The following is a 72,089-nucleotide window of genomic DNA, read 5'->3' as shown; positions in this document are numbered from 1 at the left end:
TAATATAATAAAAAAATACTAACAAAAAAAAAAAAAAAAGAAAAGAAACTTGGTAGTTCCTCCCACTGTTCCCAACTTAAAGGAAGCTTCCGTTTCTTGCTCAGTTTCTCTTCTCCCAAGGTTACCTAGCTTTCCTAACCCACGTCTGTGGGGACCACCAACCTTTAGATCCCAGCTGTGCCTCACTGTTACCATGTATAAGCCATGCTGAGCTCACAGAGTTTTCAGGATTAAGAGAATGAATGCTTTTAAACATTGGAAAGAGTACCTGGCGTGTTCTTGGTATTTTGAAAATGTTATCTATTAGCATTGGGCCACTTCCTTGAATGGTGATCATACGCCCATTTGAAGAATTCATTTTAGTCCTTATTGATGGACTTCCTCAAAAATACAGATGTTATCATGATATTGCTTCTCTCCAACGCATCTGGGAAATGCTCCTACCTGATTGGCTTGTTAACTGGCCAGAAAAGGCTCCCTCTCTGTCCACCGCCCCCCAGCACCCCATAGCTCCTCGGAATCCTCTGAAGGGGATAAGAACGTGTGTTCTACGCCCTTTGTCACAATGAGATGCGGGAAGATGTTTTTGGGTGTTCTGATGGTAACAAGAAGCACCTCCTGTTTGTGATCAAAGCTACAAATGGATTTCTTTCTTTCTTTTTTTTTTTTTTTTGATGATGGCCATGGAAATCTGTGTGTCTAAAATCCCCTGGAATGTGGCAACTCAGGAATGCTTCTGTTTAATGTCAAGCTTTTAAAAAGGCTTTGGAAACATATATAAAGATACCAATCCCAAAGTGATTGGCCTCACTCATATGTCTTCAAAAAGGATTTTCTATCTACTGTGGAGTATCCTGACTCACAGAGTTGGTTTCCAAATCCCATGCCTTTTCAAGTGTCTATGAAGTTTCAGACTCTTCACATTGAACTATCTAGCACAGTGCTCCCATTCTACAGATGAGAAAACTGAGACTCTTTCAGATGGGTTGTCAGTACCCCTGACAATACTTTTCCTCTAATATTTTGTCTTACCAAACTTCTCTTTCCTGAATTATAAAGATTTCCTACCCCTCGCCAATAACGATTCTAGCTAAAATCCCCGTTTATCACCTGTCTTGATAACACAGGGGAGGTGGGAGGGGGCTTCCATTTTGCTAATTTTAAATCTTTTCCTTTCCCGCCTGATTTTAACTCCATTGTATCCCAAGGATCATACTGTTTTTATAGGTCAAAAATATCAAATACTGGCAACCTTATATGTTTCAACCTGCTACTTAAAAGTCAGGTACAGTCTTTATTTTTAGGTTTATATAGTTATTGATACTGTAAATTTTGTTTCTTGCTTCCTTATTTTCTTGGCATACAGTATACTTTAAAGTAAACCTTACAACGTCAAAAGATTTACTGTGTAAATAGCAGTAAAACAGACAGATACGAGCTAACAGTCCATTAATACACTCCTGAATTTCAGTCTCTCACAACACATCGAGGATACCTACTTTGGGGTCCCCAAGACTGGCCTGCCTTGTCTGACGTGGACACAGTAAGGCACCAGGAGAAGAAATCAATCCACTGAAGAACTCCAAACGTGTTGCCTGACTAACAGAGAACAGCAAATTAGATTTGCAGCACATGAGGTTGAGCGGTGTGCCTGGCAATGACACCGACAGCAGCCCAGGCCTGGGCAGAGGTCAGAGATCACAGGGGATCCTGACATACATTCTCTCTCTCCTCGTTTGGACCAGCTGGTCCTTCTTAGGTAAACACGGAACAGGGAGCTCCAAGTGTATGACGTCAGTGTGTTAGTGACCATGCGACAGAAGGTGTGAGAAGTATCAGGGAATGCAACTACTTTCATACCCTCAGAGAGCATCTCATGTGCGACTCAGACCATTCATCAATCACTTGCATGGGCAGAACCTGACAAGCAAATCGCAGGTCCCATCAGACACTTCTTGTGCTGATGCATGCAGAAGACAATCTATGGGGAGGACTCCCCTGGAGGGGTAGAAGTTTATGAGTAAAGTGATTAAAAGCGGCTTCAAATCCAGCCTTTTTAAAGCATGAACAAGGCTATACCTCAGAAGTAGTTTCCCTGGGATCCCATAGCCAAGTATTTGAATCCAGCGTAGGTGCCTTCAGGGACCATGTCTGTCTGTGGGACAGGCGACGGGAGAGCCACCCAGCCGGCAGCTCAGGCCCCGACAGAGAAAGCCTCACTGCATCCCTCCCTACTTGGATCACTTTGGGCAAATGTTCCCACTGACGCTCAGTTTCTTCACCTGCAAAATGGCCGACATCTAAGCCATAGTGTTGCTGCGAGCAATAGTGTTGGCTGGTCATTAGGTAGCAGGAGATCAGGAAACAAGACGTAAGAATGAGCACCTCAAGGTGCTCTGTACCAGGTATAGTTTAAAGAAATTTAAGTGCAGCCGTTATTTCCTTGTTTCAACAACACTAAGACAAGCACTAATATGATCTGTATTTTGTAAGTGAAGAAGTCAGGTCTCCAACCCAGGTGGTCATCTGACCCCCAAAGCCCATGCTCTTCACCAAAAAACGGTGACCACCGTTGGTCCTGAGAATGACCCAGAGGGGGCAAGACCCTCTCAACAAACTGGCTGAGGCCTTCCTTTCTCCTCCTCCATTTCCCTCCACCCCATGGAACCCCCTCTTTCTGCACTCAGGGGGAAATTTGGGCTTCTAGGAGCTCCTAACCCTGCAGGGGTTGCCAAGGCCACCCTAAACGGTTCTGGGCAGAGGAGAGATCATTCCAGAGTCCTTTCAAGCTTTGCTCTGGGCGCTGAGCCTAACCTTTGTTTTGTAACTGATTTACACTACCCAGAAGTCAGCTTCGGCTACCTTCTGTGAGAACTGGGTAGACTTGGTAAATACTCGGCTGGCCAACCAGAAAATTAAATAAGAAAGTCATCAGGCCCTGAAGCCTAATCCTCAAATGCCAAACAATTCAGAACAATGAGTCACTTTTTCAAAATAGAAAATGCTTGTCATCCAGTGTTTAAGTTCTTGCAGCAGAAAAAAGGGTAAGGGTTTAAAACACAGCATGAAAGCCCGAATTCTAGTTCCAGCGGTAGCTGAGTGACCCTGAGCAAGTTTCACACCTCTCTGTGCTATAGTTACCTCATTTATCACATGGGAATAGTAATAGGCCCTACATCAGAAGCTGCTGTGAGGATTAATGAATTAATATATGTATGTACCTTAGAAGATGCCTGACACATCATCAAAGCTATATAAATATTAGCTTTTCTTCTTGTTCTATTATGTTTCAGTACATGTATACGGGCTTTGCAGCAATGTCGTTAAAGAATAACTTTGCTGACGTTTTATTCCTTTTGAAAATGATTTCCCTGTTTCTACCATCTCACTACCAGCCACCACCCCTCCCCTAAAAATTCCCCCTCCCCATCTCATCTTTTCCTTAAGAGCAAAGGAAATTACATCTAAAAGCCTCGTGGAATTACAACACTCAACACGCTCATAAAAGTCAGGAAATGCAAAAGTTAGAATTCTCTGAAGACATTAACTCGGAATCGGGCTCTGAGATATATTTCAGAGGGCTCAAAGTAGCCTCCTAAAGTTTCTGGAGGGAGCCTAGAGGCCTTCACTAACTGCCCCCTCCTCATCAGCTGCTCTGATCTCTAGAATGCCTCATGCGGACATCCGCAGGCCTCTGCACCTGCCATTTCAAACGCATACTAGCCTCGCTCAGCACTCACATTCAGCCACTGCTCGGAGCAGTGGCACTCAGACTTCATGAGCCTCAGAACGTCCGGGAGGGCTGGTGAAAACACGGGGGGCTGGGCCCCGCTGCCAGTTCCCACTCGGTAGCTCTGGGGTGGAGCCTTATAATGTGGGTTTCTCACAAGTGCCCCAGTCTGGATGCCAATGGTCTGGAGCACACTTTGAGAACCACTGACACGGGCATTGCCTGCCCTCCAAATACGCTCTCCTCAACTCCCACAGAGCTGGACCGACTGCACTGCAAATGGGTGAAAAATTCTGTTCATGTGTGTATATTACTCCTCAATTTTTTGAGAAATGGAAAGCAAATTCTGTTTGAAGCCCCACACAGCCTTGACAAAACAAGGCTCACCTCATTTCAGGCGCCTGCCTCGCTCCACCCACCTTTATCCTTGCAGTCAGTTTCTGCCTCTCTCTTTGCACAGATGGTCAGGACTGTGTGTATGTTTATACGTCTCCAGCCCTGCTTGTTTACATGTACACATTTGTGTTTTTCCTTCTCCCCCATTAAACTATAAAGTCCTTGAATGTCTTTCTCTCTAAGGCTCCATAGCACCTGATGCTGAACACACAGTGGGTGTTCAATACGTGCGGTTGACTGATAAATGTTGACTTTTTTATTGTACCTGGGAAGCAAAGTGAAGAAACAAATATTGCCATGAGAACTTTAAACTTTGCATCAGAGACCAAAGCGTGTTTATTTTTGCAGCATTAATGTAGCCAAAAGATGACTTTCCACTCACATGTAAATATGCGATATGTTGCCAATGAGCATTTTAAATGCTTTGATGCCATTCTCAGAAATACCATCTGTGCATCTTCTTCTCACATAGTTATCAGAATGAGTAATTTAACATAGGGGAGTCTGTTGCATCCTTATAGGGAATTACAAGAGAGATACAAGTTCTAGGAATATTAATGTAATTGTAATCAACTTTTATTTTACGGGACATTCGTGTACGTATGTGCACCAACTACATCTCAATCTCAACTTCTCGGGATGAGATAAAGGGATGGTACTGGCCCTGAATATTTTCTGAGAGTTGACAATGAATCCAGAAGTTATTATTATTAGGTACTGATTTACAAGTCACATGAACTGAAATCGTCAATGGATGAGATCATTATTGTCTTAGCTATTGAACAGCTAGGAATTGAACTTCACCAAGTTAAGGACAAAGTATATTGTCAGTCTTTTCCAAGCAAGCAAAGGCTAGGAGGGAGCCAATCAGAAAGCACAGCTTCCGTCTCAATGTCCTCTGAGGTCCAGAACATACATTAACCGTAATGACACTGGAGGTCAAATATTTACCCAATTCTGTTGAAAGAAGTCAGTATTATACCTACTCCCAGTCGATGTGACGACGTGTGGCCTGTTAAGATTTTTTTTAAAGGACTCGATGCTACATCTAACCTTCTTCTGATCCTATTCTTTCCCAATCATTAAATTAAGGAGAATTTTGCTGGTGCAGTCTGAACACTTGGTTTCTTTCAGCTTAAATCTTTCTGAAGTTCAACCAGGGACCAATAATGAGTTCTAACTGAGAATAAGTGTAGGTTGTTTCTGAATTTTTAAAAAAGTGATTTCATGCTATTGTTACTTTCATAATAAAACGAAGCGACATCTGGGTTGATTTCTTTCCCTGGTCTGATTCCCAGTGTTGTTTTTATTCACCCAAGTCAGGTCTTGTTTTATAAAAGAAGCTGTGTTCATGCACTTGACCTAGCCTTTTCTTACACATACCACATAATTACAGGCGGCACACTTCTTCCCCTTGCAATTAATTAATCTTTATCCCCCAAAGAAATCAGGACAGTAGAGGATAAAGGGTATTCTTTTGTCTTTAAAGGTTAAAATCACATTTTGCCATATCACATATATCACATACAGATTCAAGCCAGACTCTTTTTTTTATTTTTTTTAAAGTGGGCTCCATGCTGGGCGTGGAGCCCAACCTGGGGCTTGAACTCATGACCCTGAGATCAAGACCCAGGCTGAGATCAAGAGTCAGACACTTAACAGACTGAGCCACCCAGACGCCCCTAAAGCCACTCTTTAAATTTTTTTTATTTTTGGGGGGCACCTAGGTGGCTCAGTCAGTTAAGCATCTGCCTTTGGCTCAGGTCATGATCTCAGGGTCCGGGGATCGAGCCCTGTGTCGGGCTCCCTGCTCAGCTAGGGGCCTGCTTCTCCCTCGCCTTCTGCCTGCTGCTCCCCCTGCTTCTGCTCTCTCGCTTGCTCTCACTCTCTCTCTGTCAAATAAATAAAATCTAAGAAATATATTTTTTAATTTTTAAATTGAGATATAATTGACATATAGCATCGTGTCTGTTTACAAGGTACACTATGTTGATATGATACATTTCTATATTACAACATGATTACCACCCTAGCATCAGCTAACACCTGTATCGTGTCACATAATTATTTCTTCTTTGTACTAGGAACAATTAAGATCTAGTCTCTTAGCAACTTTGAGGTTTATACGTAGTCTTGTTGAGTGTAATCACTATGCTGTGCATTAGACCTCCCGAATATATTTCTCTATAGCTGTAGGTTTGTATCCTTAGACAACATCTCCCCAATTTCCCCAGCCCCCAAGTCCCCAGTAACCACTATTCTACTCTGTTTTTACAAGCTCAGCTTTTTTAGATTCCACATATAAGTGAGATCATATACTTAGTATTTGTCTTTCACTGTTCAAGCCAGTCAGACTCCCAGCTCATCGGAATGGCTTTAAAACCAAAAAGGCAGGTGTTCGCACATTAAAATATGCCAAGAACAGCTATGGTCAAGAAAATTGGGGAAATAATCCTGATCTTCCTCTGCTACTTCAGAAGCAGAGTTAAAACTGACTTCAAAGGAAACTGATATTCGGATCAATTCCGAGAAGATGAGGATTCAATCCAGTTCAACCACCGCAGGAAACTGTGGATAATATGAAAGTAATAGTCAACACATACCCAGTCTTCAAGAAAGTTAGAGAACATTAAAGGGATGATAAGAGGTCAAAGGCATTTGTGGCAAAGTACTTTTATTCTTCCAGGATTTCGTGGTGGTTTATTTCCTAAATTGTGTTGTTCTCAGTTAATAGGCTCCTCTTAGACTTTGGAATTAATAAAAGATTATAATCAGTGGTGTAATTAACAATGTGTTTTCATTAATAAATACAGATTTTTCAAAGCTAGTTAATAGTCCTTAAGTAAAGAAATTCTTACTGAGAAAAATATTAATCTTTTTGTTTATTAACTTTGTGGGGCAAAAAAAAAAAAAAAAGAGAGAGCGAGAACTCGATCTTTAATGAAAAGATTGGAACTGAGCCCATGTTCTGCATTTCACTTATGGGAGACTGCTGGCAACTTAGCATTTTTGCAATTGGGCATTCGTTCTTTGCCACAAGGTAAGATTCATAGAGGGTTCGAGCTCTTCACATATAAATTAATTGGAGTTGTTTTAGGCTGAATCTCCCACAATTTCTCTTTCCATGCCGCACATTTATACCTGTAAGGTTTTTTTTGTTTTGTTTTGTTTTGTTTTTTACTCAAATGTTGCCTGCTGCAAAATTAATTGCACCCCCATAAAAGTCTTCTCAAGTACCCAAATATATCATCTCATCCATCAGCAAACTTTGAGAATCTCCCCAGCTTAAGAGTTCCATGTACTTCTAAAGACATGTTCCTTTGGAGTGTTAATGCTTTTGCCAAAACATGTCTCGGAGACCTCAAGCTCTGTGGTGTTCTCCACTGCTCTGAGGGTACGCTGCAGGGTGCTGGATGTTACCCGGCATGGTGATGGCCTGAACAGGCACCTGAGCTTCGGAATCAGACCTCGGTTCGAGGGCCAGCTCCAGTACTCAGCCCCCACGGGACCTATGAGATTTTACAAGCCTTCCAAACCTCAGTTTATCATCTGCAAAGCAGGGATGAGAACGACCTAATGAGATGACTGCAAGCATTTAAGAAGATAATGCAGGCAAGCCGCTTTGGAGAGTGTCCACACACAGTGGCACTTGCTGTTGTTACGATTGCTTGGTTGTGGTTCAGTAGCTCCCTCCCTGTAGGAAAGTGCTCTTTTCGCAACAGTTTAAAAATACATGACCATTTCTCCCCAGAAATGGCTCATCCACCTTACTCTGCTACAGCACACCGCCGACCACTTGTTCACCTACAACCCGATCTTCATTTGTTCAATGTCTTTATGACAATACCCAGCCCACAAGCATTTGTTAAGTGTTTACTTTGCACCTGGGAAAGAAGTTAACGCTTCCCTGTAATATAATGCCATCCCTGCTTTTCAAGATCCTCACAATTTCATGGAAAAAGATTGAAAAAAAAAAAAGTCAGCGGAAAGGAATTAGGGAAATGGCAGACAACAGAATCTTTTTAAAAGAGGCCATTTGGAAGGATGAATAGGAGTTTGTCACGTAGGAAGGACAGAGGCCAGGGGAGAATGAGGCTCTGAGCAAACGTATCAGTTGAGGCAAGTTATTAATCAGAAGTTGACTAAAGATGACAAAATCAGAACAAGAGAAAGAAAATAAATGATGGGGGGGCACTCTTGCACCTAAGGATTGAGGGGAACACTGAGCTCTCTCTAGCTGACCAGACTGTGTCTCTTACCCAGAACTTACTGTCTCTGCTTAAAAAGCAATGAGCTTTGCCTCTATGAATGCCATTTTCCATAGTGGCATTTGCATGAGATATTGTTTCTTCTCTTCCAAACGTACATTCTCTATCTGCTAAATGCTTTGCTTATAAATGTAAATGATAAAATCCAGGTGACTTTAGCAAAGAAACAGAAAATAAAAAAATCATGCTCCTCCAATGTCACCTCCTTTCCACATTTCTGCTTTAAGTCTACAGTCTGTCCTTGGAAGGGTCCAGAGGGGTATGTCAGTCCTCTGATAGGAGCTGCCAAGTTCTGTCCACTCATTATGCACCAGTCCCTTTCCCTTGCCTCATGAAATCCTCCCAACAGCCTTATGAAGAGTGGGACCACGCCTAACCACGTTGTATATAAGCAGAGATGAAACCTGAGAAATACCTGGCCCAGGACCACACACTCACTCGTGACAATGCACAGATCTGACCACAGGTCACCTGACTCCACCACTGACACACCATAATGCCTGGAGCAGCAATTCTGGCACCAGGTCTTGAACTGGGGCCAATCAGTAAGGACAAGTTCATGGTCTGTTGTGGAATGAAAAACCAAAGCCCACTGTAACGACATTTTACAGGCAGATAGATTTACTAAAGAACAGTTCTTTATGAGATTATGTCTTACTTTTTGTTTTTTCTTATATCACGCTGTCAGCCCTTTATTTTATGGGATGATGAAATTGAAGATGGTAGTTGCTTTCTTTACGATGCCCTACTTGTGAAACAAGAAACCCAAAAGTTGGCATCTGCTGTCAGTTTTTAATTTTAAAAAATTTGTTTTCATTCCCAGAAATCCAAAATCCAAAATTTACTACTGGGTGAGAAAATATCTTCCTCCCTGGAGGGCACATGTTTATCTTGTGTCCACATGACTAGCCATTGTCATCTGGAACTTGCAATTTTTCTTGCCTGATTTTTAAGTGCTGCCACTTCTCTTCCCCAAACTTGGACCCATCTCTTAAATGCATTTATATTTACAGGAGGAGAGGAAGTGAATAGATAATAGAATAGTTTTCTTCTACCGTGGTTTCCACAACAGTGAAAAATTCTGGCTTTTCTTATCATAACTGGCTGGAAACATTCCACACTGGAGATGTCAAGTCATAACAATGTGGGGGGGGGGGGAAGACCACTTTGCTCTCAGAATGGCACAGTTCTTCTATAGAAAAGACATTCTTAAAAGCTGTTTGCAATATCCTACATTAATTTCCTCTGGAAAGGCATCTCATACAAAGGGGTCTTATAAATGGATTAAATGTGGTTGAGCGCAAAAGTACAGTAAGCCCTCTGTCAGATGCTCTTGAGGGTGGATGCCACAAACAGGGGCTTCCTTCATAAGGGTTCCTTGCAAAGAGCTGACTTGAAGTTTTGTGACCAGTAATAACCTCCTTAAAAATAAACCACTTATACCATCTGCTTAACAGTAGTCTCTAAATTATACCAGGAATGTGTGGCTTTTCGGCCCTGGAAAATGTCTTCCAAGCTGACAAAAGGAGAAACAGAGGGAGGAGGCAGGGGCTGGGTAGCACTGGCTCTTCGAATGCCACCGCCGCCGCGCACCAGCATTGTTTGGCCCCTGCCTACGCTCAGCATCTTCCACAGCAAGAATAAGTCTCAGATGGGGAAGAGTAGGACCCACCTCAGCATTTCTGAGACCGAATGAATCAAAGTTGGACAAGGTTAGGTGAGGACAAGCAGACGGAGGAGCTAAAATGACCCCCCAAAGCTGGGGGGCGGGCAGAGAGGGTGCTGGTTGTAGCCCAGGCTTTGATCACTGAGCCAACGGAGACACGGACGCAAGGGTGGAAGAGGGATCAAGATACTGTTTTAAATATCTGACAAGGGTATATTAGAAAAAACTACTTGGACCAGAGACCAATATGGTTTTTATATCTTCCCTCAAAATGTAGACTCAGGTAAATCCACAAGGGGAAAGTGAGCTTCGCAGAGAATTCGTTACCTAATCTAACTTAATGTCCATTGGGACATAGCATGACTCGGAATCCACTGAGAATTTGGGAGGAAAGGGCCCCGTGCGAGCCATTTCACACACTAACTCACCCCACTGAGCCATGTGGGGCTCTCAACGTCTCACATTTCCCTTCTTGGTGGGGAGAGCCCAGGAGAGAGTGAGGGGAGATGGCCATTTCTCCCCAGTGCCGCTCAGAAGGAAAGTTCGCTGGGAAGGGTGAGGCAGGCATGTGAGGAGAGGAAGAAGTGGGAAGCTGCAGCATGTTGAGCCCGAGGATCTCCCCAACAAGATCACAGTTTCTGTAAAGCAACAACTTCAAAATCCCTCCAAACTCAAAAAAGCTGGCTGAGGCCACCTCTCAGATGGTAAGAGAAACAATTTTGTCCGACACTTACTCCAAAGTGCTGTGCCTTGAATCACAGAATTATAGAGTTTTACTTGGCTTTTCTCTAGTTAAGTAACACAAGCAGTCGCCAAGCTAATATATAAAACTTAATTGAGCCTTTCTCTTAAACAATTTTTTACTCTTCAAAATGCAGCCAAACATGACAACAAGAGTGGGATGAAACAGTTCTCAGAAAGAAAGCCCTGTGTTCAGGAAATGAGAAAATTAAAATGAAAAGAAAAATACTTGCACTTACACCAAATAAACCGTATTATATTGGGTGTCATCCAAGCCAAGAGTTTTCTCAAGCAAAGTGAAGACAAGCTCATTTGAAATTAAAGCCTTCATGCTTCACCCAGTCAGCAATCTCAGAGGTCAGTCTCCATTATGTCCTGAAGTACCAGGAGAAGGATGTTCCACCCCTGGTTCCAGCTGGCTGCATTCTGTGATTCGAGTTTTCAGAGAAGTGCATTACACTCGTGTGTGTGCATGTGTGTGCGTGGGTATGCGTGCATGTGTGTGTGTGTGCGCACACGTGCACGCGTGAGTTGGGAGGAGCCAGCAGTAGCATTCGGGAGCACCCAGGGAGCATTTCAGGTCCTGCTCCTGAAGGGTGGAATGAGTAGCATGTCATCACGCTGTGGACAAGCGTCTGGTCCTGGGAGCAGGTGGGCTGCGGGCCTGCCTTCAGAACCCTCTCTTTCCTCTCTGGCACCGTCAGCCCTCCTGCAGATAAGAAAGGAGAAAGAAACCAGAGGTGCCCTGAGCCAGGCAAGAGGTAGACCCTGCACACAAGAAGGAAGACCGAATTCCAGCTACTCCCAAATCCCACCTGATTTGTTGTTCTTCCTGTCAGAAGATTAGTCAAGGCGAAGTTGGGAGCTAACGACGGGAACACATGCATGTCAGGATGTTGAGACAAAGGGATGTCGTGGGAGAAAAGAAGAGACGTGAGGCAGGGTCATTTGGATACTTGTCTTGGCTGAATCCAAACTCAGACTCCTCATTGTTGCACTTGGTCTTCAAATGGTGGCCTCTGGCTGACATTTTGCCACTTCTGGGATTTCTCTATCATATTGCAGATATTTATTTGGGTAGTTGGGCCTCAATCTTCTTCAAATGGTTTTTAAAAAATCTCTTATTTCATCAAGTTTGAGAACCACAACTGCAGGAAAACTCAGTCCAGAAGCCTACTTGAGTCTCCCTCAAACTTATCACATGTTTTCCCCTGCTTCCTTTCATTCTAGGCTCCCCTAACCCTCACCCTTTTTGTTCCTTTCCTGTAATTTAGTCAACACAGGTTTCCTGGGACTGACAGTGAATACATCCCTTTTATTTTTTTTATTTTATTTTTTTTAAAGATTTTTTATTTATTTATTCGACAGAGATAGAGACAGCCAGCGAGAGAGGGAACACAAGCAGGGGGAGTGGGAGAGGAAGAAGCAGGCTCATAGAGGAGGAGCCTGATGTGGGGCTCGAACCCGGAACGCCGGGATCACGCCCTGAGCCGAAGGCAGACGCTTTAACCGCTGTGCCACCCAGGCGCCCCGAATACATCCCTTTTAAACCTAGAAATTAACTACTCTTGAAAATTTCTCAAGGCAACATTCCTTGGATTCCAACAATCATATAATAAACTATTATGAGCAAAGCATCCCATCATGTGCTTTGGAGACAAAGCGAAAGCAGGCCAGTCCTATATATTTAGTTATCACTGCTGTGTAACAAATTACTGCAAAACCTAGCAACTTAATACACATTTATGATCTTAGAGTTTCTGTGGCTCAGAGTTGGAGAAGCAGCTTTACTTGGTGGGTCTAGCTCAGGGTCACTCAAAAGGCTGCAAATCAAAGTGTGTGCAGGGGCTGCGGTCACTTCAAGGTTCAGCTCAGGGGAGGCCCCACTTATATGCTCACTCACAGGTGCCTTTCCTCAAGGCCACCTCCACACTTCTCCATGTGGCCTCTCATCCTCCAGGGCCTTCCTAGCGGGATAACCTGGGCTTGTTTACATGGAGGCTGGGCTGGTGGGTGGGGAATGGGGAGGGGCGAGGGGGGGGAGAGAGAGAGACAGAAGGAGGAGGAGCAGGAAGAAGAAAGGGAGGGAGGGAGGACAAGCAAGAGATCATGACCAAGATGGATGTCAGTCTTTCTGTAATCTTATCTTGGAACTGGCATCCCATCACCTCTGCCGCAGGAGTAAGTCAACCCACATTCAAAAGGAAGAGAATATAAAAAAATAAAATAAAAAATAAATTTAAAAATTTTTAAAAGGAGGGGAACATACAAGTCATGACTACCAACAGATGGGGATCACGGGGGGCCATTTTAGAGGCTGCCTACCATACCTTGCCAGGCTCTCCATCTTGGACAAAGATTGACACATACCATATTGCAAGAAAGTTCTAGTAAGTTCTTTGACAATGGTAGAAGGGAAATGCTCTGAGATGGTAGGAAAGGGAGAACTTAATTTCCTTTGCGAGATGCTGGCAAGACTTCTTGAAGAAAGCAAAATCGGAGCTAAGTCTCAAGTAGACCTCAAAAAAGGCATTCCAGGCAGCCAGGAGGGCTTGAACAAGTGGTCTGTGGTTTGAACAAGCACCAAAATCACCTGGAGGGCTTGTTTAAATGCAGATAGCTGGAGCCCGCTTCCAGAATTTCTATTCAGTAAGTGGTTGGGGCAGGGGCAGGCTGATCATTTTCACTGCAGGCCACGCTGATGTCCTCGGTCCAGGGACCACACTCCGAGAAATGCTGAGCAAAGGCTCAGAAATGGAGCATATTTGGAAAGTGACAAATAGATCTTTTTATTTGTCAATTTGGACTGATTCAATTAGTTTCAAGATCCTCTTAGAATCAGTGGAAATGAAAGGCATTAGTCTGTACTTACTGAATGCCAAAACTATGCACTCTTTAATGCTGGGAGGGATTCGGAGAATCTAAAACCATCATTTTACAAATGAGGAAAGTGAGGGTAGGGGCTGAGACAGTGAGAGTTTTCTTTAAAATCAGATGGATTTTTGTGGTTCCCTTACTCAAGGGCTCCTGAAAGTAATATACTAGAGTCCTTTTCCTTTCAAGTCTGAGTGCTTTCTATTTGAAATGGGCTAAGGAGTTTGTGATCAACTCTCCCAACAGAATACTCACCCTCCATAAAATGCATATGCCCATACTTTGGTAGGGAAAGGAGGCTGAAAGACCTCTCATAACACCTCAGGGTCCATTACACACACTTCCTTGTGCAGAAGGCTGTGTGTAACTCCTGCCCGGCTTCCACATCATGAGAAGACTTCCCCACACCCTCTGCGGTCCGTTAGCCTCTTCTCTCTTTCACAGAGCCTCAGGTCTACAAAGCTGGGCGCCTAAAATTCTCTGCCACACTTGGATCTGGGTTGTTGTTTCTTTTCAAAGTCAAAATAATTAGTAAGATCTAAGTGCAAACCGGGATGCCTCCATCTTGGCTCCTGAAATATGCTTTCTTTGGAAACAGGGGAGTGAAACCCTGTAGTTTATTCCTTGCAAGTGTGTACAAAATTAGCTTGATGCCTTTGTTCTGTTGTCTGAGCTTTTGTCCCCTTTTATGTGACTGTACTTACGGAAACAATATGAAGACATGTAAAAGAAACCCTAGGGAATGTCATTTACACATTCAAACACAAGCATTTGTATCATAATTCTCCTCTCCCCGACTTCCTGCCTGTCATCCTTCCTCCAGTCCCCTCCATCCCACTCTGACACAGATTCTTCCTCCAAAAGAAACAAAAACTCGAAAGGCAACTGAACTGTAACCCCCTTTCCACTTGTGGTTTCTGCGTCGACTTGCAGTGCACAGGTGTCTCTTCAATTGTGACATTCTGAGAAGTCCTCGAGCTCACCACCCACACTTCCTCCCGAGGGCAGGGCCCGTCCCGAGCTTTCACCTTGAATAAGGCCGAGGTTAGCCAAAACCTCACACCAGCTTCTCTCATGCCCAAACCTGGTTTCTGAGCACACATTTGCTCACAGGTACGAAAGGATGCCACATAGCTAATGTCTCCTTGAAAAGCCCAGAGGTGAGAATGGCACACTGTAAATCCATTTTATTCATTGCCTTTACCAATTCGACCACAAATTGTTTCCTCTTCTCCCACTGAGCACCATTTAATGAGCTGTATCAGGCGTACAATGAGAGCAGTGAGGCGCGGATGGGAGGAGAACACATCATGTGAGCAAGCCTACCAGTCAGACCCTGCTTGCCCCACTTCCCAGCTCTTTGGCCTTGGCCGAGTTACTTAACATCTCCGGGCCTCAGGCTCCTCATCTGGGCCTTGGCTTCCTCACCTAAAACGGAGGTGGTAAACTGGAGCTGCTGTGAAGATCACAGACTCCATGTGAATACAGCAGGTGTTCAATAAATGGTAGTTGTGACAGATCTGGTAATTAAATAAACACGTGATGTTTCTCCCAAAGAAGCCCGCGATGTTTGTAGACATTGTTCCCAAACTGATTCTGTTCCTCACTGGCTCAGGACCACTTTTGTGTATCATACTCTTAATTCCGGCGGAACTACAGAAATCCAAATTTACCTGAACACGAGTCCGGGGTCAGCCTCTGCCTGAAAACCTCTGCGCTGAAACGCCCAGTATGCTTTTTCCAACCAAGATCACGTTACGAACAATGTTATTTTCTAAGCCGTTAGTAGGGAACTGTCAGAGAGGAATCACTCCCTGTATCTTCTGGGGGTTGATAGAAAAAGAAAAAAAGAATTAAGAAATGTTGGAGGCTGAAGCATCAGCCACTGACATATATTCATCGGAAACAAAGATGACTTTTCAGAAAAGGAATCCGTGGTGCACAGAGACGTGGAAAGAAAGACGCTCTGGCTGCGAAATCCCCCCATCTTCTCTGGGGAGGCTCATGCCTCCGCCTGCTGTTCATCAGCCTTGATTTTGATGGGGCGATTTTTAGTCAGCTGCCTCGATCATTTTGGCACAGACAAAAATCCTTTAAAAAATGTTACACTTCATCAAAGTGTATCATGAGACTTCACGGTCATTATCTCAATGGCCGCTCTGATGTGCCACAATTGGCAGAGACACAAACGGTAGGGGGTGTATGAGAAGAAAGCCAGCATTTCTTGTGGAAAGCTGGCAAGCCTCGCCAAGCTTCTGTCAACAACTCCGCGGTCTGATCCGATGCACTGAGCGTGCTGATGATGCTCTTGTTTCTGGAGGAAGTAAACAAGAAAATGAATTCCACCGCGCAACACAGCCTCTTTGTATCTTCAAAATGGTGTGACTGGACCCGAGCCAGCCGCGTTGAAAGTTTGGCCATTTATGTCATCAGGGACCCAGTACTGATGGAGGCTTTGATTACGACTTGGACCCAGCTATAAGACCCTTCAGGCGCAGCCACGCAGCAAATAAAGGCATTGATTGGTTGTTGGGTCAATTTAGCCATAAGGGTACAGAGCACGGCTCTTTTGAAAAGCCTAATGGATTAGCTACACAACCAGTCCCACTGTAGGCCTTATTTTTCAAGTAACTTCAGGACGGTTTTCCAGCTTGGCAGGGAACTAACTCTTCCTCCAGAGTGAGCTTCAGAGCAGTTCTTGTTATCAATAGTGGTGCTCAAAGGATTAGACACAGCGGGCTTTACAATTTAATGAAAACAGCTGTTGAAACAACAATTAAGGCAAACAATAGTTTGCATGGAAAACTATTAATTATGTAAAGTTATGCAGAAAGTGGAATATCCTTCTATTCAGGGCCTTCAAAAGCGACCAAGCTGCCTTCCATTCCAAGGCTCTCAAGTGGCAGGAAGTGGGGTGCTTGTAGGAAGCCGCTCCATCGCCCGGTGGGTTGAATGTGAGCAGAGTTCCTGGCTCCCAGCTCGTTGCAAAGCGAGTCATGGGTAAAACATTCAGGAAAAGATCAGTTAAACTCAACATTACCTTGGGCGCCTCAGATTTTTCAGACTAACTCAGAGCTGTGTTTTCACAAGTCTCTGAAATTCAACTTAAGTCTTGTGGTTGGGATCTTTGCTTTTGCTTTAAACACACACACACACACACAAGCCCCCCAAAACCATTTCTATAATACGCCCCCTTTCAAGCCTCACTCACCCTGAGAAGTTATTAATAGCAATGTTATTTTCTGAGTCATTAGTAAGGAACTGTCAGAAAGGAATCCTTTTCGGGGAACTGCTGGGGTCCCTGGTTCTTTGGACTAAGGAGGTTTTCACTGCATCGAGAGGGTCCAGCGTGGACTCAACCGTTCCTCTCCCACCTCCTCCCCTCGCACCTCTCATCTCTCCTTCCTCGCTCTCTGTTTGCTGGGGCTTTTAAATTCATTGCTTCTCTCCTTGCAATTTCCATCCTTGACTAACAGTGCTGGGAACTGACTTATGGCCCTTCGCCTGCCCTGTGTTCCACATCTCGCTTTCCTCCCCATACGGGAATCACCAAGCCAAGCAGTCCCATTAAGAAGGTTATTAACTGTATACATAAACATTGCCTCCTGCCTACAGTTAGATTTATTTCTCGTCACTTCCAAGTAACTGGTTTTAACACTCTTTCCAGCGCACGCAACACCTTTTATTTGACTATATTGTTTTAGAAAGGCCTTTGGGAATTTAGCTAATTTCATGCTGGAACTTATTAAGTGGGATTTGACACTCTTTGATAATTCCAATAAACCATTAGTCAAGTCTCACTCCCTTCGGGGAAGAAATGAAAGCTTTATTAGTCATAGGGTCTCTATTCTAAACATGTCACTGGAATTTAGTAGCGCATCTGTGTTGAAAAGCAATTGACTTTGTGAATAAATAGAACTTTCCCTGAAACTACAAGAAAGCTGTCACTGGCTATCACCAGTAAGAGAGCATGTGCCTTGTTCAGAAAATTCTCTTTAGGTTCACCTAGATTCAACCTGTGCATTGTGAAATAATTCAATGAACTTAACTGACCTGTGAACGTTAAGGAAATGAACAGCACATGTGGGCGCATGCACACGCATGTTCACAAATTCTCTCAAAAGTACTTGGTTCAGTCATTTCTTTCACTCAGGATACAAGAACATGGAATAATCTCCTTCCCTTCTGTGGACAGTTTAGAAATCTCGAGAGATCGTATCCCAAGAAGGCCCCAGAACACAAGCGAGTGTGCAAATGAAATTCATTACTAGGGTCACAAACAAATAATCCAATTAACGTGTGTGCGTGATGCCTTTAAAGGCCTTCTAAACTCAAAATCACATTCATCTTTGAAGCATCACACAAAGGACCACGTCCCAGCATACTCCAGTTCACACTTTGCACCGGAGAGTACAAAACGGCATCAAGATTGCAAAAGCAATTATTCCAGTTATCCAGATGTGGTTTTTCAATCATTCTAAGAATTTTTTTTTTTTTTCTTTTTAGCTGTTCATATTCCGTGGCACCACTCACAGCTCTCATGCTGGCACGGTACTTACATCTCTTCATTATTAATTCAGCTCATGGAGCTTAATTGGACAAGGCTAGAGCGAATTTGACAAACATCACAGCAGCAGAAAAAGCAATCACTCTTTCAAGATGAAAATTTGTTTGATGTCTTACTGTGTAACTCATTTACTCTCCTCGGGAGTCATGTGACCTGAATGTTAATCAGCCATTGATTGGTTTCTCTCCTTGGACAGTCACGTGACTCGAATATTAATGGACTGGCACTCGGGAGCGATACTGTTAGGCAACCTTGTGATTGGCTGCCAGGTTAAGATACGGAGATAAGTGGGTGCTTGATGAGCACTTGACAGAACTTCACAGAAAATTAAGGCCCTAAAATAGCATGAGAAAGTCTTGTCAAATCAAGCATGATTATCATTGAATGCTTAAGGAATTCATCATCTGCATGAAATTGATATACTTCAGCACCAGCAGGCCCTGGAGTCAGCAGGGACTCATCAGATTTTTATTTATATGTGTTCACCAAATCACATTAATTCTGAGAGCTAAAACATGCTAAGGATGAAGGTTATTTTCTGTTCAATCTAATTTATCTATGACAATAATCATCACTAATAATGTGTCAAATTGGATTGCAGTCATTTTATGCATGCATGCTGATTTGGAAAATAGTGTTAAACCATCCCGTGGTAATTAACAACCAGTAAAGGTATGCCGGGGCCTGAAGTAATCAGCATATCTAGATGGAAAATTAAGTTTTATAGAATGGATTTATAGATACATATCCTTATTTAATTCGGAATATAAATTATTCCTGGTAAAAGCCGACATCATTTTTATAACACCATTAAAGCCAATAACCATTGAGGGACTCGCATCCTTAATTTGCTCCATCCTTCATTTTTTCTCTCATTTTCTGTGGTTAACTTTCTAATGGGTGTCACTTCCTTCTTGACGAGTCCTCATTTTAGTGGGATTTGGTAGGGCTAAGAGATGAATGAATATGCACTGGTTTAAGTGTTAATCATGGATGAAGGACGTGCATCATACCTCTTAATACACAATGCTTTCTAATTATTGGTGGAGGGGGGCGTTGGGAGGTGGGCAGAGGGGAGAATACAAAGAGGGGGGTGGGGCCAGACTTTGGCCTTTTGGTGTTTCTCTATTCTTTCTCCTCACAAAGGGACAATAGGAAATTTTGCAGATTAACTCATAAGGGATTAATGTTTCTTGGGGAATCATTTAAGCCTAAATTGCTTTTATTGAAATACTTTTTATGGAACAGAAGTTGTTTTTGGTTTGGTTGGCTTTTATTTTTGGGTTTTTTTTTTTTTTTTTGGTTTCTTTTTTTAAATAAACTCCTGCTTTATAGGGCATTATTGGAGTAATGGAGTATTGGAGTAACGAGATCTTACAGAAGTGTTTACACCCTTTGGTGAGTGTGGCTGAAATGTTTCAGGGGAGAATTACATCTCGAAAAGAAGGGGGGAAATAAATACGTGTAAATGTTGTTTCTTTCCCACCACTCCCCCCCACCCCCATCTTAATCTCCGGAGCGACCAGGACAGCCCCTATTCTCTGCCCCTCTCTCAGGAGGTCTCTTTATTGATTAAATGAATCTGCTCCAAAGGCTGGCTCCCAGGCTCTTTGATCTAATCCGATCTGATTTTATCCTATCGCTTCAGCAGGACATCGGGGAATTAACAATAAGCAGCTTTACCACAAGTGTTTAATAACTCAACACAATCTCCTTATGGCTCCGAGCTGCTCATGTTCCCATCCAGTCCACGGCAAACAGCGTAACAGACTGGCCATCCCCCACCCCCCCCCCCCCGCCCCGAACCTGAGGAATTTTCATGCACTGTGAAACTAATCGCTTCAAGTTCCTTCATAAATCACACAAAGCAGATTTTAGCATCTTAACAAATTGAAACACACACACACACACACACACACAGTCACACAGAAATGCAGAGTGGGGTAGGGGGCGGGGTGGCAGAGGGCTCGCCCTCCAGCTAAAGGGGGCTATCCAGGAGAGGCGAGCTCCCAGATCCCAGAGGGGGGAAGGGGCAGATGTAAAATCACTTCTGTCTTCTCATGCAATATGTTTCTCATCTCCTTACATTTTAACATGAATGAAATAATTTGGGCAGGCTCAAACCTCACAATGCTCCAAGCTCACAATGACCTTATTTTTTTTCCCCCACTGTGATGGACACGAGGTGGTTTCAACAACAGGCCTCTCATTGTTGTTCCTGTGACAGCCCTGGAAGCAGGCGAGGAGCACACAATTAAGCAGGATTTGTGCATCCTGTGTGGCGCAGAAAGCCGAGATGTGAGGCTGAGATGGTATGGCCCTCGGACCTCAAACCCGCGTCCGTGCATAAAGGGACCTCTGAAATAAGCATTCTTGAAATGCCCTTATTTTCTTACCTGGAGCTGCCCCTCTCTATACACCCCTAGCTCTAAATTGCAAAGGCAGAATTTACTTACTAAGCTTCCTCACCACCACCACCCCCCCCCAAAAAAAAGAAGTGCAGGAGACCCCTCTTTTCTAAATATCATGAGCACAGTTAGTAAAGGTGATTCTATCCTTTTCTGAGACAGAAGTATGGACACAGTGGCTCGCCCTTATGCCAGAACACACAGAGCAGGGAGCCTGGGAGAATTTGGGCAGGGAAAGCCGCTGGATTATTAGTGCCATGGGGAGAATATCGCTCCGGCACTAATCTCAAATAAAACATCTTTTAGTTGCTCTATTTAATACCTACTGTACATCAGAATTACCTATAAAAACAGGTTTCATCACAGAGAAACAGCCCCATCTCCCCACCTGTCACTGCTCTCTCTCCATTACCCTCTCGGTTCTGCGATTTCTCGCTACATCAGCAGAGTAACCAAGTGCCCTCTAACTGAACATCTGGGGGCAGAGGGAATTTTATGATTTAGGTTTCGGCTAGATTCCTATGACGATGGCGAGATCTTTTTCCATATCCCCAGGGCCCAGGGTACTTAGAAATTCGCTCAGATACAGCTGGATGCTTCATTATTGCTTTCTTAAGTAAAAACATTTATTTTTCTATCCTTATATCCTTCTCCACCCACATCCATTCATCAGGATTTAACCAGATTTTCCCACACTCTATGAGCCCAACATTTTGAGACACCTCCTTCTCCCCACCCCACCCCCCACCACAAAAAAGTCTCCTCTGATTTTGTGATCTACTCAATATGGAATGGCATGCTAACATGAATAGTGTTATTATTTCCTCTTTGGAAATGCCTTTTGCCTTACTTTTTTTTTTTTTTTTTTTCCAGATAAACTATGTCATAACAGAAGAATCCCTGTGAAGTTCTCCAAAGAACTCTATGCTGCTTCCAGACCCTGGAACTATAATTATGCCTTGCGAAATTAAAACAGAAACAGCTTCCCCTGCCAACTGTGAGTGCCCCTGTTTATATCACAAAGAGATAGCAAAATGTACTCAGGAAGGTTCCAGCCAAAGTAATTGAGAGGGCCGCCTGAACTCAGCTCTGCTTTCTAAACATTGTCCCTGGGTCAGAACTGAGAGCCCGGGAAAGGAAAACAGGGGAGGAGAACCCAAGCCAGAGGCCTGTTAACTTTTCCTGCCTGGGCATGATGTCATGGAGTTCAGTGACTCTGGGGGCTGGTGGTGACTGCGGTCTTGTTGCACATTTGGGTCCAGGTGCTTCTACGGGGCAGATTCAGACCCGTCACTGCACTGCGCGGTGGCCTTCAGATGTTCTGAACCCCTGCACGCACACACAAAAGTCCAGAGCATCAGGCCAGGGTGTAAACACATTCCTGACATCAAGTAGTACAAAGAGGATGCTTCTGCTTGTGGGTCAGTCACTTCTCAAGCTTGTCTTTCCTTGCAGCCTTCTTTGTAGGCTGTGCAACTGGAATATAACACAGAGAGACAGAGAAAGACGGGGAGACAGGCGTAGCGAGAGAGGGAGGGAGAGAGAGAAAGAGAAAAGAAAGGGCACGGAGGAAAAAGGGGGCGAAGCCAAACCAAAGCCACAAGTGGAAAAAAAAAATCCCTATAAAATAAAAGTGCATTATGTTTTTGTATATTTTTCGAAACGTAGCCAAACTAAACCATTAAATGAGGATTTTGTTTCACAAAGTCTGCAAACTATTCAACCGCTAACCCACTATACCAAGAACGTGGTGCCAACCAAAATATGTCAAGATTAGTAGTACTCAATAAAATCTCAAAACCAAATGACATGCAAGCTGTATTTCATGATTAGAGCGCTTCCTTATGTCAAGGAACATACATATTAACTTGTTTAAACACAGCGATGGGCTGTCACTCTGTTTGTCAAAAGCAGAGGAAGGAGAATCTAGTGCTTACCAAACCCATCCAGATGATACTTGGTGCTTTCTATCTCCCTGGCAGACAGCATGGACACCATCCAATTAATCTTTACATCATCTGAGAGAAGAGGAGCTGAGGGAGGGACGGAGGGAGGAAGGGAAGGAGGGGGACAGGGAGACACCACTTGCCACTATACAGAGCAGGGCTGCGAGAGCAGGGTTTGTAACTGCCTTGCCCAAGGTCCTGACCCAAGTTCAAGAGCTGGGGCTGGAATCGAAACGCTTCCTTTTTTCTACCCAGTCACCAAAGCTGCAAAATGGGAACGCCTTGAATCTTTTTCTCTTTAATCTTAGGACCCGACATTTGCATGATGCGTTGAGGACTACAAAGGGCTTTACGTTTTCTCATGAATCCTCACCGCCGTTCCTAGTCAGGTATGTCTTATTCTCCCCTTTTTACAAAAGAGAAGCCCAAGTCTCAAAGAGAGGAGGTGATGTGCACCCAGGCAGCTCCAAGCACACACAAGGCAAACCAGGGCAGGACACCTGTCTCCGGGCTCTGAACCAATGGGACCCATGCAAAATGATGCCGCTCTCCCAACATGGCACCTCTTTTTTGCACCGAAGTGCTTGAGTTTGAGCCGGATTCTAAAAATGGAGAGGGGTAATTATCTCATTCTCTGACTGTCAACAGCACGGCACGGCTGTGTGCTTCTACCTGGCACGAGCACGGAAGGGAGGCTGTTCTCTCATCTACAAAATACGGTAGTAAAGTACGTGATTATGTGAGGAACACTTGAGGGGCCTTTGGGGTGAAAAGGAAAAAGCAGAGCCCGGTCCATCTGCTAGTGTGCCAACCTGGCAAGCTGGCCACTGATGCAGCCATGGCAATGGGGGTGGCCCCACAGGCCTGCTCTTCTGTAGCTGCCTTCATCTCTCCCCCCACCAGCTCCCCCCCCCCCAACATCCTTGTTCTCATGGGTCCAGTTTAAGCTGTGGAATCACTGCCTCCTTTCAACTGCCACATAAGCCCTGAGGTGTGATGGAACAGAACTGGAATTCAAACCAGTGTCTCATTTGACACATTACAATGTGGTTCCTTCCAGTCTGCCCCCACTCCTCAGCCTGAGGGGGCTCGGAGAGCCTAAACATGGTGGTGGTGTCCATTCCCACCCACCGACACCCTCCTTAGCCTGATGAGAAGCCGGGCCTTTCAAGATCTGGGCATTGCGATGTCGTCCCCTGATACTCATCCACACGCACCTGACTCCGGCCAGACTTCACAGATGCCTTCCGTTAGGGGCTGAAATGTGGCCCTCACCCAAATTTGAATGTGCGAGCCTTAACCCCCTGTACCTGAGAATGCGACTATATTTAGAGAGATGGCCTTTGAAGAGGTAATTTAGGCGAAATGAGGTCTCATGGGTGGGAACTTATCCAATGTGACTAGTGTCTTTATAAGAAGAGGAGATTAGGATATAGAGAAAAGGCCAAGCGAGGACATAGTGAGAAGGGAGCTATCAGCGAGCTAACGAAAGCAGCGAACATGCTGATACCCTGATCTTGAGTTACAGCCTCTAGAACTGTGAGAAAGTTAGTTTTGAGCCAACCCCTCTACTAACAAAACTTATTTCCGATCCCCACCAGGGTCTTTCACGCAGCCATGGTTTCATGCGCAACGGCCCCTCTGCCTGGAACACCTATCCCTTGGCTGTCAGCCTAGTGGACACTTGTTCGTCTCCAGTGTTCAACTCAAATGCCAGGCCTCCTCCTCAGGAGGCCTTCCCAGCTAACCACAGACACCAAACAGTTCGTCTGGCATAACCTGGACACCGTGACACACCTCTATTATGTGGCCATCTCCTACACTTCTCCAATGGCCCATCTCCTCACAGACTGTGAATCTTCTGGAAAAGGGAGCCTCTCTTCCTCATTTCCCCAGCCTGCCACAATGCCCATCACGGAGATGGCATTCACTTCATGTGTGATGAGGGGACAAAGCAGGGGCTGGAAGGAAGGAAACAGCAACAGAACTAGCAAGAACTAAACCTCACTGAAGTTTCCTGTGTGACAGACACTGGGCTAAGTGCTGCACTGGTACAAACCAACTCTAGCCTCCCAGTAACTGCATGACCTAACTAATACCGTGGTCCTCATTTTCCTGCCAAGGACCAAGGCAGTCCAAGATAAGTAACTTGCCCAAGGTCATGCAGAGCCAGGGATCTAAAACCAGGTATCAGGCCTCAGAATCTACCCTTTTAAGAAAATGTCTTCTGAGGGGAAAGAAAAGGAGGGAAAGGAAGGTGGGAAGGGAGAAAAAGAAGATACTTAACGTGGAAAGATCCTTACGTTCCTGGAAACTCAGTTTGCTCATCAGCTTCTCTCAGAAGAGGCTCAAGTGAGAGAACATAGAACTACCCAACACACAGCTTCTGTTTTCAGGAGGCCAGCCCCTTGAAGACAGGATTTCAGGGGGAGACATATTGCAGAGTAGATAATCCGGAGAAGAGACATTTCAAGGAAGAAAAGAATTCCAAGGTAAACTGGGAAGTATTGCTGGTCTCTTCCCTGCCAGTGGCTCCCGGCAGTGGCAGCGCCCTGGGGGCACGTCCCCTCCCCCTCCAGGATTTGTGCATTCCCAGTGCCTCATCAGGAGAGTCTCTGAGGATGTCCTAGCAGGGTGTTGCCCCTGGTTCTGAAACCACACACCACCCTTGAGAGTCCTACAAATCAAGGTTATGCTAAAATCTCAGTTTATTAATCCAGTTCACTGGACTTAATACGTAGAGCTGGGTGGAAGGGTCTCCTGCTGTTTCCAAACCGGACTGCTCTGGGTTCTGTTTGTTTTAGATGTGGTCTTCAATGGCGGGCCTTAGTATCTCTTCTTCCTTTGATTCATAAATGCACTGAGGATCAAACAATGACTTAACGAGGCCTGAGAAAGAGACACGTCTAGTTGTACACCTGCAGACTGTGCTCTTCTTTGAAGGTTTTCAGATGACCTACTTACCTAGGCTGGGAGCAGAACGGTTAAAGCGCTCGGAGGAAATCAACTGTAAATAGAAAGGCTATGTTTAACATAATCCCCTCCAGAAGACTCTCTCTCCTGCGGTCACTGTAATCAACCCCGTAGTATCAGGTGAAGGTTCTTCATTATCTCCCTGTGGCATTATGTCTCACCACATAGCTGATAATAAACTGATGGATTATCAAACAAGATTACAGCTTTAGCAAATAAAATCATGTTTTCTGTGAAGAGAGAAAACGCTTGCTATCCCTATCTGCCTGGCTAAATATTTACATATCACAGGCTTTCTAGAGTCCCTGTTCTTGCAAATCTGATTTTTAAAAAACAACACAGAGGTTAAGTTAACAAAAAGGGAACACACTGTGCTTTTAACACTGAGCTAAATGCACCTCTGGGAGAAAACAGGGACTGCCTAAAAGGTAGAACTCAGTAAATCCAAGGCCTCAGGTGCTGGTGAGATCAATGGGTACGTGTGACAAAAGACAAAGCTGAATGCGTTAGGAGGGATTCAAATGCCTACTTTAAAGGGAACGTAAATGAAAAAGAATAGAAATCCAAAGCATGCATGCAGCCCTGTGTGTGTGTGTGTGTGTGTGTGTGTGTGTGTGTGTGTGTGTGTGTATGAGGAGAGCGGTGGGCTTGTATAAAGTCTCATGCTGGTCTGTCCTTTATACCTTTCAAAGCCCTTTTTCCTTCATTATCTGTACCCCTCTCCTTCCCCCCCTTCCTCAATCCCCCCAATCTCTCCATTTCGCAGCTGACAGAAAGCGAAGCCTAGGAGAAGTGAAATGACTTGCAAAAGATCCCGGAAGGCAGGCCTCAAACCGATTTTTTTTTTTTTAAAGATTTTATCTATTTATTCGACAGAGATAGAGACAGCCAGAGAGAGAGGGAACACAAGCAGGAGGAGTGGGAGAGGAAGAAGCAGGCCCATAGCAGAGGAGCCTGATGTGGGGCTCGATCCCATAACGCCAGGATCACGCCCTGAGCCGAAGGCAGACGCTTAACCGCTGTGCCACCCAGGCGCCCCTCAAACCGATTTTTTGATTCCTAGTGCAACTCACTTTCTGTTGCTCCTTTCTGCTCCAACACAGGGAAACTCTCCGAAGGGAAAGGAAAGGCAGAGGGTTTTTTAAAAAATTTTAAGCTTCTTGTATTCATATTGACGATTCTGATGCTGAATTACTATTTGGTTTAAGACTCGTGGACAGAAATGGATGTAACTTAAAATAGGAAGGAGACATTTAAAAATGCCTGTCTTTTGAGAGACAGAAAGAAAAAAAAAAGAGAGAGAGAGAGAAATTGGTTTGGGAATTGTAGTCTACTGGACAGTCTAAATTTGTTACCATCCCAGGGCAGAGTACAAAGCACCGATAACAACCACCATGGCTAGTCGCACAGCAAGTCATTTCAGACGACCTAACTTCCTTCCATGAATGACAGGTCTTGCAAACACGGAAGGGCAAAGAGGCGTGAGTCTCTGCATGTGAAATTCACAGCAGCTCTTGGTTCCACTGACTTTTTCATCTGCTGCACACAAAACAGCACCGGGCTGACCTTCGCTGCAAAGGAATTTCTGTTCAGTGGACTAGGGAGGTCCACAAAAGCACAAGGGCAAGATGCTCTATGCTTCCGCGTCTACTTTGTCAGGGGGCATGTGGTCTTCCAGGCAGACCAGCCACAGTAATCCCGGAGCGAGAACATGCCACGCTCAGACCCTGTACCTGAGGATCCAGTGTTCTGTGCACATACTGGTCACCCAGTGAACAGTCCTGAGCACAAAAATCATGAGTGTAACACGTCATAAAAATAGAAGGCCGTACTGCCCTTTTGTGATGGTATGTCATCTACAGGACAGATCAAATATAAACGAGTGAAATTTAATAATAATCCCTTAATAATAATTAGAAATTTGAAAAGGAGATTTTTTTAAATATAAGAAATATAATATCAATCAATACATTTCAAATTATCTACAACTTTATATAAATATCAGCAACAAATGCACATCTTTCCTCTCCCACATCTTTTCCCCCATCTCCACAAGAATTGTCTCTTTACAGTTTGGTATATGTGTCCTTCCAGTTCTTTTTCTATGTTATATATATATTTTTTCCAACTATATATATTTTACACACACACGCATACACACACACACAGAAATATGTACCTCTACCAATATCTGGTTTGGCCTTTTTTACTATATAGATGAAGTTATACTTTACACACGGTTTTGTCACTTTTTTAGGAAAGAAATATTATGTGTCAAAGATCTCAGGTTAGTAGCGCCTCACTTTTTCTTTTTTTTTAAAGTTCATTTTATTTATTTATTTATTTATTTATTTATTTATTTATTTCATTTGAAAGAGAGAGAGAGAGCATGAGAGGGGGGAGGGTCAGAGGGAGAAGCAGACTCCCTAGTGAGCAGGGAACAGGATGCAGGACTCAATCCCAGGACTCCAGGATCATGTCCTGAGCCAAAGGCAGACGCTCAACCAACTGAGCCACCCAGGCACCCCATGCCTCATTTTCTCATTAACTGTCACTTAACTTTCAAGAGTACAGATGTCCCATAAATTACAATGGACTCTCCTACTTAGATCATTTCCAACTTGGGAATATAATTGATGATGCTATAAACATTCACATGTGCATATTTTGTGCATGTGGTGGAAACCCTGGATTAAAAGAAATGTTGGGTTCTGGGGCGCCTGGCTGGCTCAGTCAATTAAGCATCTACCTTCGGCTCAGGTCATGATCTCAGGGCCGTGAGACAGAGCCCCTCAGCCAGCTCTCCACTGGGCGTGGATTCTGATTAAGATTCTCTCTCTCCCTCTGCCTCTGCCACCCTCCTAGCCCCATGGCACAGGCCCTCACGCTCACTCTCAAAAACAAAACAAAACAAAACAAAACAAAAAACAATGTCGGGTTTTAATTTTAATAGGTACTGACAAAATAAATATCAATTTACACTTTACCACCTACAGTAGCTGTTAGTACCTACTTTCCTACCCCCCTTACCAACACTAGCTATTATCAAATTTTTAATACTGTGCCAATATGAAGGCCAAAAACTACTTTGTGTTATTCCTTTTTCTGCACCTTTTTCTGTACCTCTTCTATGGTTTTTAAGGAGCATTTTAAACTAGTTTTAGGAACTCTATATATTATTGATCATAATCCATTTTGAATTACATAAACTACAAATACACTAAATGACAGACTTTCGGTCACAGATATTTTTATTGCCTTTAATCCATAGAAGTTCTAATTTTATGTTATAAAAATATGCTAATCTTTTTTTTTCCTAATGGCCCTGAATTTTGTGCCTCATCCCAAAAAGGACTTTTCCACTAAGTTTTTACACTTAGCTCCTTGATGCATCTGAAATTCATTTTTCCAAGAGACAGGGTTCTCACTTTATTTCCTTTCCAAATCAAAAACTAATGTTCCCAGCACCATTTGTGAAATCGTCCCCACTTTGCTATGAAATCTGAAATGTGAACTTTTCCATATAGTAAATACCCACACTTGCTTAGGACTCTCTAATGCCTATTGCAATTATCCATCTGTCTTCTCTCCAATCATTTCAACACCATTTCAATTGCTATGACTGTATGTCATGTTCTGATATCTGGTAGAACAAGTCCTCCTTCGTTGTTCTTTTTTCAAAATCTGTATAGCTGATATTGTACATTTTCTCTCTCTTTTAAAGCTTTTACTATACACCAAAGAGATAAATAAGAATTTTAAAATACGTGGGAGATATAAAGAACAACAATAAAATGAATATGGGGCACCTGGGTGGCTCGGTCGGTTGAGCATCTGCCTTCGGCTCAGGTCATGATCTCAGGGTCCTGGGATCAAGTTCTGCATCGGGCTCCCTGCTCAGTGAGGAGCCTACTTCTCCCTCTCCCTCTGCCTCCCCCAACTTGTGCTCGTATGCTCTCTCTCTTTTTCAAATAAATAAATAAATAAATAAATAAATAAATAAATAAATAATAATAAATACATAAATAAATAAATAAAATCTTTTAAAAAACCCACAATAAAATGAATATATATATAACCCTCATCCTACATTTTGTCCTCTAGAAAAATTTTAAAATCAATGTATCTAATTCCATAAAAAATCCTGCTGGAATTACAATTGGGACTGCATTAAATTTATAGGTTAACCAGAGAGAAATGAACTGACACCTTTGAAACATTAAGTATTCTCAAATTGAAACATAGTATTTTCTCTTAATTTTTAGAGCATTTCTTTGACAGTCCGTTACATCTTATATTTTTCTTCATATAAACATGCACATTTCCTAATAGTGTTTGTTGCTTTGGTGCACAAGGCATTTTTATGATACTTTCGGATTATTTACTGTGGAGATCCAAGTAAGCTACTGGTTTTGACAAGTTGATACTCTAATTCTTACTAAAATACTCCTAAGAGTGCTAATGTTTTTCAATGGATTCTTTTGGATTTTGTAGACAGAAGATATATATACATAAATAGTATTTATATAAAATACAGTGAAACATTTTGTTCTTTGCTTCCCAGTATTATACTCGTTTCTTCTTATTTTTTATTCTTACCTAAAAGCTTCAGCTAGGACATCTATTATTATTCTGAGTAAGGGTAGTGATAATAAAAGCCAGCTTGTCTTGTTCCTGCTTTCAATGGTATACTCTATTTTACCATATAATTTTGTATTTGCTTTCGATTTCTGGTAGACACACCCTCTACCAAGTTAATGAAGTTTCCTTTTCTGACTAACCTAGAAGTTGTTTTATTTCAAATCACAAAGAGATGTGGACTTTATATCATGCATTTTTTAGCACTAAAAATGACAAACCAATGGTTTTTCCTCCAACTTTTTAATGTAATAAAATACATTAATAAGATTCCCTAGTGTTCAACTATTATTGCATTCCTGAGATTAATACTGCTTGGTAATAATGAATTCAACTTGATACTATTTCATTTGGAGTTCTAGATTTATGTACACAAGGCAGCTTGGCCGGAAGTGGTTACTGGAGTGTGCACTCGATCACTGTCAATTTCGGTACCTCAACTGTATATAGAAAGATAGTTGAGTTGGGATGATTTCCTTCTATTTATTTACAGTTAGGGATTAACTGGTTCTTAAGCATTTGCTGATTTAAAGCTCATAAAATACTTAAGACTGTGTGTCTTTTTGGGGTGTTGATTTTTTTTTTTTATTACTTTGTCAATTTCTTCTAGCGTTCTCTTTAGGTTTTCTACCACCTTTTAATACACTATTAGTAATTTAACTACAAAAGTGTTTTTTTTTTTTCAAATAGATTTTGAATATGTTATTTCAAGGTCAAAGACATTATACTTTGATGATTTTTAAAAATTTCCTCTGAATCTGTAGTTAAGTCCTCTCCCTTGTTTCTAAAGTATATTTGTATCTTACCTCTTTCTTTCTTAATCAGACTCACCAAAGGTTTTGTCTACTTCATACACCACTTCAAAGAAGCAGCTTTGGGTGTAATAGAGAAAGTCGACTGTTTTGTTTTTTCTATGTCATTAATTTGTTATCTCTATTCTTGCACATTCTTGTTTATTTTACTGCTTCTTTTCTCAATTACTGAATTTTTCAATCCCTTCTTATTTTCTAGTAAGTGAACTGAAGCTCTAAAATCTCCTCTAAGTGCTGCTTTAGCTACAGTCAACAAGCAATGACTGGTAGAGCTTTGTTTATTTATAAATGATTAATTGTTCCTGTCATTATTTCCTCTTTAAACCAAGTTATTTAGAAGAGTATATCTTTTTTTGAAATATGTAGAGTCTCCTTTTGTTGTTCCTATTTTATTTTACTATATTTTAAAAAAGATTTTATTTATTTATTTGACACAGACCATGTACAAGTAGGTCTAGTAGACAGAATATATATATATATATATATATATATATATATATATATATATATACATTTATTTATTTATATAAAATATTGTGAAACATTTTGTTCTTTCCTTCCCATATTATACTCGCTTCTTCTTATTTTTTATTCTTACCTAAAAGCTTCAGCTAGGACATCTATTATTATTCTGAGTAAGGGTAGTGATAATAAAAGCCAGCCTGTCTTGTTCCTGCTTTCAATGGTATACTCTATTTTACCATATAATTTTGTATTTGCTTTCGATTTCTGGTAGACACCCTCTACCAAGTTAATGATGTTTCCTTCTCTGACTAACCTAGAAGTTGCTTTATTTCAACATCAGGCAGAGGAAGAGGGAGAAGCAGGTTCCCCACTGAGCAGGGAGCCTGATGTGGGATTCGATTATCCACTTCTCCATATTTTCATCATTCTTTTTTTTCTTTGCTTTGTTTTATATTTCATAACTTTGTCTTGCGTACAATTTCATGATTGTTACATATTCTTGTCAAACATTATTGTTTTTCTTTGGATATGTCACAGATTTTAGCAGCATAAAATTGGATTTTTTTTTTAAATATATATATAGCTAGTCTAAAAGTTTGTGTTAAAAAGGGAGAATGTAAGCCATTCACATTTAGTGTGACTACTTCTACGTCTGCCCTATGTCTGACCACCTGTTTTCATGTTTTCCATTTATCACTATTTTGCATCAGTCTCTTTTGTCCTCTGACTTTTGTTGAATTAATGTAGTTGTTCCATTTTTTTTTTCTTTTTTAAATGTTTAAAAAGATCGGTAGTCTATTCTTTTCCTATTTTTCTTAGGGATTGCCTTGACATTTTAATATTCACATATAAATATATATATCTTGGGGCGCCTGGGTGGCTCACTCAGTTTAAGTGTTTGCCTTCAGCTCAGATCATGATCCCAGAGTCCAGATATGGAGCCTTGTGTCAGGCTCCCTGCTTAGTGGGGTGCCTGCTTCTTCCTCTCCCTCTCCCCCTGCTTGTGCTCTCTCACTCTCTCTTTCTCTGTCAAATAAATAAATAAATAAATAAAATATTAAAATAAATAAATAAATATATGCATCTTATCAATATCTAGAAATAATCAGGATCTCTATTATCTTCCTGCTCAAGGCAAGAATCTCAAGACATCTTCAGTTCTGGCCCCACCAGAATTCTGGCTTCCTATTCTCTAATCCCTCTATTCCCACATTTCTACTTACAGGTTGGCATTTTAGTTCCGTATTATTAATAACTGCTTCTTTACTATGTGTCAATAGTTCTTTAGCCTCAGTTATAATTTTAATAGTTTTAGGCCCAAATCTCTCTTGTTGCTGTATTCATTTTGGTTTTCCTTTCCTTATTGTTTTACAGCAATATATTTTCAATATTACTTTCAAAGTAATCTGTTGGTCATGTCCAAAATATCTTTATTTTGTTCTTTCACTGGAACACAAATTTGGTTGGGTATAAACTTTGAAGTGCAAATTGTTTACTTTCAGTAACAGATAATCTTTAGTAGTTTCGCTGTAAGTGCTAGTCACTGATTTTTTTGTGGGTTTTTTGGGTGTTTTGTTTGGTTTTGGTTTGGTTTGCTTTTGCTGTTGTTTAATGAGAAGAAAAATGTGCTAAATTTTTCTGTGTGGGGAAAAAAATTACTGAGGTTGATTTTTAAAACATATAGGGAATCTTTTTTTATCTCCCTCTCTAATTTTGCAAAGGGCAAAGAAGCAAAGAAACTGAAACTGAAAATGGGATTCATTCTTATAAACTCTTATGTAAAATGAGCTCTAAGTACCATCTGCTAAAATGAAGAGATTAACAATAGAAAGGGAACCAAAAGAGCTTCATATGCTACTCGAGTCACTTTCTAAAAGCCTAGGAACTATATTCACTCTCTAAGAGGTCTGATGAGGGTAGGTAAAAATTGTTTTTTACAATAGTACTGTTGCTCAAATAACTAGCTACTGTTAATAGGTAATACTAGTAACAAGGAAACCAGAGCAAACCAATGTATTCGTATTTCTTTACATTTTGCTCTCATGCACTATGTTGTTAATACAGTAATTTGCCACTAGAAATTGTCATGTTTTGTCATTTTAACAGAAAACTTATTTTTAGAGAAACATCTATTTATGAACAAAGAATCTGACCACAGACTTTGTTCTCAGTTATTCTAGTCAATGGAAAACTTAGTCATTGAAGTCACAAAACTTAATCCAAAATATACCATAAACCACATAAGTTTCATGGGCTATTGTGAAGAAGGAAATAAACTTTCTGATGTCTACTTTTACACATGGAAATCTGTAAAAGGACAGAAAACATTTTTTTCCTCCCTCTACTCTTACCACCATCTTCCTTCCCCTCGAGTTTCCTTGTCATTGGAAAGGGAGAAAACGAACTCCACAGAATCTTATTCAAACCAAGAAGAACAATTCATCGTTCATATTTCAAATCTTCTGCTGAAAGCTTGTGCCTTTCTGATCACCCACACCATTCCTAACCAGCACAGACTGTTGAATAACTAACAGTGTCCAAAATAGAATGCACAAATTATAGCCGCTAAAAGGTCCCAAAGAATCAACTGTGTTTGACAAAGTTTTATTAGAAAAATTAATCAAGGAATGTTAATGTGAGTAGTTATCTTTGGCTATAAAAGGAGGGGTAGGAGGGGCAGTGAAGTTAAAAGGTCTCTACAATCATTTTCTGTATATCTGGGTACTATTTAAAACCTTTACAGTGACAATATCATCATACAGAATCATGTAATATAAAAAATAAGACAAATATCTCAAAAAAACAAAAGAGAATGTAAACCATTAGAGACGACCTAGTCACAAATCCCTCAGTTGGGATAAAACTGGGATTAGAGAATGTAACTGACATACCCCAGGTCACAGAATAACCCAGTTTCTAACTCCTAACCTCCCTTGAAAGGAGGGGGCAGGGAACAGTGAAGAGCTGCTCTAACAACAGCCAACCTCCCTTGAGAAAACAAGAGATGACAGGGCTTGAGAGAGGAGTTAACCCAGAAACCACACAGGAAAACTCTGGTTCATATACTGGAGGAAGTAAAGAATATGCCAAAACCAGTGGATATGAGTTGAGGAAAGGTAAGGACTCAAGTCATAGAGTCAAGCCAAAGATTTGGAATCTGGGCTATGGGAACCAGTCAAGACATTAGCATCAAACTGGACCAACAGGTTGCCTCCCAACACCTCTAGAGATTAAGCCTTTCCTTTGTGAGTTTGTTTAGTGGCTCAGTTTGTTGTGAACAATCACAGGGGTGGGGTGGTAGCTAACAGTAGATTGCTGGCTAGAATATAAGAACAACAAGTTGAATTCTACTTTAAGTATCCTTGCACTGCTCTATCATATGTAGTAAGAATTTCTCATGCTTACCTATGAGTGATGCAAGCACAGGTACAAAAAGTGGTAAACCCTTGGGTAAAAAGAGCTAAAACCCTTCAACAGGAGCAGTAAGGAATCACTAAGAGCTCTATTTTCTTATATTCCTATAATTTAGCAATATTATTTTCATGTGATTGGGATGGAGTCATAGACAAGCTTTCATTCTATTACTTGGGAGTATCAAAAATGAGAGTAGCTTTCCAGGGGACCCAAAAGAGTTGAAAAATTTAAAGACTTGGGCACAAATGGATCTGGTAATTGTAATGACTTCTCTTCGTGTACCCATACTCTCCTCAGATGAAAAAACAAAGCGGTAAGTCTTCCGGGATGATATTAGAAAATACCACAAAATTATAAATACCAAAGTATACTGAAGTTCGAGTTGAGCTTCACATTTCCTGGAAGTCTAAACAAACTTCTTGATAATTAATCTCCAAAATGTATAAATCTGCTGCAGAGATGTGCACATAAATTATAATAAAGAACGCTGGTATGCAATTTGATTCAAAGTGCTTTTTAGTAAAGTACATAATGATGCATGCTGAGGAGATGCAGGTATATTTAATTGGATATAATTAAAATAATGATGTGTGTTTAAAATAATGATATATTAAAAAAATTTTAAATGTAAGTGGCTGAAGAACCTGTAATAAAAAGCCAAAGCAGTAAGTACTTTTTGATTACCTGAGTATTCACAGAGTTCATACCTTTCATTTAACAAGTAATGCTGTAATGCAGTAATAACGTCACACTGGAGGGATTCAGGGAACCCTGCTGACAATTTGGGCCTCTGCTTGCCCCTCTTCAGACTGTTTCCAGGCCTCTTCTCATGCCAAATTTCTTCACCAAAAAGAATTTTCTCCGAGATAGGTAAAATGTTGGTGAAGCCGGGCAATGGGTACAGGGAGGTTAGTGTATTTTTTCCTCTTTACTTCTGTATGTGTTTGAGATGTTCTTTTATCAATGAAAAAAAAAAAACCCAGAAGTATCTCTCTACATTTGAATATACGTTCTCTAATGTTTGGTAACTTTGCTGTCTCCCTATGCAAAGGACATAACCTATTAATGTGTCTGTGCACGCACGAGTTCTACTAATTCCCTTCACATTTCTACTAAAAATTCCCTTCTCGTAAGTGGACTAAGAGCAGATAAATGTGCATTTCCAACTCTTAGCTCTGGTTAGGTAAGGCCTCCTGTAAAGATGGCTTTTTAATCTTGGCTATTTCCCACCATCCTGAGTTTTTCTTTGTTCCCCTTCCTTGTCGTTCACCATTCTTCCTGCTTCACGTTGAATCAATGAGTCACATCCGCCTCATCCATGCACCAGGATTTCTCAGATGAGCAGCCGAAGAGCTACCCCACTGCCCAGACATCTCATTATCTTCTGTCCTCTGCTGCTCTGCTGTGACCTCAAACTGAGCTCAGTTCAACTCCCTGCAGAGTTGCATGGACAATCAGTGTCCTTGAACCCCCAGCTCTATAATTCACGATCTTGGGAGAGGCAAATGGCTTGGTTGATTTTTTTTTTTTTTTTTTAATTCCTGCTTATATGACTAAGCTTCTGTACTCAAAGGGGAAACTAGGCTTGTGGTGCACGTATAACATTTCTTAAGGATAAAAACCGTATTATACAGGTTCTCTGTATTTTCTCCCTTACTTTTAATGTTTAATAATTGATACCATATTTTCACTAGTTTAAAATAGATATTCTAGACTTTTGAAAAATCATCTCAAAAACATGTCAACTCCTCTAACAGTTAACGGTCTTACAGCTTCAAAACTTCAACTTAAAAGTGATCCTGAAGCAGGGGTATCCTCTTTTCAGAAATACATGTAGGACATCCAGAAAACATACATTAGAAATAAAGGTCAATAAACTTTTTGGTGTTATTATTTTCTGTCTTTCTCTGTCTACAGACAAGACCAGACATCCAGTGCCCTGAGTTTTGCTGGTGGTGTGAGAATGAAACTACTCTTTCAGTGAGAAGAGTTAAAATAGGAAATAAAGAGAAAACCTGCATAGACAATTTCCCAAGCTTTTGATCATTCAATGGTGATGATTCAGTTTATAAACTGCACCCATCTCCTATTCCTGTTTTATTTGGCCATCTTTTAATTGCGTTATTATGCAATATTAATATCAACTTTATAAAGAAAAGGCAAAGAAATAAAGGTAGAAAAAAACACAAGCTAATCTTTTGTACCCATTTTAGTGTCTCTCCAATAAGATGGTTTGGAGGGAAACCTAAAACCACTGACCAAATTGAAATCTCTGGAGATTGAAGACTCATGCAATTACTCTCCTCCCAGTGCTAAAAGCAATGAGGGAGTTGTTTTTATATCCCAACTTTAGCAAGATAACCATGGAATCCAATTCTTGAATACTGTGACTGAATTTTTATAAGATTTTCCAGCTAACAAGTACACTGAGTATCCAGGACCAAGCTGGATGTCTGAAAAAAATCACAGTCTACATCCCATGAGAGTGTTTACGTTCGAGTTCTTACATATTATCCTATGTCGCAAAGGGCAGTTGAAATTTAATTAATTAAAACAAAAAATTAAAAATAATTTTAAAAATGAAAAGAAATTTTAAGACAGTTAAAGTCCTCTTGGCAAGTCTTAACATTGCAAAGTTAGTTTTCTTAACATTTCTCCTTGTTCCCTTTCATTTCCTTCTTGCTCACCCATTATCACTGACCCAGATCTCAACCACCAGCTTGTACATGGTAGAGAATGGGGAAACACACGGAGAACAACGAAGGGCGAGGAGGGATGAAAAGAGCCAACAGAAACTTTTACGAGGGCCAGGGTTTGGAGATAATGCTGTAAGCTAAACACAAAGCAGCCAAATTATTTATTTTGCAGTTAGTGGAATTTTCTTCTTCAATGTCAAGAGGCAGGAGCCAAACTTTAGAAAGTCACAGTTTTCCCAAGACTTAAAAGAAAGATAGCCTTGATTATGCACATATTCTTGGAATGCTTGTAGGTTCTCACTGGTGTTCTTCCACTGGATGGACTTAACAGGCCAAAATGCAATCAAGCTTGGGAGCTCCTAGCTCCAGTTACAACTTTGCAAATGAGGTAGACAGATTTCCAAATTACGTCTTTGAACTGCCAGTACATTCTCTGTAATACATCTCCTCCATTGCTCCAACTTTGAGATTCCAACGACTACTCCATGTTCTTTGAGATACTGTAATCTAAGATTTTCTAAATCTCTGAAGGACGAGGAAGAGTATGCAGGAGTGAAAATATGTAAGGTGTTATATGCCATTGAAAGAAATATGACTTTCCCTTTCGGGGGGAACTATGTAGGACAGGTTTCTAAGCAGGATCAAGATAAGACCAGATTTATTTTAGAAAGATAGTTCTGAAGATGTCCATTTCTTCCAAAACAATTCATAAATTTAATACAATCAACATAAAATTTTCAACAAGTTTTTTTTTTTTTGAAACTTTATTAAATGATGCTAAATTTTATTTGGAAAATAAACTGTGGGGGTGAGTGGGTGGTGTAAATCTCTGCCATACCAAAAAAAAAAAAAAAGGCAAATAAATAAAGAGCAAATAGGAGAATTTGGCCTATCAAATATTAAAATCTATTAGAAAACTACTAGATTTAAAGCAACAGGGCATCTTTTTTAGAATTTGTAACCAGACTGACGGAATAGAATAGAAAGCCCAGAAATAGACTTGAAGTTCTGTAAGAAATTAGGATATGACAAAGTGCTGACATGTAAAATCACTGGAGAAAGGTTGGATTGAACTATAAATAATAATCAGAAAGCTGGTCAACCATTTTAGGAGAAACAACGTTCAGACCATTGTTTCACACCTCATACCAAAAACTTCCCAATTGAAAACAATTATGTCGTGAAACCACAAAAACATTAAAAGAAATTACATGTGATCAAAAGTGCCATTTCAAGTATATTTTTCTTAAGTGAGACAGTAACAGATATAAGTAGATAAGACAGAAAGAGATATAAGTAGATAAATAATAGAAAGATGTCCAATATAGTATCATTCATAAAAGCAAAATGACCTGAATGGCTCTCCAAAGGAAGTTATTTATTTAAGTAAATTATAGTACATCCATATAATGAAATAATACAAAGCCACCGAAAATGATGTAGATGCACATTAATTCATTTAGAAAAATACTGAAAATCTATTTTTAAAAAAGGCAGATCACCAAACAGAATTAGGTTATAATTTAATTTGTGTGTATGTGTGTATAATTATAGAAGAAGGTCCAGGATACACTCTGGGATTTCATTTGGTGATAGGATTTGGCTATTTAACAATAAGAAAGTATTTTTGTAGTGGAGATAAAACAGAAGAGCTTGCATTTTGGTTAAAAAGTAAATAAATAAATAAATAAATAAATAAATAATAAATAATAAATAAAGATTTGGTCTGGCAATAGTTTGAAATGGGGCTGGAGTAAAGAAGATTAATGAGAAATTAGGGAGTGGCTGCAAAAGTCCAGGGGATAGCAGATGAGAAACTGAAGAGTGCAAGGATAATAAAGCCGAGTCTGAGAAATATTTGGGTGGTAGAAGCAGCAGGACCTGGTCATCAGCTGGGGTTTTGTTACTGGGTTGCTATTTAGGATGCCTATAAGTTAAAAAAGTAAATAAACAGTTCATTAATTACAAAGGAGGCTACCACTGTATGGTAGGGTAGTGGGTAAGCCAATAGATCCGCCTTTAGAGATAAATCTCAGGACATCATGAAGGAGCTGTCCAGCAGGCAACTAGAAATAAGGGGCTGGAAATTGGGATATGGGGTTTATTAGTAGGAAGGTATTGGTAGAAACCATATTGATGGTATACTACCATAAAAATCATGGTAATTCTCCAGGTAAAATAACCACTAGGTCCACAAAGCTTCTAGAGCTCTTATCTCACTAGACTACATTTTTCAAATTACATGAGATTTTATTTCCTGAAATCCTAATCATTCAAATCTCCTGTATCATTAGGACTCCCAGTCTATCATCATCTGGATTAAGTAACTACCAGACCCTCCTTTAAATCTTCCAGTGGCTTTTCATTTCAGTTAGAACAAAATCTGAACTCTTGGCCAGGATCTACCATCCCTACGTGATCTAGACTGATAACCTCCCTAATTGCACTTCCCATCATTACCCCATTACTCACTGTGATTTTGTCATTCTGGCCTTCTTCCTAATCCTTGAACACACTGAGCTCTTTCCCATTGCAGGGTTTAGGAAATACTCTTTCCTTTGCCACAAAGGTTCTTCCTTGGCTTGTCTCATGACTGGCTCCTTCTTATCCTTCAGATTTGGTTCAAATGTCACCCCCTTGAAGGGGTATTCCCTAATCTCCATTTCTTTTTTTTTTTTTTTTAAGATTTTATTTATTTATTTGACAGAGATAGAGACAGCCAGCGAGAGAGGGAACACAAGCAGGGGGAGTGGGAGAGGAAGAAGCAGGCCCATAGCTGAAGAGCCTGATGTGGGGCTCGATCCCGTAACGCCGGGATCACGCCCTGAGCCGAAGGCAGGCACTTAAATGCTGTGCCACCCAGGTGCCCCATCTAATCTCCATTTCTAAAAAACCACTGTCCTCTACATTCTGCCTCTCTATCACATCACCACATCACATTTCCTTCACAGAACTTACTTCTATTCAACATTAGTTTGTTACTTGTTTACTGTCAATCTTTCCTTCCAGAATGTAAGCTCCATGAGAGAGATTATTATATCAATACAGCACCTCTAATAGAGCCCAAGACACTTGGCTTTCAAATATTTGTGGAATCATATAATGTGGAATGAATGAAGGATCAAAGCGTTTATAGTAAGTAGCACTAGATTTGCGATCAGAAGACCTGAACACAATATAACCTTGGTTAAGTCACCCTCAATTTCCATTTATCTAAAATGTGGCCAAAAAGGTTTAGCCATATTAGGGTTTTCATGAGACTTCAGTCATCTATTCATTCATCAACAAATGTTCCCCAAGTACTTTCTATGTGTTAGGTATTGTGTTAGTTGCTATGCTCACGGCTATGAATAAGGAGTTCAGTCTGGTGGTTGAGACAGCCAAGTTTAGAGGCAGTTACGAATAATAAAACTATTGAAAAGACCAAGTACAGGGCACCATAACAGCAAATAGGAGAGGGACCAAATCCATCCTCAGGGAATCAGAGAAAGGTGAGAAGAAGTAGAAATCAATCTGGTAGGGACACCTGGCTGGCTCAGTTGGTAGAGCATGCAACTCTTGATCTGGGGGCCGTGAGTTCCAGCCCCATGTTGGGTGTGGAGGTAACTTAAAAACAAAATCTTAAAAAATAAAAAATAAAAGGAAGGAAAGAAATCAATCTGTCAAGGGGAAGGCTGGGGAAGTGGGTGGGAAGAGAAAGGGAAAATAGTCCAGACAGAGGGAACAACAGTGTGCAAAGGCCCAAAGGCAATCAAGGACAAGGCATATTGATGAACTGCATGTCATTCAGTCTGGCTGAGACTAGGAAGAGAGAGTGGTGGCAAATTCAAAACTAGAGCTTTAAAAAGAATCAGGTCAGGATGCGTCTCTGCACCAGTGTGGACAGTTTGGAGAACTCTGGCAGGAAACAAAGGAGGCAGTGGTGGAAGGGGGAGGGTGATTAGGGCATGCCACAGATGAGTCTAGAAACAGGAAGAAGCCCAATTAGGGCTTTGGATGCCACGTCCAGGAGTTAGACTCTATGCTTAGGGTGACGGGGAGTTACTACAGAGCTTTAGGCTGGGTAGTGCCCATTCCAGTATGGAGAAAAATTGGAGGCAGACAAAATAACAAACTCACATTTGTTCATTACATCAAGAGGGAAGTTATTGGTGGCTTGAATTAAAAGGATGATGGTGATGCAAACAGACAAGTTCAAGAGATATTTGAGAGAGAAATCTGATGTGACTGTCAAATCATGTTTCTGGTGGGGGGGAGGGCATCAGCATATTGAGGGATCCCACTGATAAATCTTTAATAATAGCAGTCTTTTCGTAACTCATTGAAAAGGTAATAATTAATGGATAGGATTTCCTTAATGTTAAGCTCTTCTATAATTTTTTCTCAAATTTTGAATTCTGTTTTTGGTTATTTATAACTACCTGGCTCAAGAGAGAATTCATGCTTAGTGACTGTTTGAGATTGGGGTCTCCAGGAAGCCAACTTGAAGACAGTTTAGTGTGCAGGATATTTATCAAGGAGTCTCCTTGGGATCGACACCTGTGCAAGGGAAGTGGAAGCAGAAATCAAGCACAATAGGAGCCTAATGGGAACGCTGGACAGCTCAGCCAGGAGCTAAAATGGCCTCCTAGAGCTGCGCCATGATGGACTGAAATGGCCAGGCCGCTATACCCATCTCAATCAGTTGTTAGGAATGGGCCACCCCAAGAAGGATGTAATCTTGGGCAAGGTGGTTTCTTGCAGGTAATTCCTGAAGGCTCTAATAACTAAAGTCTATCTGCAGACTGCATTCCCAATTGCTGGGTCAATAAATTCTTCACTGAAGAGGGATCTGAGCTGGTGTACCTCCATGTCACAAAGTGACTGTAATTCTGTTGACCCTGGGAGGACACCCTGACAGGTAGGAAATATATCACCCTAAGAAAATTTGGGACCTTCTTCCCTTCCTACTTTTCTTTAACACACATTTAATGAGCACATTTTTGTGTGTTTCAAACACAGTGTCAGGCATTAGGTCAAAGGTATACAATACAAAAATGGCCTTCATGAAAATTATAATGCAATGGCAGAAATGTTTTTTAAAAAGGAAAGATACAAAAAAAATTAAATTAAATTAAAATAGGATAAAAAGGAAAGATACTGTACAATTAAAGTATTTTCCCATAGAGATACTGAAAATGAAAGAAAGAGAAAAAGGTAAGTAACTGAGAGGAGTCTCATTCCACAGTGCCCAGGGAAAGCCCCGCCAGAGGCCACCCACATTCCTTTGCTGATGGCCCCTTCATCTTCAAAGTCTCCCGTGTGGCACCTTCTCTCTTCTCTGACCTCTGCTACCATCTTTATATCTTCTGACTCTGACTCTACTCCTGACCCTTTCATATAAAGACCCTGGAATCACATCAGGCCCACTTGGATAATCCAGGATAATCTCCCCATTGCAAAATCCTTAACCTAATTACATCTGCAAAATCCCTTTTGCTATGTAATGTAACACATTCACAGGTTCTGGGGATTAGAATGGGGACAGCCTTGGGTGGTTATTATTCAGCCTACCATACTCAATTTCCTCATTTAAAATGGGTATAATGACAAGAGCACTTTACATGGTCATTGAGAAAATTAAGTTCATACCAAGCACTAAGAGCTCTGCCTGGCACAAAGAAAATCCTCAACAAATGTTGCTGTTTTCCCCATGTGGATCTCCTTACCTATGCCCTCCTCTTCATCCCTTGTGTTTCTGCCTTGGTTCAGTCCCTAATCATTCAACACTTTCCATATCATCTGTTGTCTTCAGTTTTGCCTTCTTATACACTTGTCCCTAAACCCCCCACCCTCCATACCACCACCAGAGTGGAACCACAATGACAACGCTTCATGAATTCATTCACTTAATAAATATGTATCGGGCGTCTACTGTAAGCCACACACCCGCCATCATTATCTACATGGCTAATTCCTGTGCCAACTGGACACCCTGAGCCAGATATTGAGTCTTGTTTATCTCTTTACCCCAGCATTAGACAGTTCCTGGGCTACAGTAGGTGCTCAACAAGGCCACCTGAATGAATTAATGGATGGATGAATCTAGTTACAACATTCTCTAGTTTTATGATTCTATAAGGCTAGGAGCCGTATTAAATTCTCATCAGAGGAACTCATTCTGATTATTTCTAAAGCAGTTACAGCACTGTAAAAATTTACGACTGTAGCTCAGTGCATCCTCGGGAGGCATTTCTGTGCCTCCACACCTCCAGAGGCCCCCTGAGCCAGAACTATAAAGAGCCACTGGTACAGAGAGGGCATCTGGGTAAACTGTCAAAGAGCAGATTTTAGAGCGGGGCAATCTCTTTGCCACATTTAGAAAGGAGAACCAAGTGACCCTGTGATGTGGCTGCCATTTTGGTTAAGATATCGTTTCTCTCTTCCAACGTAATCTCACTTCCTCTCCACCACAACCAAAAAAAAAAAAAAAAAAAGCAAGATACTGAGAAGGGCCCTTCTCTGTGCTCCCCATTCAAGAGCGCCTGCCAAACCAATTAATACCTCCTGAATGTTATCTCCCTGCTATGTTAATGTTATGTTAATAAATGCAATTAAGATAACATTCAGGAGGTGTTAATTGGTTTGGCAGATGTACATGAATAAGCAGCACAGATATTTTGCTTTCCCTATTTATGGAGGCAGGAAGTGACACAAAGTTGGACAAAAGGAAACTTAATTTGCCTCCAGCCTCTTTTGATACTACTTAGGCCTTTTCTGTTAAGTAATATATGGGATTCTTAAAAATGCTAATTTAGATGGTATTACAAAGATGAAGTGATTGTCAAATGTTGCAAAAACACTGAAATTATCTTTTGCCACAGGAATTAACTACATGGTGTTTACTCCCTTTAAAATGTTACATATGCCATATATGCTATACACAGGCACACACTTTCAAACGCGCCCCTAGCATATATGCAAATAAGCTCTCGTGCTACTTTATGAGGCAGATTGTTCTAGAAGACTAATTTCTAGACAACTCTTGATGTAATTATTTAGTATATTCCAGTGATTTTAGAGCTAATGTTCTTTTATTCTAACTTACAGTAAGATGATAGCTTTTACTTTTTTGTTTAAAAATACATATATATATCTTTATTATATAAATTACATATAATACTATAATTACATATTATAAATTATATGTGTGTGATATATATGTACACAGTGTACTTCACCTTGCAAAACGAAGGTTTTTCTCTGAAATTTATATTTCCACAAATACATATTTTATAGACTTGAAGCAAAGAGACGTTATATTGTATTGCCATCAAGGTCACTGTGTTTGTTTCTGGAACTTGGCATTTGCCAGTACATCACATGGCCTTTGGCAGGGTTAGTCCTCTGAGGGCCTTATGAGGACACACCTCTGATAAGAACCCTGCTAAGGGTGGAGACCTGAGAGGATGTCAGCACAGACCCACTGAGGTTCCTTCCAAACCTGGAGGGCAAATCATCAGTGTCTGCACTGTGAACCAAAGGAGGAGAACTAAACGGAAATGATAGTCTTCAACCTGGACTTCAAACCCATTGGAAACACTTGACCTCGATTCTAAGACGGTTTTCTGTAAAACGCACTGGCTCTTTAATAAGGGTTTTCCGGGGAGGAAAAGGAGAAGAAGAGGAAAAAGAGGAAGAAGAGAAGGGAAAGACTTCATTAAATTTGCTAAACATGCTAAAACATGTATCACCAATTAAAGAATACTACGTATTATCTAGAAAAAAAAAAGGTAACAGAGTAGGTAGCTAAAATATAGCCACTGCTTTGTTTCAGGTGGATGGTTCTGAGACAGTATCTGTTGCATAATTCTGGAGAATTCACCAATCCTTGAGAAATGCATTCATATGTTCTTTGCTAAACGCCCACCCGCAGCCCTTAACCATCCCTTTGTCCCATTTCCCAATGTAAATTCCCTGGATGTTACATTTAGAATAATGGGACTACTCCTAGCTCTCACTCTGTGAGTGTGGGTAATTTCTTAAATGATAAATGGTTTTTGTTGCTCTTCATCGACAATAGCTGTTAACTGAAGTTTGTTAAGAAATATTCTTCTAATCTGTGTGCGTTCATGTGCAAATGTGTTTGCAATGTTTTCCAGTGAGATAGAATCATTGTGGCTCAAATTTTTTAGGTTTTACAATCTTGGCTCCTCTCCAGGCTCAGGAGGTAGAGGAACACTCCCAAAGGCAGCGACGCTGACTCAGTGTTTTAGGGCAATCCCCTACAGCTCTTGGCTTTGATGGACTCTGGGGTGGCAATGAAGCCTTGACACAGATTCCACTGAGAAACCATTTCCAGATGACCCTGCTGTACCACTGAGGGGAGTACTGCGCACAGTGGGCACTCCTGCCCCACTGCCCCAATAGCTCAGGAAGTTGCCTGAAGATGGGATTACGCAATAAATCTTTTTAAAGCAATATACTCTGGTTCAGGGGTTGGCAAACATTTTCAGTTAAAAAAAAAAAAAAGTAGGTTACACTGTCTTTTCAATTATTCTTAAGTAAAACACTGCATTTACACTCTGTGGCAGAGATCGCAAAAGATTATATGTGAGTGTAATAGGCTGAATTGTGTCCCCCTGCCCAATTCATATGTTGAAACTCCCAGTGCTTCAAAATGTGACTGCTTTTGGAGAAAGCATCTTTGAGGAGGTGATTAACTAAAATGAGGCGTTGAGAGTGGGCCCTTACCCAATCTGACTGGTGTCTTTAGAAGAAGAGGAAAACACACAAAACAGACACCAGGTAAGTGCACACACAGAGGAAAGAAGACAATGGGAGGATACGGAAAGAACATGGCCATATGCAAGCCAAGAGAGGTCTCAAAAGAGACTAAGCCTGCGGACACCTTGGTCTCAGACTGCCAGGCTCTAGAACTCGGAGAACTAAATTTCTGTTGCTTACACCATTCAGTCACTGGCATTGTGTCTTGATAAAAGTGGTGGTTATATGACTGTCTGCATTTGTCAAAACTCTTCAAACTGCACATCAAAAGGTTGTTATTTTAGTGTATGTGGATTACACATAACACAGGCATTGTGTTACAGCAGCCCTAGCAAACCAATATACCGAATGACGGCTGTTGGCTACCCAAAGCACTATGTGAAAAAGGATTCTGGCATGGCATACATGAGTATGGGAGGGATCGCAGTGGAACACATGCCAGATAGCAAGCCATCCTTACTCCATGGGGTGAAACGGAGAAGATCTAAATACCTATATATTCACCTGCATCCAAGATCAAACCTCAGAGTACTTGAGTAGAAAAATCCCGGTCTTATTCAAAAGTATTTCTACATTCCACCTACAGTTAGAAATAGACGGAATTTATGTGTCTTTGTCAGTTTCCTTAACTTCCACAAAAGAACGTCCATCTTATTTCCAACCTTGCTAATTAGCAACCAGGGCAGTACACTGAACAGAATCAAGATGCTTTCTGGTCAGAAGGAAAAGCCTTCATTGATGTTCGATATTAGTAGGAAATCTATAAATATTTCTTTATGAATAAGTGAACCTCATTTGATGATTTTCTAATTTATTTTTATTTTTTGAGAACATCCATTTTTAGTTTCATTTCTCCCTCTAAAAGACTTTGGAAAACCAATTCTTCCCTCAAGAATTGAGACCAAAGCCATTAAGTCGTGTATTTATGAAAGCCAGGCCTCTGCAAGATTTCAGTTGAGAGTGCTTGATTTTTTTTTTTTTTTCCCCTCATTGATCTTCTAATACTCGTGTTCTAACTCTTGGGTCTTTTAAGAAATTTAACATATACTGTTGGTTCTAACTAAGCTTCACCTCAAAACTGGATAATTGGGTTTGGGGGTTTTTAGTTTGCTCCAGTTTAATGGGTCCATAACAAATAAGAGCATTAACTTGGAAAATGTCCCCATGGGATGCATTGTCCTCAGAGTGGCTCAATGTTTTGTGGAAACACAATTAGACACTGATTGCCTGATGAACCCAGTGTCCCTTACTAGTGAACAAGGAGGAGGGTAAAGTGATGTGATGGGGCAATGTCAGGACTTCAAAAAAGCCGCCATTTAGTACAGACCTGGCCAAGGGAACTAGCCCATATCACCAACACAAGGAAACTCAATTTGGGAAATTCAAGGGAGTCCACTGGGATGCACTAAGTGTTTATGTGCACCTCCCCCTCCTCCCGGCCCCCCATTCGTATGTTGAAACCTTAATCCTTAATGTGATGGTATTGGAGACCTGGCCTTCTGGAGGTAATTTAGTCATGAGGGTGGAGCTCTTAAAATGGGATTAGCGCCCTGAGAGACACAAGAGAGCTTGTTTTCTCACTCTCTCTCTGCCATTTGAGGATACTGATACACAGGCACCCTGACCTCAGACTTTCAGCCTCTAGAACGGTGGGAAATAAATTTCTGTTGTTTAAGCCACCCAGCCTATGTCATCTGGTTATAGCAGATCACAACAGATTAAGACACCCATCAAGCTAAGCCTCTTTACCCCTTTCACACATCTAAGTCCAAACTACCACTCTAATTATTCAGTGCCTTTTCTAGCCTACACGCTCAATGATCCCCTGCTATTTAACCCTTCCAACAGCACACACTCCGTTACCTATCTAAAGACTTTTTCAAAATAATTGAAGTCCCATTGCGGTAGGAGCACAGAAGTTAGATTCTCTCCCCCCAATGTAGTGCACTTGTGATTTCTAACCTGAAACTATATTGTTACTTTTTAAATTTTTATTTTTAATCCACATACACTAAAATAACAACCTTTTGATGTGCAGTTTGAAGAGTTTTGACAAATGCAGACAGTCATATAACCACCACTTTTATCAAGACACAAAACAGTTTCCATCACTCCCCCACCCTGTTTTTAGTCAAACATTCCACCACTGACCACGGAAAACCACGGATTTGTTCTCCATCCCTGGAACATCAGCGTATCCAGAATGATATGTACATAGAATCACATAGCATGTAGTTTTGAAAACTTGGCTTCTTTCACTCAGCAGAATGGTTTTGACACTCATCCAAGTTGTTGGACACATGAAATGGTTTATTCTTTTTAGTGTTAAGTAGTATTCCATTGAATGGATGTACCATAGTGATTAATCTATTCACTCATTAAAGGACATCTGTGTTGTTTCACATTTTGGCAATTTTGAATAAAGCTGCTATAAACATTTTTGTACAATTTTTTTGTCAATGTAAGTCTTCAGTTTTCCAGAATAAATACTTGGGAGTGGGATGGCTGGATCATATGGTAAGTGTATGTTTAATCTGATAAGCAACTTCCAAACTATTTTTTCAGAGTGGCTGTACCATTTTGCATTCTCACAGCAATGTACGGGGAGAGACCTAGTTGTTCTGCAACGACATCAAGACTTGGTATTGCCAGTTGTTTGTTCATTTTTAATTTTAGTAATTATAGTAGGTGTGTAGTTTATCTTGTGATTTTCATTTGTCTTTCTCTAATGACTAATGTCTAATAATGTTGAGAATCCAAGCCCTTATTTGGCATCTATCCGTCTCTTTTGATGAAGTGTCCATTGAAATTTTTTGCTTTCTAAAAATTGGGTTGTACTCTTATTATTAATTTTGTAAAGTTCCTTATATAGTCTAAGTGCAGGGTCTTTGCCAAATATATGATTTGGAAATTTTTCCCTCCACCTATGACTTGTCTTTTCATTGTCTTCACAGCAACTTCAACAAAGCAAAAAGTCTTTAATTGTGATGAAGTCTAATTTGTCGATTTTTCTCTATAAGTCTTGCTTTTAGTGTCATATTTAAGAATTCTCCAACTAACTCAAGCCCATGAAGATTTTTTCCTAGGCATTCTTCGAAAGTTTTATGGATTTATGTTTATCATTTACTTCTATTACCCACTTTCAGTTAGTTTTGTATAAAATGTGAAGTGCAGGTCAAGTGCATGTTTGTTTTTTGTACAAGGATATCCAGTTGTTCAAGCATAATTTTTTGAAAAGATTATCTTTTCTCCATGGAATTGCCTTTGTATCTTGTTCAAAAATCAACTGACCATAATTTTGTGAGTCTGTTTCTAGTCTATTTTTAGTCTATTTCTAGTTCTATTCCATCCCATTGAACTGTGTGTCTATATTTTCATCAATATCTCATTTCCTTGATGACTGTAGCTTTATAATAAGTCTTGATGTCATCGTATGAGCATTCCAACTTCCTTCATTTTCAAAATTTTATGGCATATTTACTTTGCCTTTCCACATAAATCTGAAATTCAGTCTGCCAATACAGACACACCCCATGAGAGTTTTATAGGAATCGTATCAGATATACAGATCAAATTGGGAAGAACTGACATCTTAACTCGACTGAGTCATCCAATCCATAATCATTGTCTTCTTTTTATTTATTTCATAATTATAAACAGTGTTCGATAATTTTAAGCATACAGATCCTGGTAAATTTACACCTAAGTATTAATTTATTTATTGAGTTATCATAAATGGTACTAATTTTCAGTTTTGGTTTCCAATTGTTTATTGTTATTATATAGGAATACAATTGCTTTTTGTATCTTAATCTTATAGCTTGAGACTTACCAAACTCACTTTTAAGTTCTAGGAGCATTTTTGCGGATTCTTTAAGGTCTTCTACTTAGGCAATAATGTCATCTGGAAAGTTTTTTTTTTCCAACCTGACTACCTTCTTCTCCCTTTTCTACCCTTATTTTTCTTGCCTTACTGCACTGGTTGGGACTTGCATTATGAATGCTGAATAGGAGTGGTAGAGCAGACATCCTCTCTTTGTTCCTAGTCTTAGGGGAAAATATTGTCTTTCATTGTTAAGTACGATGTTAACTAGAGGTGTTTATAGATAGCCCTAATCATGTAAAAGAAGTTCCCTTTTATTCCTAGAGTGCTGAGAATTTTATCATGAAGAAATGCTGAATTTTATCAAAAATATTTCTGCAATCATTGAAATGATTAATTGGTTTTTCTTCTTTTGTCTGTTAATGTAGTAAATTACAGTGATACACTGAATCTTAAAACAACCTTGCATTACCGAGATAAATTCTATTTGGAGTGCTTGGGTGGCTCAGTCAATTAAGCATCTGCCTTCAACTCAGGTCATAATCCCTGGGTCCTGGGATGGAGCCCTACATTAGGCTCCCTGCTCAGCAGGGAGTCTGCTGCTTCTCCCTCTCCCTCAGCACCTCCCCCCTGCTCGGGCTCTCTCTCTCTCTCAAATAAATAAATAAAATATTATTTTTAAAGATTTTTTAAATTTATTTACTTGACACAGAGAGAGACAGCCAGCGAGAGAGGGAACACAAGCACGGGGAGTGGGAGAGGAAGAAGCAGGCTCCCAGCGAAGGAGCCTGATGCGGGGCTCGATCCCAGAACGCTGGGATCACGCCCTGAGCCGAAGGCAGATGCTTAATGACTGCGCCACCCAGGTGCCCCAAATAAAATATTTTTTAAAAAGATAAATCCTATTCGGTTGTGATGTGTTACATTTTTTATATTACTGGATTCAGTTTGCTAATACTTTGTAGAGAATTTTTGGTGTCTATGTTCATGAGGGTCTATAGGTTTCTTGCACTGTATTTGTTCTGGCATTGGGCAATACTGACTTCATAAAATGAGTTGCAAAGTGTTCTGTCCTCTTCCACTTTCTGGAAGACATTGTGTTGAATTAGCATAATTTCTTCCACAATGTTTGGTAGAATTCACTAGATAAATAACTTAGGCCTAGAGTTTTCTTTTTGAGAAGTTTTGTAACTACAAATTAAATTTCTTTCACAGAAGTAGAACTATCCAGGTAATTTATTTCTTCTTAGTTTTGTAGTTTGCGGTATTTAAGGAATTGGTACATTTTATCTAAGCTGTCGTATTTATGGACACAGAGTTGTTCATAGCATTCCCTTATTGTACTTTCACTGTCTACAGGGTTTATAGTGATATTCTCTCCTTCATTCCTGATATTAGCAATATGGTCATCTCTCTCCCTCTCTTTCCTTTTCATGGTCAGTCTGGCCGGATGTTTATTACTTTTTAAAAAATAACTAGATTATAATTTCATTAATTTTCTCTAATGTTTGTTTTCAGTGTCATTGATTTCTGTTCTTATTGTTATAATTTTCTTTTTTCTGATAGCTTTCAGTTTAGTTTATCTTTTTTTAGTTTCTTAAAATGAAAGACTACTTATTTGAGACCTTTCTTTTTTTCTAATGTAAACATTTTAGTGCTATAAATTTTCCTCTAAGCACTGTTTTAACTGAATTCCACAGACTTTAATATGTTGTATTATCTTCATTCAGCTCAAAATATTTTATAATTTCTTAGGAAGTTTCTTTGACCTATGAATTATTTAGAAGTCTGTTTTTAAGTTCTAAATACTTGGGAGTTTTCCAGATATCTTTCTGTTACTATAGTTTAATTCTGTTGTGATTAAAAAACATACTTTGTATGACTTCAATTCTTTTAGGTTTGTTAAGATTTGTTTTGTGACCCAAAATATGGTATATCTTGGTGAATGTTCCATGTAATGATAAAAAGAATGTGTATGCTGCTGTCGTTGTGTGGACAGTTCTATACATGTCAAATAGCTGTTGGTATTATTCAGATCTCTTATATACTTGCTGGGTTTCTGTCTACTTGTTCTGTTGATTACTTAGAGAGGGGTTTCAAGGTATCTACGTATAATGGATTTGAATATTTCTATACTTAATCTTATCAGTTTTTATCATGTATTTTGAAGCTGTTTTTAAGTGCATACACATTTAGGCCCATCATATCTTCTTGGTGAATTGATGCTTTTTATCAGTATGTAATGTCCCTGGTATTTTTGCTTGTTTTGAAATCTATGTCTGATATTAATAAAGCCACTACCACTTTCTTTTTGCTAGTATTTATATTGTATATCCATTTGCATCACTTTGTTTTTAACCTGTCTATATTACTACATTTAAAGTGAGTTTCTTGCAGACGTCCTATAGTTGGGGTTTTTTTTAACCCTGTCTTAAATTAATGTGTGAGTATTTACATTTAATGAAATTATTGATTTATTTAGATTTAGTTTTGCCACTCATTTGTTTTATGTTGGTTCCCTCTGTGTTGTTTTTCCCATCTCCCCTTTTATGCCTTTTATTGTATTTAAAAATATTCTTTTAGTATTTATTTGCATAAATATTTTGGAGTTTGTTCTAGGGATCACAATTACATACCTTTTTCAGTTTACTTAGAATTCACATGTTACCACTTCGAATGAAATGCAGAAATCTTACAACCATATAGTACATATAATCATATGTACTACATCTACTTACACTAAAAATTCCATTAGACAATTTATAATTTTTGCCTTTGATAATCATCAGTATCTTAAAGATTTTAAGAGGGAAAAATATTCTATTTACCCAGATATCTACCATGTGTATCGCCCTTTCTGTCATAGTTTTCTGTATCTCAGTGACCATTCATTTGGGCTCAGCCCCAAAACTTTGGTGTCAACTTTTATTCTTCCCTTGCACTCCCACCCCATATGCAGTTCATCAGCAAGCTAGCTCTACCTGAAAAATATATCTTGTATGTGTCCTTAAATCTCTCCTTTCTTTTTTTTTTTTTTTTTTTAAGATTTTATTTATTTATTCGACAGAGATAGAGACAGCCAGCGAGAGAGGGAACACAAGCAGGGGGAGTGGGAGAGGAAGAAGGCAGGCTCCCAGCAGAGGAGCCTGATGTGGGGCTCGATCCCATAATGCCGGGATCACGCCCTGAGCCGAAGGCAGACGCTTAACCGCTGTGCCACCCAGGCGCCCCTAAATCTCTCCTTTCTAAACCAAGTATTCTGTAACTGTAAAAATTAAACTTCAAAAATGTTTTTTTAATGAAGACAAAAATTTTACCTCCCAGCGTTTTAATAAAAAGCAAGTTTCTTTTTAAAAAATAAAATGCTTTATTTAAAGTTAATGTAGAGAAGAAAAATGTTATTTTCAAAGTCTTTTGACTAGTCAAGTTTAGTGTAATGAAAAAATAAAGTTCTAATCCATATCCAGCACTGGAGACATCATATTTCCATTTTAGAGTCAATTGGATAAATTTTCTTTCATTCTGCCTCTCAGAATTTTCTTCTTTTGAAGCAGGCAAACAACTCAGCCTTGGCAATATTGTCTCTCATTTAACAATCTATTTCAGTCTCATCCTTGGCAGTTAACAATGACCTCGCGCTGCTGACACATTTTCAGTGTGTGCGTGGCTGTGTATGAAATGTTGTTATTTTCCTAGGCTGCTCTCCCCTTTGATCATCAGCCTTGTCTTGTCTCCTACTCTCCCTTGCAGCTCTAATTGTTTTTACTCCTTTGAAACCTTCTGAGGAAAGGAGGTCCTAAAAGAATAGTCTCCCTTTCCAAGGCTGCCAGCCTAGACATTTTCTAGTTTCTTTATCCCTGAATACTTTTGATTTTGTTAAGACATATTTTTCCCTTCCATTTAGCCTCACTAGTCAAGACCATTCTCCACCCAGTCTTCTTCCATCAGTTACATCTCAACACCCTCATATGTCACAGTGGAAGAGTATGAGGTTTTAAATCAGAATACTTGATATAAGTCATAATCCTACCACTTCCTGGCTAGAGACCTTGGGAAAATCACTGAGTGACTCTGGGACTGAGTCTCTTCATCTGTAAAACGGGGGTGATCATTATATCCAACTTTTGAGGGCTGTTTTAAAGGATTAAATAAATGTATATGAATGTTCTTGAGAAGTGTGATGCAGTGATATTGATTTTTGTTCAGTTTAATAAACATCTGTTGGTACCTGACAGGGGTAGCAAATTCAAAAGTCTATAAGTAATATAAATACATGCAGCAGGCAGGATTCCATGCATTAGGGAGCAGGGAGGGTGTGTGTCTAAAGAATTAGAGATCACAAGCCTGTCTGAGGAGGACAACCACTGCTCAGCTCCTCCCAGTGACTTATCAGGTAGGGGATGCCTAACCATCCCACTCCCAATTTGAAGCAACTCTGAAAGGCCATTCTAGCTCCAGAGTTCTTTATGGTGTCAGATGAGACAACTGGGTTTGCATCAAGGCTTGACTTCTCCCTTGGCCCACTCCTGCTTCCGTCTCCTTTCCACAGGTGTTTCCACAAGGGTGCTCCTGAATCTTGTACACTAAACTCCATCTCTGAATCTGCTTCCTGGGGAATCCTCCAACCTGCAACACCATTCTTGAATCCATGGAACAATCTGTACGCTAAGCTAGGTAGACAGATGATTTCAATACCATGTGATAAGTGCTAGAATAGATACATAAACAAAAGCTATGTGAAAGGAGGAGGGGCTATCTAAATCAACCAAGAGGACTCAAGTCTTCCTAGGGCAGGTGATCTTGAGGTGACTTTTGATAGCTAACGAGGCTGTAACCAGATAAAGAAGGGGAACAGGTATTCTAGGTAGACAAACACTAAAAAGCAAACAATAGACAGATATCCAAGGAACAGAGACCCTATGTATGCATGGAGAACCACTAGCAGTTTGGTATTAATAAAACTTAAAAGGCCTAATAGAACTTAAGAGAACTAATAAAATTTTAAATGTAAATTGGGAATTGGCATGAGATAAAGTGAGAGAGAAAAGTTACAATTTAAGAGCTTGGCCTTGATCCAGTGGATACAGAAATTCATTTCCCCTCCTAACTCTGAACACTTGTTCTCTCTTTCCTCCAATAAGCTTTCAAGTTGGTCCTTCATGGAGCCTATTCTCATTCAATAGGCATGACTTGAGAAACCTCAACTCTTATAATTCAAAATCTAGATATGAATATCTAACTCAATATCTCCACTTGAATGGCCCATAGGAACCACAAATTCAGTGTGTCCAAAATTGAATTCATTACTTGACCTTCCTATACCTCATTTTTCTGAATTCTCTACCTTGGTGAATATTATCACTGCCCATCCATTTGTCAAAGCCACAGTCCTATGTATCAGTCTTGATTCCTTTTTTCGTACTCTTCAGTTCAATCCTTCAATGGATCCTATAAATAATCCTATTTTAATATATTTTGGATCATTACATATTTACTGCTACTTCCTGAGTTCAGTGAAAGCTTTTAACAACTGATTAATCCGCCTCCAGTCTTACTCCTTTCAAATCCATTTGCCAAATAAGTACAAGAGTAATCCTTCCAAAACACAAATGTGATCATGCCGAGCCTCGGCTTAAAGTCCTCCAGGGGTCCTCATAATCTTCGAGATGAAGTCCAAAATCCTTAACAAAACTCTTCATTGTCTGACCATGGATTTCATGCGTTCTGCTTTACGCACACTATATTACTTTAAAATTTTCCAGTTCTTTATGCTCTCCCTTGCTTTCAGAACATGTACCAGGTTGCACTCACAGCCTAAAACATCTTCCCCTGCCTGTCTTTCCTCCTCACCTTCCTCTTACCTGATTAAGACCTATTAGTGCTGCAGGGCTAAACTTAACTGTTAATATCTCCAAGGAGTTTTCTCTGCCACCCTCACCCTTATTATAAGCTAAGTGCCTTGTTTATAATTCTATCAATCTATCTTTACTTCTTTCTACCATGAGATTACAATTAAAGGCAGAAAACATGTCTTACTTATTTCTGAATTTCCAACACTTAGCATAATATTTGGCACATAAGTTTTCGATAAATATGTTCTAAATAAACAAATAAATGGAACAGAATTTGATTTCCAAATATACACTCTGATGGCAATGCGAGTCATAGTTTCAAAAGAGAACTTACTGAAAAAAACAAGAACTAACAAGTGCTGGCAAGGAGGAGGAGAAAAAGGAAACTTTGTATGCTGCTAGTGGGAATGTAATTTGATGCAGTCAAATTGGAGGTTCCTCAAGAAATTAAAAACATTACTACCCTATCATCCAGTAATTCCTCTATGGGGTATTTACCCAGAGAAAACAAAAACACTAATTCAAAAAAATACATGCACCCCTATATTTACTGCAACATTATTCACAATAACCAAGATATGGAAGTTAACTCAAGTGTCTATCAATAGATGAACGGATAAAGAATTCACACACACGAATATTACTCAGACATAAAAAAGAATGAGAGCTCACCATTTGCAAGATAGAGAGTGTTACGTTTAACTGAAAGAAGTCAGATAGAGCAAGACAAATACCATATGCTTTTACTTATACGTAGAAATTTAAAAAATTAGACAAATGAATAAACAAACAAAAAGTAGAAACAGACCAGTAAATACAGAGAACTAATGGTTGTCAGAGGGGAATGGGCAAAATGGGTGAAGGAAAGTGAGACATACATGCTTCCAGCCAAGGAATGAATAAATCACAGGGATAAAAGGCACGGTATAGGGAATAGAGTCAATGGTATTGTCATAGTGTTGTATGGTGACAGAGAGTAGCCTCACGAGTGGTGGACATAGCATAATGTATACATTTGTTGAATCACAATACAATATACCTAAAACTAATATAACACCGTGTGTCAACTATACTTCAATTTAAAAAAAAAATGGGAGAGGGGTGCCTGGGTGACTCAGTTGAGCATCCAACTGTGGGTATTGGCTCAGGTCATGATCTTGGGATCATAGGATTGAGCCCTGCCTCAGGCTCTGTGCTCAGTGGAGAGTGCTTGAGGGTTCTGTCTCTCCCTCTGCCCCTCACCCTCTCTTTCTAACACACACACACACTCTCTCTCTCTAAAACAAATAAATGAATCTTTTTTAAAAAGGTGGAAGAATCTGCTAGAGGCCAGAACATAGATTATAAGACACAGTAATGACCTACACTGGAGAAGTGGGAGTAGAAATAGAGAAAACAGGAGCTAGATAGAAAGCTAGATAGAAAAATATCTTGGAGGTAAAATCAGCAGAATTGGGGATTGGATGATGGGAATGAGGGAAAGACTGTGGTATAAAATGATCCCTGGATTTCTGACTTGGACACCAAGATAGTGATACCTTAACTATGACAGAATACAAGAGAAGAAGAAGGTTGAATAAAGGGCATAAAGATGAAGAGTGTGAGGGCTCATTCATTCAGGGCATATTAAGGGTGAGGTGCCTCCAGGAGATTCAGGTGGTTATCTGGACAACAGCCTATATGGTGATGAAGTAGATATCATAAATTGGATGGCCCATGGGAATGGGTCTATGAGAAGGATGTCAAGAACAGGGATCTTGGAACCCCGACTTTGCTACGGATTGTACTGGATCTCTTGCTGTTGTCCCTCCAAATCCACTCTCCATCCTGCCTCAAGAGACTGACCTATGTGGACATCAATGGTTTCCTTGCCCTCTGGTTTTGTGTAGCTTTAGTTAATGTGGGGGAGCAGTAGGAGACAGAAGGAGAGAGGAGAGTGAAGTGTGGATATGTATTTTCCAGCTTACTCCCTGCTTCATCTATCCGCCAAAAGTTATAGCAACTTCCAGGTACCCTCTTCATACAGCTATGTCTCCAGGTTCCAATAACTGATCCTTGCACCATGAGGCCTTGGTATGGTAATAAAGCCCATGTGTCACTAACATGGACTGTTCCTAAGCCACACACACTTTACAAATAGCCCCCTCATTAAACTCTCCTCAATTACCCAGCCTCACTAGGTTATCCATATCCTGAAGAGAGCCTGAGTGACATAGAGGGAATTCTAAGAAAGGAAAAATAGGCAAATTAATCTGATAAACTAAGTCTATTCAAGTGATTTAGCATCACCTTTCCTAAACAGTCTTCTTTGAAAACTAAAGGAATTACTTCAAGAGTAGAAATTCCAAGCACCTAGGACAAATGAGTAAGTGGTTGTTAACTAGGATGCCTACAATGGGAAATTAACTTGGGAATCCCCTAAATTAAATTTCAATGTGGCACCTTCCAAAGGGCTAAATAACTGTACAGATGAGTTACTTGTAAGTATCTATGGTGACATGGTCTCATAATGAACTTCATAAGACATAATAATGGCAGGGGTTACTAATAACTGAGTTAAAATGCTGGTGGGTTGGGGAAGTGGATCTAGAAGTATTACTCTTGCCAACTCAATGACATCCATCCCACTTGGGTCCACTAGCTGGGCATCAAAATAGAGCAAAAGGAATGCAGAGATGTTAGGGGAAATTCAGCTGTCTTACTCTACTGGAACCACAAGTTAGTAATATTTATGTATCTTGTATTAAAGATGGGATTTTGATACATGTCTGGCCTCAACATCATTTTTATTTATTATTAATGAATAAACACATTCAAGCTAGACAATGGCCTTTCTTTAGGCTCTTCAAATATAGAATATAGGCCATTGCCAACTCTGCCCCAGCTCTGTGATATCTCCCTCCATATCTCTATCCTCTTGGTCTTTACTGCTCCATAGTTTATGACTCACTTTCTAAATGAACCCTGTAAACAAATTCCACTTGACTCAAGGCAGCTACTATCATAGCTTCAACCCCCAAGGACCCTTATATCGCCAGCCTGTTTACTGAAAGTGGCTAGATTGCAAATTTAATTTGTTTTTTCCTATGATTTATCTGACCAATACTGCCAAAATGCAGGGGGAAAATAATGGAGGCCACTCAACAACATTTAAAATGTCAACATGTTTAGAAAGAGACCTATTAGTAATGCAAATATGAAATACTTTTGATGTTGATACTCAGGTCATTAGAACTTAGTGAATCAGGCCATCAGAACTTTGTGCTGACTTATATTTAGGTGAAGAATGCAGACCCCAGGTTGTTTGCCCTGCTTAGCTCAAGTCAACATCTAAATCAAATCAAAGAAAAATTCCACTTCAAAATAACTCTGGAGTCCATCTCTTTTGACTTGCTTCTGAATTCACTAATTTCTTATATGATTTCCCTGGCAAAGTCACTCATTCACGCATTCAACAGACATAAATTGAGCACCAATCCCTCCCTGCCAAGCATCACTTAACCCTGAAGATGAAAGCACTTGGTTGCTATGTCCACACCAAGTCTGTCCTTGAATGCCGGCTTCATGACATAAATCCTTATCATCAACTTGCCTTGAACCAAAACCTGCCCCCACATGGTTCCATAAGAGAAAACTCTGTTCAAATATTTTTCGGAAGTGATAATACTTCAAATATTTTTCAGAAGTGATAATACTTTTGTGCCATCCATTCCAACCCAAGTCTTTTTTAGGCAAAACAAACCACTCCAAACCACTCATGACCCTGGCCATACTACTCTTTGCACATTCAAGTCTGTCAAACTCTTACACCCAATATGTATTCTGTAATGACCTGGACACTGTTTTTACTAATACAACACCTCAACTTTTTGGGGGGTTTTGTTTGTTTTACAATGCCTCAACTTTTCGAAAACATTCCTGTGATTCTGTTACATGAGTATGGGCTTTGGAGTCAGACCTGAATTTGTATTGACAGATAATTTTGTAATCTTGGGTTAGTCACTCCGCATCTCTAAACCCTAAATTCATCTGTGAAACAGATATAATCATTATTTCCTTATGAATTTTAAAGGTGAAAATAGATGACATATGTAAAGCCCTTAGCACAGTATCCAATACATAGCAGATGCTTCAAAATCGCTAATTGATGCCATTGATAATACCTCTACTTTCACACACATACACTGTTATCTTTTTTTTTTATTTCTACTGACACCAAATCTAGTACTGTAATCCATCCTGCATTTAACTGCTTCTCTCCTTGAGATTTAAGATTTCACATTTATTATTGTCACAGTTCATGTGCTTTCATCTTCCCAGTTTATTAAGATTCCCCCTCACTTTTTAATCGTGTTGTGTTACCTGCAGATTTGACAAGCCTGAGCTTTAAGTCCTCATCCAAGTCACTGATAATGCTACGACTAAGAAAGCCCTGGGACACATCGGGGGCCTTCACTCAGGTTTATATCTATTTCCACTTTTCATCAGTTGTTTAATGAGTTGTGAAGAGAGCTTACTGCATTGACATCTTACATACATTCCTTCATCTTTCCACAAGAACATCTTAAGAGAAAAACCAGGCTGACAAATTTGTCCCTGGCATTTTCCACATCTGTCTGCCCAGTAATTCTGCTAAATAAGAAAATGATATTTGCTCTGATTCAGTGAATTTATACTGGCTCTTGATGCCCATTTTCTTCTCTAATTACCTGTAAGTCATCCCTCTAATAAACCATAGTATTTCTTTGCCTCCTCTTCTTCTTCGTGGTAAGCAAAATAACGCCCCTCTCCCCAAATATGTCCACGCCCTAACCCTGGACCTGTGAATTTGCTACTTTATATGGCAAAAGGACTTTACAGATGTGATTAAGGTTTAGGATCTTGAGATAAGACAATAATCCTAAATTAACTAGGCGAGCCCAATCTAATCCCACGAATCCTTAAAAGCGGAGAATCTCTTTTCTGACTGTGCGAGGTCAAGTTCTCTAGTGACTACAGAAAAAGATCAGAGAGGTTTAATGTTGCTGGCTTTGAACAGAGGAAGGAGGCCACAAGCCAAAGAACATGAGTGGCCTCTAGAAGCTAAAAGAAGGCAGGAAACACATACTCCTCTAGATTCTCCAGAAAGGAATGTAGTCCTGCCAATACCTTGATTTTAGCCAAATGAGACCTGTGTTGGACTTCTTCTGACCTTCAGAACTGTAAGATAATATACTTGGGTTGTTTTTAGCCCCTAAGTGTGTGGTAATTTGGTACAGCTGCTATAGGAAACTACTATTTCCTTCTCCTCTACCACTGTAAATCTATACTTTCGGTTGACAAACATTTTTCTTCAAAATCACTTTTGGTCAGTTGGGGCTTAAAATGGCCAAGGCACGGGAGACAAGTATAAGAAGAGTCTGGTGAATTGCAGGAAATCACCAATCTCTTAATAACAATTTATCCTTATTTCTTCATTAATGCAGGGTGCAATGAAATGTCTCTATAGCAAAACTTTGTTAGAATATAATCACACTATATAACAAAGGAAAATCTCAAACACCTTTTGATCTTTACTCCCTTGCACCTCTGATGTAATTCAATAAAAATCAGTTTTATTGAATGTATTTTATTCTTATAACACATGTAATGTGGATGCCTCATTTGTGAGCCAGAGTCCAGCAAAAGACTCTGAGTTTTGTGACTTTCAATAGTCACTTCCATCTCTCTGGACCTCAATTTTCAATACTTAGAAAAATAAGGACACTAGACAGGATAATCTCTAAGGTCTCTTTCTTCCTCTAAATTGTTGTGTTCTATCAGAGTGCAGGTCCACAAGAAATAAAAATAAAAAAGAAGTCCCTGTTTCTTTGCTGAAGGATAAACTCATTGAAGTACAGCACTTCAATCCTTTGTTCATGCCAGTCCCTCTACATGAAATGGGCTCCTCTCCTTTATTTTCTCTTACCACTTATATCTCCAGCTAGGAAAATCCTACTCTGCTTTCAAGTTCCAAATCAAATGCCACTTCTCATGAAAACTTCCTTGATCTCCTCTGAAATGCTACAGCACTCATTGCCTGTAGGCTGATGACAGATGGAGTTATTCTATTCTGTTGCAAAGTCTTGCCCCTCCAACTGGACTGCAGCTTCTCCAGGATGGGGACTGTGTTCCTTGTTGTTTGCCAACAGCAGGTACTGAGTAAATATCCTGCCTTCCCTCCTATCAATGGAAGTGGTACCCTACTCGATGTCAGCCCACCATGACCTGTCTTCTGATTCCATCCCCCCTGCCTCCCACAGACTTGGTGACATCATCTCCTTCAACTCCAGCTTCTCTTCCAGCCTCAGCCTGTCATCTCAACTACCTCGCATTTAAAGAAAATTCCTCCCTTGGCCCCATGTCCAACTCTAGCTAAATCCTTGGATCTCCCAAATTTCATAAAGGTGTTTAGTTGTTCACCTTTACTGCCTCAACTTCCCCATCTCTTATGCTTCTGTCCACTCCAGTCTGGTTTCTACCCCATCACTCCAATGAAATGTACTTCCCCCAAGGTCCTCCAAGTCACTACAGTTGGTGGACACTTACTATATTTCTCTTCTAGGCAGTAGCTTATACCGCTAACTCTGACTTCCGTTTTTAAACAGTGTCTTCCACTGCTTTCCATGATGCTACACTCTTTCATTCTGCCTAGATGCTCCTTTAGTCTTCACTGCCAATTCACCCTCTATTATTCACCTCTTAAATACTTAACTTCCTGGGGCGCCTGGGTGGCACAGCGGTTAAGCGTCTGCCTTCAGCTCAGGGCGTGATCCCGGCGTTATGGGATCGAGCCCCACATCAGGCTCCTCCGCTAGGAGCCTGCTTCTTCCTCTCCCACTCCCCCTGCTTGTGTTCCCTCTCTCGCTGGCTGTCTCTATCTCTGTCGAATAAATAAATAAAATCTTTAAAAAATAAACAAACAAACAAAAACAAACAAACAAACAAAAAAAACCACTTAACTTCCTTAGCCTTACATCCTGGACCCTCTTCTGCCCTTGGTCTACAAGATCTCCCTAGATTTTTTCCATTCCCAAAGCTCCAACTATCATGTAAAATAGTGAACTAGACAAGCAAGGCCTTTGCTCTCCAGAAGTTTATATCCTAATGTAAAACAAAAACAAAAAGAGACAACAGACAAGCAAAAAAATAAATCATAAGATAATTTCACATAGTGATAAACTAGACCTAAAGGATTTTTGCATACAGATAACATACAACAATAAAATTAAAACAAAGTTGCAGATCATCAAACACAGAACTCATAATATTCACATGAACGATTTTAATTTAATGGGACAGGTGCAGATGGCCACTCCACCCCCAACTTGAATATGGCCAGTGTGCAGGCTCTTCTGAGTCCAGTGAGCTGACCACATGCTGTACAATGACTCAATGTTTCTACCTCTTGTCTCTATATAAGTTATGCAGAACTTTCCTTCATACATCTTGTGATGAAGTCATTTGGCCTTCACTCAGTGAGAATACAACCTTCACATTTTAACTACCTGTGTGTTCTCCCCCCCCTAATCATTTGTCTCCAACAATTAAAATGGCACTCCCTGGCACCACAAAATCTTAAACGCAGACAAAAAATGCAGGCCCTGAAAGCATGTGTCAGCTCTCTGCTCAGCTGCTCATCCATATCACAATATGTTGATAGTCATTTATTATCATCAAAATGGAAACACAAAGTTAAATTCTCACAAGGAACTAGAGACCCCTTAAGACTACAACTGCAGATTTCCAAGGATCTTCAGACACTGAGTTGAGAAATATGAATGAAGTGAGAAAGGTCCTTAACTTGAAAGCAAAAATTGTGGATACACATCTCAGCCCTGACATGCATAGCCAGTGGGCCTAGGATATTTACCTTGTAGGTTTGTTAGAAATATTAAATAATACCATAGTAATAAAATTATTTGAGAAATCCTCTTTGTAGTGTGTGAGAAGATGCCTTAGCCAGGTTTCCTGGAAAACAGAGGATGAGAGTAAGCAATATGCTAATCCTTAATGGGGAGTGCTGTCCCAGGGAAGTGAGAGCAAAAATAAATAAATAAATAAAAGGCAGAAAGGTCTGTTGTTCAGTAATCATCAGGGACAGGGATATTGCAACCTTTCTCTGCCTCTGTCAGTGTGTTCAGTTTATTATATAATTAGAAAAACACTAGCCTACAATTTTTAAAAATTTTATTCATATTCCAGTTAGTTAACCTACAGTGTAATACTAGTTTCAGGTGTACAATATAGTGATTCAACACTACCATATGGTGTACATCACGACAAGTACACTCCTTAGTCCCCATCACCTATTTCACCATCCCTCCACCTGCCTCCCCTCTGGTAACCACCAGTTTGTTCTCTAGAGTTAACAGTCGGCTATTTGGTTTGCCTCGGTCTCTCTTCCCCTCCCCCTTTGCTCATTTGTTTTGTTTCTTATATTCCACATACAAATGGAATCATATGGTATTTCTTTCTCTGACTTATTTCATTTAGCATGATACTCTCTAGCTTGTTGCAAATGGCAATATTTTATTCTTTTCTGTGGCTAAGTAGTATTCCGTTGTATATATATACCACATCTTCCATATCCATTCATTAGTCGATGGACACTTGGGCTGTTTCCATAATTTCACTAGCCTACAATTTTGCATTTATTTATTTATTTATTTATTTATTTATTTATTTATTTATTTATTTATTTATTTTTAAGATTTTATTTATTTATTTGACACAGATAGAGACAGCCAGCGAGAGAGGGAACACAAGCAGGGGGAGTGGGAGAGGAAGAAGCAGGCTCCCAGCGGAGGAGCCTGATGTGGGGCTCGATCCCATAACGCCGGGATCACGCCCTGAGCTGAAGGCAGACGCTTAACCGCTGTGCCACCCAGGTGCCCCTACAATTTTGCATTTAAACTATATACTCGGAACCCCTGGGTGGCTCAGTTGGTTAAGCGTCTGCCTTTGGCTCAGGTCATGATCAGGTCCTGGGATCAAGTCCCGCATCAGGCTCCTTGATCAATGCGGAGCCTGCTTCTCCCTCAGCCTACTGCTCCCCCTGCTTGTGCTCTCTTTTGCTTGCTCACTCTCTCTCTGACAAATAAATAAAATCTTTTTAAAAATTATATACTCAATTATACTGCTTTTTTCTTAAAGATTTTTTTATTTTTAAGTAATCTCTACACCCAATGTGAGGTTCGAATCACAAAATCAAGAATTGCATGCTCTACGGACTGAGATAGCCACACACTCCTCAATTGTACTATTTTTTTTTAATTTTTGAATTTATTTTTATTTTTTTAAGATTTTATTTATTTATTTGACACACAGAGAGAGTACTGTTTTTTAAAAATAAAGCCAAACCTCCCTCCCTCCCCCAAAATTCTTCCTATAAATAGAAAATGCCTTTCAATTCCAAAGACCATTTTGGGGGTTTGTTTTAATATGGTTTCACGCCGTATGTACATGGAAGTATATTTGCTGAAACGAGTTGCCTGATTTGAAATGCAAAACTTCAGAAATGCAAACATGCAAACATGATTGCAAACATGTAAAGCAAAGCATCTTATCCGAATGACCCCAATCAAGGCAATGTCCTGTTAAATTAAATAAATAAAACAGATTTTGGAGCAGGCTAAGAAGAAATAAAACATTTAAAGTGGCTAATTGCCCTTGGTTCACCAAGAATATTAATCTTATTTAACCTGTAAAAGATAACCACAGGGAAAAATATCGAAAGGCCTCTATGTGTCCCATCATTTTTTTCCACCCAACTATTTTGCAATTTTCACTTCTCACTTCCAGGCTCTGTGCCTATTTTTAGACATTCAATAACACTTAGTATAAGCCAGTGCATGTTAGGCATGAATTAATGAACAGTAATATCTAGGTTGCTGATGATATATTGTGTCAGGGAGTCAGGTGAGATAGATGGTGGAGAGAAGGAGTGTTTTATGATCTTACATACGATAACACCATGGAGTTTAGTAAAGGAACAATCTCCCTATATGCTTTTCAGATAACAGTCAGAAGAAGATTCATCCTGCCCAGGGGGCTTCAAACATTCCACCTACCATCAGCATCTAGAGAGAGAGTCACCCAAGAGAATGCCTACAGAACTCAGGTCAGGGGACCATGGCGAACACAGTCATTCCAATGGATTAGCAGAGGCAATACCAGCATTAAGAGCTCCAAGATAAAAAGTGGACACCTTAGCTTAGACCAAACCAGATGACAAAAACAATGAAGTACATGTAGAAGAGAATCTGGTCCAAACAAGCATAGGAAATTCCCTTAGCTACATAATTTTGCAGTGGTCAGTGTTTTCAGAAGGAGGAACCAGAGGTGAATATAAGAACTCACAATAGTCCTCTTCCACAATGACATGGGTAAACAGGAGGGTCAACTACAATTATTTGGTTTTCTTTAGAGTGTGGATCCAGTTATTCTTTTTTTTTTTTAAAGATTTTATTTATTTATTTGACAGAGGGAGGGAACACAAGCAGGGGGGAGTGGGAGAGGAAGAAGCAGGCTCACAGCGGAGGAGCCTGATGTGGGGCTCGATCCCATAACACCGGGATCACGCCCTGAGCCAAAGGCAGACGCTTAATGACTGCGCCACCCAGGCGCCCCGGATCCAGTTATTCTTAATATATTTTGTCTTCTTTGGAGACCCAAGTTAAAATGAATGAATGAATGAATGAATGAATCCTATAGTTCTTGCCATATATACATATCATATTGATTTCTGACTTTTATCAAGAGTCTGGTTGCCAAATGGCCAAAACTAGATAAGAACAATTTCTCAGGTCTCTGTGCAAGTATATATATTTATAGTGGGTATCTGCTATTTTGTTTGACTACAACCCCTTCTTCCTTCCAAGAAACTCCCTTCTTGGAACTGCTCCATTCCATATTCCTTATGTGGATCAAAGAGATTGGGCTGCCATGTTGACATGTTTTTAGATGGCCCTAGGCCATTGACACAATTGCTTCAACCAGGCTGGGACCCCTGTCTAAGACCAGGATAATCAGGGCCTCCCACAAGACTTTTCTGTCTGGAATTAAGAAATAAAGCCAATCCATAGAAGCAATTAAGAAATATAAATTTCTTGCCCGTGTTTGTAGAGTAAGATTCATAAGAACTAGATAGCAAAATATTTACTTACAGTACTTCACTGATTTTTTTTAAGTGACTGGATGCTCAGGAAGAGTCTTTATTTGGTCACAAGGTGATGGATGGGAAGGTAGGAGGCATGGAGGGGCCAGTGGACTCCGGGAGGCCTTGTGAGCTAGCCCATAGAGCAGGGGAGGCTCTCCAGGCAGGGATAGAGAGAGTTGGGGAGTTAAAAAGGAAATTACAGGAGTTTTACATCAGATGGAGATTTTAAAGCTAGCTTTGCAGGGCGCCTGGGTGGCTCAGTGGGCTAAGCGTCTGCCTTCAGCTCAGGTCATGATCCCAGGGCCCTAGGATCTACCTGCATCAGGCTCCCTGCTCAGCGGGGAGTCTGCTTCTCCCTCTCCCTCTGCCTGTCCCACCCCGACCCCTGCTCCCGCTTGTGTTCTCTCTCTCTCTCTGAAATAAATAAATAAACAACTAGTTTTGCAATAAAAAAAAAAGAAAAGAAATAAAGTCAATCCTTTTAACCACAATATGTGAAAGTCAATATCTACAATGAGAGAACGACCTGAACACTAGGAAGAATACAGACGAATAGAATACTAATAGCAGTTTGCTTCCTGGGTCTGGTTTTATTTTACTTTGGGTTAAATTTTTGGCTATTTCCTTGTCTTTCCCATAGATTGACTTTTAACCACACCTTTGGTTATGTATAATATTCTAGTATCCCCCTAATAAATTCTTCCCTTTTTCCTAAACAAATTCAATTTGGATTTTGGTTGGCAGTAACCAAGGGGATACTGAATAATAAAAACAATATATTGTTGGGGCGCCTGGGTGGCTCAGTTAGCGTCTGCCTTTGGCTCAGGTCATGATCCCAGGGTCCTGGGATTGAGCCCCTGCATCGGGCTCACTGCTCAGCAGGGAGCCTGCTTCTCCCTCTCCCCACTTCTGCTCTCTCTCTCTCACTCTCTCTCAAGTAAATAAAACAATATATTGTTGCCTTACTTTTCAAAGGATGAACATGAAAATGTACAACAGCTAAAGGATGAGGTGCTGATTCCCAGTTCCAGCTCTGTTTTAGCTAACCTTGAGAGATGGCTTACCACAAGTTTAAACTCAAGGGTTAGGCAGATATCAAAGTGAAAAGAAAACTTCCACATTGTCAGGCCAACACTAATGAAACGACAATCACCGTAGGAGATAGTAGGACACGGTAAGGATTTTCAAAGAGGTCTTCTCCCTTTTGTTCTTTTTATTATTATTATTATTACTATTGTTATTATTGTATTTTTAAAAGTCTTTTGCTCTGAACCCTTTGCTCCACAGGCAGTGCAGCTGGGAAGCCACGGGTGGTCTACTCCTCACCCCACCAGGATGGCCCAAGATGACATGACTCATGATCAGTGCCCCTAACTGAGCAGAGTCCAAGGCTGGGACAAATCAAAGGAGTGGTTTTTACAAAACAGGTTTATTTTGCTTGCTGTGCAGGGGCCGTCTGGGACTGTCTGGCTGGAAACTGGGATGTCTGAAATAAGTGTGGCAGGAAAGGAACAGCATGGAAGATACCACAACTTAGCATTCATTAGTGTCCCTCTGAAGACAGGCCTGCTGTGAGCCAAATGAAGTCTAGAGGGTCAGATTTCTAGCTATCATGTGTATGTGTGATAACAAATATACATCAAGAATTGTGGAAAGAAATGCCCAGAGATGAACCCCTTCACAAGGTGGGGCTTGCTCTTCTGTACCCTGGCAGAAAGGTGCATGCCCATTCAGAGACAATCTTCAGTCAGGGTTACGCAAGCTAAGCTAACTTTCCAATGTGTCACTGAATTAGTAGAGGGGAGCCTGGGTGGCTCAGTCAGTGAAACTTGTGACTGTTGATTTCGGAGTTGTGGGTTTGAGCCCCACGTTGGGTATGGAGATTGCTTAAAAATAAAATCTTAAACAACAACAACAACAACTTTTGCTGAGTATGAAAATGAGTGAAGATGTTTTACTACTCCAGTTGTAATCAGAGCTACTGTTTATTACTTTTTACTGTTTTTAAGCCCTGAATCAACGATTTCGCTGCATTTGGGCAGAATCCTATTGGCTGTTTTGCAAATGGACTTCCATCTATGTTAACGGTGACTTTTAAAATCCCAAATTTATAGAGTCAGATGTATACTGTTCCTTTTAAAGCAATCTCCTGAGGAGCCAACAGTAATGCTGGAATTGTTTCAAGTCTTTCTGGACCCTCCTTAAGTGCTGCCTAAAGAAAGAGCATGTGCTTTAGAGTTGAACCAGATCTGGGTTTGAATTCTCACTTTACCACTCATCTGCTGTTTTATCTGGTAATTAACTTCTCAGCCTGTGCTTTCATCTGTAAAACAGGGTTACTAATTCCTACCTTTCAGGGTTGTTGAAAGATTTAAAGAAGACAGTTGATGGTATAACTTTGGAAACCTATAAAGGCTAAATAAATAGTTATTCTAAAGATTGCCTTTTAAATATCCCCAGCGGTTACAACCTATGTTCTCTGAATTTTTGAAATGGCCTAATTCTACCCCAAGCCCAACCCCATGGCAAAGGTGATCCAGCTCGGGCAACACAGGTTTTGGTCAGACACAAAGCAGACCTTGTATGTAATGAGGCTGCTTTGGTAGTATTCCTTGAAAACTGGTTCTGAAGAAATTGCCAAAGAGAATTTCCAAACATGGTTGCACAGCCCTCCATGATGATTGTAATCGTCCAGTTCAAGTCTACACAACATCGTCTGCTACTGCCCCTCTATCCCACCTACAGCCTCATATCCACAGTCAGCCCCAACCAAGGCTGCTTGGCTCACCAGATATTCAGTGGCTTAACCTTTAGTCACCTTCTCAGACCTGGTTTCTGGAGTCACATTTCCAAGGGATGGGCTCCTGAAGCACTGCTGACAACCAGATCCAGAGTCCAAGAATGATCAATATACTTTCTTAAGAAGCTGCTCTCACCTTCAGCTTCCAATACCAGACTTTCCTAACTCCTAGTCCTGACAGGTTACCTTACTGAGCCCTCTCTACTGTTCCAGATCTTGTGCATGCCAATTCTCCTGTTTAAAATAGGACCTGTTACACACGGGGAGAATCCCTGCATGGAAATTTGGTTAAGTTCTTTTTCATATGCAGTAGAATCCAACTCAGGTTGGTTTCAATAGAAAACTAATTTATCAAAGGATATTGGGATTAGCACAGATCAGGGAAGATTACTGGTCAACCAGGCTCAGTTAATGGTGAAGAATAAGAGATACTAGACATTGGCCAGGGCCACAGCCAAAATCATGTCTGAGTCCTGCTGCTAAGGACACTGCTGCCAACACCATCGCATGCTGGACCTTGTGTCTTGAACTACCATCTCAGCACCGTATATCAGATGATGCCTTGCTCATGTTGGCTGCCACGACACACACCCTCCAGACGGATTCTCCATTGTGCCTACTTCCTTGCATAAATAGCTGCAGCCTCAAAGTGTGGAAGGGGCCAATTTGATTGGTCTATCCCAGGTCACATGCCAACGCCTTTGCTTCAAGGAAGTCTAGGAAAGTATTTGGTGCTGTCGGCTTCCTTAACAGGTGGGTTAAAAAAACCAAGTATCCACTATAGGTATGTGGTAACTAATTATCCACAAGACCTCCCATGCTGTGTCCCCTCTGAAGAGGACATCCATTCCAATGCATTAAGCTTTTGCAGATTGGGATTTTTAAAAATTGGAACACTTTTCTGGAAGGCCTTAAAAGATGTTATGCCTTTAGACTCAGAAATTTTATTTCTCTATAATGAGACTACCTCAGAATAATCGCAGCCTCTATAATGAGGATATAAAGTAAAACAGACTGGGGCGCCTGGGTGGCACAGCGGTTAAGCATCTGCCTTCGGCTCAGGGCGTGATCCCGGCGTTATGGGATTGAGCCCCACATCAGGCTCCTCCGCTATGAGCCTGCTTCTTCCTCTCCCACTCCCCCTGCTTGTGTTCCCTCTCTCGCTGACTGTCTCTATCTCTGTCGAATAAATAAATAAAATCTTAAAATAAATAAATAAATAAATAAAGTAAAACAGACTAAAACTTCTTCAAAAATATGTTTATGATATTATTATTTACCATTAAAAACAACTGGAAAAAACCTAAACATTCAACAGGAGATGACTGTTTGCAAAATCATGGTACATTCACTTAACAGCACACTATGCAACCATTAAAAATTATAATGATATTAATTTTAAAGAATTAGAAGGTACAAAATGTGATATAAAATTGCCTACACTAAAGGCAAAATTCTATACGGAATGGTCTCAACCATATAAAAATTACTGACAAATAGGTAGGTATATAGAAACAGAGAAATGTATCAGGAAGGTAGTCATGCTCACAACTGGTGGCAGATATAAAAGCACTTGTTTTTTTCTTACTTCTACATTTTGCATGTCAGATTATTATAACAAACAAGATGTACTGACTGTATTTCTTATGCATAATTTAAGAGTGATTTTTAAAATATCTGTTTCATATCATGTCATAGCCTTAAAAGTCCTGAATATTCCTCCCACAGGTACCACTCGGATTCTACTGACTGTTAACAGCTTCCTTGATATCCTTGTGTGTATTTTTTTTAACCTTTTTAAGTATGATACATAATCAGAAAAGAAAAATAAATAAAACATCTGTGTCATTTCTTTATAGTCAGTCACTCTTGATACAACAGTATATCAATTAAATTAGTTATTCTAGATTTCAAAAAATACTAGCAGCAACACAGGCAAATGGCAATGACACACACAGTTATAAAAATCACCTTATGGGCAACTGGTGGTATTTGAGTATCAGCTGAGTACTAGATGACATTAGGGAATTATCTGGGAGGGATGCATGCTAAAAATTAATTTGATCAGTCACAAT

The sequence above is a fragment of the Ursus americanus genome, chromosome 34 (assembly GCF_024610735.1).
Source record: "Ursus americanus isolate L20-20 chromosome 34, mUrsAme1.1.p, whole genome shotgun sequence".
NCBI lineage: Eukaryota > Metazoa > Chordata > Mammalia > Carnivora > Ursidae > Ursus > Ursus americanus.
This window is presented reverse-complemented; position numbering follows the sequence as displayed.